Here is a 72089-nt window from a genome sequence, read left to right as displayed (position 1 = left end):
TGAACAGCAACAGAAATAGCCACCTTAAAGGCTAACCAGTAGACTACTCCCCGAATCTGACGACTCCAGTGGTCTTAGAGGTTCCACCGGCTCGGCCTGCACCCCGGCACAGGCGGTCCGGTGAGCCAAGGAAGGAAGCCTGCTCGATCCGATGGCGAGTCAAGCCGGAGAACTTCTCGAGCACTAGTGAACCATGGGATGCACAAGCATGGTTCAAAACACTGGAACGATGGAGCTTCTGGACTGGCCAGAACACGAGAAGGTGAAGTGTGCCTCCTTACGCCTGGAGACGCACGCATGTGGTGGGAAAGAATCGGAACGAAGCGACCAGATGTCATGGGCGGACTTGAGAAAGAATTCTTCGAGGAGTTCTTTCACGCGGGTTACAAACCGCCACTCTGACGAGTTCACGGAGTTTCGTCAGGGCAACCTTTGAGGAAGCCGTGAAGAAATTCAAAGTTGGCTCGTCTATGTCGAGTTAGTCGACGAGAAGGCGAGTCGGTTGATGCTCAAGATCTTGAGGCCGAGATTGCGGTGAGCGTGGTGGTGGCATTCATGGGCCAGACCACGGAGGAGCTAGTGGCGGTGCCTTGACCACGAGCATTACGAGCGGCATGAAACAGCGAAGCAAGTCTCCTCGAGTCCAAGGCCAAGGGGCTCTCACACTCGAAGCAGCAAGGCCACGGCTCCAGCGGGAAGGAACTCCAGCAGCGCAAATCGTGGAGTGACTCAAAGGAGGACCATCTAGGCGACCCATTATCAAAGTGTGCTACTTGTGGGAAATTCCACCGGATTTGTCGCAAGGGCAGATGCTTTGAATGTGGACGAAAAGGGCACATGGCCAAGCAGTGCGCGAACAAGACCGGTCTTCCTCGGCCACAGCAGATTCAGTATGCACGCCAGCCAACATGCATGCCGCTCTAGAAGGTCCACTTATCGGCCGGGCAGTTAGAAGCCCCTTGACTTTAGCGAATCACGAGGATCTACGCACTCACGGAGAGGGCGTAGCCAATGCCTCGGCAGTTGTCACAGGTCGATTAGCATTTTTCAGTGCTACTGTTCTATTTGATATTGGGGCAACCCATTCATATATAGCCGGGATGTTCTCCGAAAATTAGAGGTACCCCGGAGATACTCGGTGGTCGGTTTTGGCGCTACCTTGAGGAGATCATGGCGTCCACGCCGGCTCGAGCGGGGTCATTATAGCAGACCGGGAGCTCTTTTGCGATCTGATAGTGCTAGAAATGACCGACTATGACGTTATCTTCGGAATGGACTTTTTGGTCAAATACGGTGCCTCTATCGAGTGCCGTAAACAGAAAGTCACGTTTCAACCTGAAGCGGAAGCACAGTTCAAATTCGTCGGGGAACCAAGGAGAAAGGCCACGAGGTTTCTCTCAGCTATGAAAGCACAGAAGTTATTGGATTCAGGATGTACGGGATTCTTAGCACACGTAGTCAGCACCAGTCAGGACAGGGACCAACAGCTAGCAGAGGTCCGAGTCGTTTGCGACTACCCAGCAGTCTTCCCTGAGGAGCTACCAGGCTTAGCACCAGACAGGGAGATTGAATTTGAGATAGAGCTCATCCCCGGCACAAATCCAATTTCCAAGGCACCATACCGCATGGCTCCAGCAGAACTGAGGGAACTTCAGGAGCAACTACAGGAGCTTCTTGACAAGGGTTTCATACGCCCGAGTCACTCACCATGGGGAGCGCCTGTGTTGTTCGTGAGGAAGAAGGATGGAAGCATGCGACTGTGCATAGACTACAGATCACTGAACCAGGTCACAATCAAAAACAGGTATCCTCTTCCCAGAATAGATGACCTATTCGATCAGCTGAAGGGGGCATCAGTGTTCTCTAAGGTAGATCTCAGATCAGGTTATCATCAAGTAAAGGTTAAAGAAGGGGATATACCAAAGACAGCATTCAGAACCAGATACGGACACTACGAGTTCGTGGTCATGCCCTTTGGCGTGACCAATGCTCCAGCTACATTCATGGATCTCATGAACAGAGTATTCAGGGAGTATTTAGATAAGTTTGTTATTGTGTTTATCGATGACATTCTTATCTACTAGAACTCAGGAACATCAGAGCACCGAAACTAGTATTGCAAACACTTCAGCTTTACGCCAAGTTCACGAAATGTGAATTTTGGCTAGATCAGTGTCCTTTCGGGTCACATCATCTCAAAGGATGGTGTTATGGTGGATCGGCAAGATAGAAGCGATAAATGGCTGGAAGCGGTAGAACGCCATGAAATCGGGAGCTTTCGGGACTAGCAGGATATTCTGAAGTTTGTAGAGGATTTCTCGGGTAGCCTCCCCAGCGGCTCTTACGGAAAGAACAGGAAATTCCGATGGACGGAGGGTGTGAGAGCGGCCCAATGAGCTAAAGGAGATTGACAGGTGCTCCTATTTTGGCTCTACCAGACACCAGCGGCTTTGACATCTATAGTGATGCCTCTAAGTTGGGACTAGGAGCGATATTGATGCAAAACGGCAAGGTGATTGCCTATGCCTCCGACAACTCAAGGATTATGAGAAGAATTACCCTACTCATGACCTTGAGCTTGCAGCGGTAGTGTTTGCTCTCAAAATTTGGAGACATTACTTATATGGAGCTCGGTGCAGAGTGTATACAGATCATCTGAAGTACTTCTTCACTCGGAAGGATCTGAATATGCGGCAGTGCAGATGGCTCGAGCTGGTCAAGGACTACGATATAGACATCCTCTACCATCCAGGGAAAGCCAATAAGGTAGCAGATGCACTTAGCAGAAATCCATGCTACCTTATTATCTCTAGCAGCCATGTCGCCGCCCCTACAGAAGGAGATCGTGGATTTTGGTCTCGAGCTCATCGTGGGACAGCTCTCTACTATGACCTTAGAGTCTACCTTGCTTGGTGATATTCAGTCAGCTCGGGATCGGGACCCTGAAATACGGAAAATCAAGCAAGGGCTCAGAATCGAAAGTGGAGAATTGAGTGTCCGCAGCGGGGTGTTGTATTTTGGTGACAGACTTGTGTTCCAGATCAGGAGGAGCTACGAGCAGATTTTAGACGAGGCTCACAGGACTCCCTACGCGATGCATCCAGGCTCCACCAAAATGTATCAAGACCTGAAGAAACGCTTTTGGTGGCCCGGATAAGCGAGACATCGCCAGATATGTTAGCATCTGCCTCACCTGTGAGGGTCAAGGCGAACATCAGCGACCGTGAGGAGTTCTGCAGCCTATACTGATTCCCGAATGGAAGTGGGAGGATATCTCCATGGATTTCATAGTGGGACTACCCAGAACCACGAATGGTTTTGACGCCATCTGGGTAATAGTCGATAGGTTGACTAAATCAGCCCACTTTCTAGCTATCAAGATATCCTACTCCATGGAGAAGCTAGCTCAGTTGTATCTCCAGGAGATCGTTAGACTATTTCAGACAGAGACAGTAGATTTACATCACACTTCGAAGTGTGTTCAGTCAGCATGGGCACCAAGTTAAAATTCAGCACACCTTCCATCCTCGGACGGATGGTCGGACTGAGCGAGTAAATCGGTACTCGAAGATATGCTCCGAGCTTGTGCCCTAGATTTCAAGGGAAGTTGGTGCAAATATCCGAGTCTAGCGAATTTGCATACAACAACAGTTATCGAGCCACTATCGGCATGGCTCCTTATGAGGCACTCTATGGGCGGAGGTGCGGATCACCAATCTGCTGGTATGAGAGTGGTGAGCAGAAGGAACTAGAGCTTGAGCGGATCTAGTAGCAGATACCACAGCTATCTGGCGATTCGCGGAGGATAGAGGCAAAGACAGCCGTCGGAAGAGCTATCTTGATACAGCAGACCCTAGAGTTTTCGATTGGAATCGGTGTTCCTCGAGTAGCTCCCATGAAGAGTCATGCGTTTTGGGAAGAAAGGCAAGCTAGCTCCCAGATATGTGGGACCATACCTTATCACGAAGAGGGTGGGCAAGGTAGCATATGAGTTAGAGCTACCTCAGGAGATGTCAGCTGTCCACAACGTATTTCATGTCTCCATGCTGAAGAAGCATGTTCCAGACGCCACCCAGGTGATTGAGCCCCAGTTGGTACAGGTCCGTGATGATCTCAGCTATGACAGTCGGCCTATTCAGATAATAGACCGAGCAGTAAAGAAATTACGGAACAAGGAATACCATTAGTTAAAGTCAGCTGGCGAAATCACACAGCAGCAGAGGCGACTTGGGAGACAGAAGCCAGCATGAGACAGAAGTACCCAGAATTGTTCTAAGTTCGAGGATGAACTTTTTACAAGGTATGGGGGATTGTAACGCCCGAAAATTCTCAAAACTGTTTTAGAAATATAGTATGATTTTTCTGGAATTTTTAGATATTTTTCCGGAATTTTCCGAGTAGCGGAAGTAGCAAAAATAAATATAAACGAAAACGGTCTAAGCGGGAATCGAACCCGAGACCTATCGTGTAGAGGATAATGTTAGTAACCAGTTGAACCCAGCAGGGCCGTGCTGAAAGGAAAGGGAGACAATTTAATTTATATTAGAGTTGGTTCGGGTTACCCACTTAATATAAATAGAGGGTTTAAGTGGGGTTTGGTTTATTTTTAGTTTGGTTCGGCAACTTCCTTCTCCTCACCCTAACTCACGCCGATCCTCTCCAAACCCTCACCGCCGCCCACTCCTCTTCCTCCTCTCCCTCTCGGTGCACCAAGGCTAGGCCCTAAGGTCACCTTCCGGCAACGATTTCAACACAAGGACGTTTCCCTCCGCGAGTAGAGCACGTGGACGCGGGCGAATCGTCGAGAAGTCGTCTCCACCGGAATTCCTAGCGATTAGAATCGTAAGAAATTACGAATAGAAGGTAAGAAACCCCTCACCTGCGGTATAATAGCTCCGTTTGTTTATATGCATTAGTTATTAGCTATATGTGTAGTTTCCGGCACTTAGGATGTGTTTTTAACCTTTCTTAAAGATTAGGAATTTAGTTAGCACCCTTAGATGGGCTGGACATGTTTATTCTCCTTCAGTTGGAGATCATAGACACTGTTGGGTGCCTAGGGGTGTTTCCCTGATGCAGAGAAGGGTTGAAGCACATCAAGTGTTCGAAAAAGGGGTTAATTTAGCTAATTACCCTTCAGTTATGGTTTTTAGCCCAGTTAAATGCATTAGTAGCATTTGAACTAGTAAATTTGCTCACTACAGCTTATATGTGACTACGGTCCAATGGGTAGGCTCCCACAGTCGCCTCTAGGTTTAGACAACCTAGCTCTAGGTTCAGATAACCTAGAAACAGCAAAGTTAAAACAGTTAGCTATATTCAGTATTTTATTTTTAGTGACACTGTACTGGATCGGATATCCTAGTAAGGTTCAGATAACCTAGTCGCTAGGTTTAGATAACCTAGTAGACCCTACTAAATTCGGGACTTGCAAACCCGGGTCTAGTTAGGGATGCGCGCACAGCAAGTACAGTTACCGGGCCCAACAGCATGTTTATTATTTTCACTTATTATGTACTAGTTTTCAAAACTCAAAAACAGTTATGCCAGTTGAGTTTGATTGCAGCTTCAGTTTAGATAGTTTAGCTCAGCATGTTGTTTCAGTTCAGTTTCTATGCTAGTTTTAAGTTCAGTTGATATGTTCAGTACTAGATATGCCATGCTTGTATGATACCATGCCATGCCATGCTTGCATCTTCAGTATATTTTTCAAAAGCATGATTTAAAAGCATATTTGCATCGTATGCATGATTTAGTGAGGTAGATGGTTTCTTACTAAGCTCTTAGCTTACAGATACTATTTTCCTTATACTGCAGATACAGGTAAAAGGAAAATGGACTAGCAGTGGAGGCTGGAGGGCAATGCGAAGATGGTGTGTGTGTGGAACTGGAATCAAAGGTCCTTAGGGGACTTAGCAGGATGAACATTAGACTTTTTAGCATGTTTACCTTAGCACTTTACAGTTTACGGTTTAATACTTTCATCTTTATGCACCTTTAGTTTTGGAACATACTAAACTATGAAAGAACGAGTTAGATTGTTAGTAGTCATTTCTGGGAATGCTTGTTGATGCATGTTAGAAGTAGCTTCAATTGATTTAGAACTGCTGTGTGAGGTTTTGGCACGCTAAAGTGCTGAAATCAGAACTTCCGGGTGAAATCAGACTCTGATCGGTCTCCAGACCGATCAGGGCGAGAGCTGTGCCACTGGATCGGTCAGCCGACCGATCCAGTGAGATACAGTATGCTACTGTATCCTCCTGGATCGGTCAGCCGACCGATCCAGCGCGATACAGTAGCGATCCCCGGTATTCCAGGTGCCTGGATCGGTCAGCCGACCGATCCAGACATACCGGGATCGGTCTGCCGACCGATCCATCACTGGACAGTAGCGAACCCAGGATTCTGCAGGTTCCTGGATCGGTCTACCGACCGATCCAGCCTATACTGGATCGGTCCCCAGACCGATCCAGCCAGTGTTCGCGTGGGGGTCGATGGATCGTCCCACGGACCGATCCAAAGATCCAATTTCGCCTCCTCAGCCTAGCTATGAACATCTAGAAGGTAGTGGGACATGAAATCTCACTCTCACAGAGTTAACAGAGGCAACCACAATAGTTTAGTAAAAGAAAAATTTTATTCAGCCCAGTTTTCCGCATTAGTAATTTAGCTACAGTAGCACAGCAAACTGTAGCGATTCGCCTTATAGCCTAGTAGTTAGAAGGCGGGTCGTTACACAACATCTCAAAAATCTCTGTGATTTTTATATGCCACGTTAGTGTGGACGTATACAAAATCTAAAAGGATATTTTATCCATTAATTTTATTATCTTATCAACCTATGACAAATAAAATTAATGGTTGGTCTGTCTTTGATCAAATATTTGGTCAAGACTCTAAATTTAAAATAATATTGATTCCTCAAACAATACTATTTAAATTTACCAACACCTCAAAACACCGTGAGTTTTGCATGCCGCGTTAGTGTGGATGTATACAAAATCAGCATTTGTAAGAGGAGGGTTTTACCCATTGACTATCTTGTCAATATAACTTTTTGACAAATAAAATTACCTCAAACACCATGAATCTTGTATGCCACGTTAGTGTGGACGTATACAAATTCAAACATTTGTAAGAGGGGTTTATTAATTTTATTTTCTTGCCAATTTAGTTTTATGACAAATCAATAGTTGGTTTCCCTTTGGTCACACAAGTGATAGTAGTGACTCCGTTGGGGAGGATACTGTTAAATGTGTCTAAGTGTACACCATTACTTGATACTAAGTCCATTAAATAGAATTGTGCCCCTTCAGTTAGAGAAGATCACACACATCCTAAATAACTTCCTATAACCATCCATTAAGGAAGTTTGATCTAGTGATCCGCAAACAAACTCATCCGTTGTGGAGGGAGGCACTCAGAGCCAACACGCAAGCTTGTTGCATCACTTACAAACCAGTAATGGAGACCATGGGATTTATTAAAATCCCTCTCCCACTTAGTTATTTATAAATGAGGATTTTCACCTATGCTAGCATACATCACATGCATATAAATATCACAGTAAATAAAAGCAATAAATTTGGAAATTAATTTTCCAACTATTATGGCCTTTTTCCTTTACTGTCTTCAGTATGCTCCAACCCTAGCTGCTGCCATCTTTAGCCACTGCCATCGGGTCGAGTTGTCGCATCCATCTTGCTTCTTATTCCGCTGTGCCTCTGGTGCTACAAATGTACCACGCCTCGCAAGAATCCGATTCGCGACAAGAAGAGAATTTTACATATATCGATTCTATATTCCTCGAGGGAATGTACATTTAATCTAGATCGAAAAATAAAATTCTAAAAATAATACAGCTCCTGCTGTATTTTATACATACAATCATGCACACAAATAATGCCCTTGACATGTCCAAGGGTCCAATCACACATAATAACAATAAGCCATAATAGTTGGAGCCTGCAACCAAAGAGTTAGCACATCCTACTATTATCCTGCCAAAATTATGCATGACATGTGCATAACCTATTTGAATTCTAAAATACACAGAGGCAAACCCTAGCTCTGATACCAATTGTTGGTTAATCCTAGGAAAACGTACCGGTTCCACTGTACAAAATTTTTGTACAAGTGTCGAACCTTTCCTTAAATAACCTATTGTGTTCTTTAGAAGTTAAATTAGGAATCGCAGACGGAACTTAACATCATTGATTCCAAATTTAACTTATCTGTTCTTAATGGTTTAGATTTGGATCTCCTGCGGAACTTAACACGTTCGATCCAAAACCACCCATGTTATTAATTCCATAAATATTAATTTCCAAAATCGGTTTCCAGGCCTGCATGGCGAGGCACATGGCCTTGTTGGATATGGGAGCAACCACCACCGCCTAGGCAAAACTTTTTAAGGAAAGCTAATATTTATTTCCTTAAATAACTCTAGGTTAACCAAAAGGAACAATCGAAACACAAGTTCGAAAAAGAAGAAAACACAAACTCCAAAAACTATTTTGAAAAACTAGATCTAATTGCCTCTTGTATTTTAGAATTCTTACAAAAAGAAAACTAGCATGATGCGGAAAATAATTGCTAATTATACCTTCTTTTTGTATGCTAATGACCTCAAGATCTTCTGCCGTATTCCTCGCCTCGCCTTGGATGTTGTGTGGGCGACGAACCTCCAAGATGATCACCGCCCAAAAGAGCTTCTCCTCCTTGCAATATCCGGCCACCACCACCACAATAGAAAAGAGAGCAAAGGGAGAAGAGAGGGAGAGAGGGGTCGGCCACCAAGAGATCACCCAAGCAATAGAATAAGAGTTGTGTCTCATGAAGCCCCCCTTACCCCTTCTTTTATATTACTTGCCCAAGGCAAATAAGGAAAGATTTTAATAATTTTCCTTTTCCCTTTTAATTTTCCTTTTTCCTTCCTCTTGATTGAATCAATCATCAATCAATGGTTGAGATCAATCCTATTTGTTTTAGGATTGGGATTGAATCCTATTGGCCGGCCCTTGCTTGGGCACCAAGCAAGGTGGCCGGCCACATTAAAAGGAAAGGAAAAAATTTTTTATAAAAAATTTCACAAGAAGAAATTCTCTTATAAAATTTACAAGCTCTCTTTCCTAAAGTATGAGTTAAAAAAGGAAAGTTTCTAAAAATTAAAACCATGTTTTAAAATTTAAAAACTCTCTTAAAAAATTTCCTTTTTTTAACATGATGATAGAAAATTTTAATTTTAAAACTTATCTCCTTTTTTCTTAAACCATGAGGATGGCCAAAAAAGGAAAGTTTTAAAACTTTTAAAACTCTCTATTAAAACATGTGGTCAAATTCAAATTAGGAAAGTTTTTAAAATCTCTCTTTTAAAACTTATAGTTTTCTACAAAGAGAAGATTTTAAAAAATTCAAAACAACCCTCCCTCTTTGAATTATTGTGGCCAGCCCCTACAAGCTTGGTCACCAAGCTATAGGGTCAGCCCCTTCAAGAGGATGTGGCCGGCCATTGCTTGGTCACCAAGCAATGGTCTGGCCCCCTTCTTGGACACCAAGAAGAGCCTTACATTTGGATGGACTTGAGGCTATAATGAGGTTACGACAGGGATCTAGAGGAGAAATTGGTTTTGGCCTTCCGATGAGCTTGAGTATCCCGTGTTCGCCCCGAACACACAACTCAAGTTCATCGATAACAACTCATTCCACTAAAGAGTTATTACCGCACTACCGCACCAATCCCAAATTACATTATGGGCTCCTTCTTATCATGAGTGTGTTAATCTCCCTGTGTTTAATATTATGAATGTCCACTAATTAAGTAAATTACTGACAACTCACTTAATTAATATCTAACTCCAAGAGTAGTACCACTCAACTTCATTGTCATGTCGGACTAAGTCCACCTGCAGGGTTTAACATGACAATCCTTATGAGCTCCTCTTGGGGACATTCTCAACCTAGATAACTAGGACAAAGATTCCTTCTATAATCAACAACACACACTATAAGTAATATCATTTCCCAACTTATCGGGCATATTGATTTATCGAGCTAAACCTCACCCTTTGATAAATCAAAGAAATAAATATTAAATATATATGCTTGTTATTATATTAGGATTAAGAGCACACACTTCCATAATAACTAAGATTTAGTTCTTTTACTAAGTCAGTACAAAAAGAACTTACCTAAATGATCCTACTCAATACACTTAAAGTGCATCAGTGTAATTTATTAGTTAAGATAAACTAATACTTAATTACACTACGACTTATACTGATAGTTTGTTCCTTTCTATCTTAGTCGCGAGCAACTGTTTATAATTTATAAGGTACTGATAACATAATCCTCTGTGTGTGACACCACACACCATGTTATCTACAATATAAATTAATTGAACATCTACATTTGGTATATATAAATGTAGACACTTGACCAATGTGATTCTTATAAATGTATATACAAAAGCTAGGCTTTTAGTATACACTCCAACACCCCTCTATTCAACAGTGATGATTTCCCTTATTGGAAGAACCGAATGGAGATTTATCTGAAGACCGACTTCGTCCAGTGGTTTATCGTCACCAGAGGGTACAAGGCACTGGTCGACAACTCCAAAAATCAATTGGACCTGGAACAGTGGAATCCGGACATGAAGAAGAAAGCTCAGACGGATTTCAAAGCCCTAAACATTCTGTAATGCAGGCTGATGAAGGAAGAGCTGAATCGAGTGGGCCCACACCAAAATGCGAAGGAATTGTAGGACAAGCTCGTCGAACTACACGAGGGAACCAACGATGCCAAGGTAACCAAACATGACCTTATTTTAAATAAGTTATTTAATATTAAAATGTAGGAAGGAGAAATGGCAAGTCAACTCCACGCGAGGATCAAAGACATCCTCAACGGACTTCATACAATAGGCCACTAAATGGAGAACCGCGATTTGATCGAGTACGCTCCAAACGCATTTCCTCGAAATGCCTTGTGGGCGTCCATCATGGATGCCTACAAGATTTCGAAGAATCTTTCTAAATTAAAATTAAACAAGCTGTTTTACGAACTTGAGCTACATGAGTAAACTAATGCTAGAACCGAGAAAGGTATCACTTTGTTTGCAGGTTCCTCTAAGGAAAAGACAAAGCCAAGCCTGAACCTGAAGATAAGTCTGACCAAGATTCAGAAGACGAAGAGTACCTGGTGAACTTGGTAAGGAAGATGTACATCAGGAGAAAGAAGAACTTTAGCAGAAAATGTTGGTGCAACCTTAGGTCAAGGTTGACCTGGGTGATCCGACTCGAGTTGACCTGACTCGAGGTATATTTTGATGTTTGACAAGAATAGAGAAGTTGTATTTTGATATTTGACAAGAATAGGAACTTGGGGGATTGTGGGTGCAACCTTTGGTCAAGGTTGACCTGGTTGACCCGACTTGTGTTGACCTGATTCAGGAAAAGTCCAAGTATGGAGACTTGGCACGGAAAAGTCCAAGCAAGGAGCTTGGCACGGGAAAAGTCCAAGCAGGGAGCTTGGCACGGGGAAAAGTCCAAGTATGGAAGCTTCGCATGGGAAGTCGGAGAGGGCTCGGTAGCTCGTTCTCCGGACTAGGTCAGAGAGGGCTCGGTAGCTCGTTCTCTGGACTGGATGGAGTCGGAGAGGGCTCGGTAGCTCGTTCTCTGGACTAGGTCAAAGAGGGCTCGGTAGCTCATTCTCTGGACCGGACAAAGTTGGAGAGGGCTCGGTAGCTCGTTCTCTGGACTAGGTCAAAGAGGGCTCGGTAGCTCGTTCTCTGGACCGGACAAAGTTGGAGAGGGCTCGATAGCTCGTTCTCTGGACTAGGTCAGGGAGGGCTCGGTAGCTCGTTCTCTGGACCAGACATGGAAGTTGGAGAGAGCTCGGTAGCTCGTTCTCCGGACTACGTCAAAGAAGGCTCAGTAGCTCGTTCTCTGGACCTGACGTGGAAGTTGGAGAGGGCTCGGTAGCTCGTTCTCTGGACCGGACATAGAAGTTGGAGAGGACTCGGTAGCTCGTTCTCCGGACTAGGTCAGAGAGGGCTCGGCAGCTCGTTCTCTGGGCAGGAAGGCTTTAGGTTTAAGGCTGGGAAATTGGATCGGTCTGCTGACCGATCCAGTGATACACTGGGCCATCTGATCGATCTGGTAACCGATCAAAAACCAAACAGAGTGGGAGAAGGAATGGCCTGATCGGTCCATAGACCGATCAGGGCTCTGGCGACCAACTCTCTCTGAGTGTTGGGATCGGTCTGGGGACCGATCAGCCTAGGGCTTGATCGGTCCACAGACCGATCAGGGATCACAACAGAGAGTTGGGATCGGTCAGGGACCGATCAGCCTAGGGCCTTATCGGTCCCCTGACCGATCAGATCCATCCTGGACCGATCAGGGTGGAGCCTGATCGGTCCAGGTCTAGTCGTTGAGACACAATGGCTAGATTTCTTCTTTCTTCTTCTTCGCAGGTTCATATAAATCAAGGGCCTCTACAGTAGAGTGTGTCTTCTTCTTCTTGCTGCTTCTTGTTCCTTGCGATCAGAGCTTTGCTGAGCTCTCCATTACTGTAGCTTCGTGTGAGCTTCCTTCGGCTGGACTCCAACTGATCAGTTGCTGCTGTTGTTGGCGTGAAGTGGTTGTTTCATCACCAGTCGACAAGAAGGCAAGCAAACTAGTGTTTTTACATTCATATTATTCTTGTCTTCTTGTTGTATTTCTTGTACGCTGATCTTGCTGTTGCAAGAGAGATTGTGGCGAGGTTTCTCCACCCAGAAGGAGTTGTTATTAGCCGGTTCTCCGAGGTCTCATCCACCGACAGATTGATAGGATTCGTCCACCTTACGGACACGCCGAGGAGTAGGAGTATCATCTCCGAACCTCGTTATATCGTCGCGTTTGAGGTTTGATCTTCTCCATTTTCATTTCTATCTTTTATTTTCGCTGCGCTAACTCAAATTGTAGGAAGAAATGAGAATTTGGGGTCGACTATTCACACCCCCCCCTCTCTAGCCGTGTCCGAAGGTCCTAACAAGTGGTATCAGAGCCAGGTTGCTCTTCGTCGGATTAACACCCGGGGGAGCACGAGCTAGAGAATGGATCAACTTGGAGAAGATATCATGATTCCACCCTTCTACGATCGCGACGACTTCGCGTATTGGAAGGTAAGAATGAAGTATTTTCTTATGACTAACCTAGTAAATTGGAATTGTGTACAAGTAGGTTTTATTGCTCCGGTGGATAAAGAAGGAGAACCTCTCGAGAAGAAGAAGTGGACGAAGGATCAAATCCACCAATCCATAATCAACAATGAGGTAACGAAAATCTTTGAATTTTCATTACCTAATGATATCTTGTGTAAGATAGGTGAATACAACAATGCCAAGGAGTTGTGGAACAACTTGGCTAAGTTCCATGAGGAGAGCTCCAATTCAAGTCATGAAGAGGAGTCAAGTGAGCCAAGTAGCTCACATCATGGAGGTATGGAATTAGAAGTTGAGGGCTACTCAACATCTAAGGAAGAAGAGGAGGAGAGTTCTTCTTCAAGATTGGAGCAAGAAGAAGAAGCCTCTACCTCCGGAAGGGATGAAGGAGAGAGCTCATATCCATCCTCAACCCTAGGTAACTCAAGCAACTTAATTTCAAGTAAATTACATATAATGTGCTTTGAGTGTAGGGAATATGGGCATTACAAAAGTAAATGTCCAAAGAGGATTAGGAAGACTCCACCGGCACCAAAAGTCAAGGAAGCCAGAGTCCCGATACGCAAGGGCAAGGAGCACGTGGTGTGCTTCCAATGCAAGCAAAGGGGACATTATAGGAATCAATGTCCAAGGGGGAGGCAACCTCACAAGGACAAGAGACCAAGCACATCTATGGGGGGAGCTAAGGCAAACCCTAAGGTATCCTTTAAGGCACATTCTTGCAATTCTAATAAGACACATGCTAGTAGTTTTATTACAATTGTCAAAAATGATAAGCATGATAACCATAGAAACCGATACATGTGCTTAGGTGTCAAACATGTTAGCCTAGATAAGGACAATACTAGAAATGTCAACCCTAGAATTAATTCATCTAAGGTTAAGGAAAACCTATATAGGAACCCCAAAGCAACTAGACATATGCCTAGGAATACCTCAAAGAAAAATGGAAAATTAAAGCTTGAGGTATTAAAGAAGGAAAATCAAGTCTTGAGGTCAAGACTTGACACTTTAGAAAAGGCTCTTAAGAATTTGGAGAAGTCATCTCTAGGGTCTAAGGGTCAAAAATCAAAGCCCAAGGACATGAGAGGTTTGGGTCACAAACCTAAGTCTCAAGTGGTCAAGCCCGCTTATCATAATGTTCCATTCGATTATGGAATAAGACCTAGGGCTAAGAAAACCATCACCAAGGTCACAAGGGGAGTCACCCCTAGAGTTGATCTTGATGAGTCCCAAATGACCAAGGCTTTAAAGCCTAGAAGGGTCATTAGGAGGGTTGCTAGGGAAGTCATCCCTAGTGAATATTTAGTGAACCCAATGAGCTCAAATAGGTATTGGGTTCCTAGGAGCGTGATTCCTTCACGCTAGATGGTTTAGGGTGTGCCAACTTTAATTGGATAGGTAGTTAACCTACTCATGGCAAAAGGTGGCATTTTAGGAATTTTCAAGGTGTAATCAAGCCTTGAAAATGAAATTAAAAATTATTCCTAAGGTGATTAGGATGTGCCAACCACATTTGAGGAGTTTTTCTAAGGTCAATCTAATTGGCACATAGTGATCTAAAAATCTTTAGTATATGATTTTAGGTCTATTACACTTAGGAATATAAAATTTATGGCAAAATGATCAAAATTATCACAAATGGCAACTAAGGCTAGAATTAGGTATTTTCTATATCTTTATATGTTATTTGCCATACATTGTTTGTCATATGCCTGTTGGAGTGTATACTAAAAGCCTAGCTTTTGGTATAAACATTTATCTAAAAATAAGAATCACATTGGCCAAATGTCTACATTTATGATAAATGTAGTTGTTCAATTAATTTATATTGTAGATGACATGGTGTGTGGTGTCACACACAGAAGATCATGTTATCAGTACCTTATAAATTATAAACAGTAGCTCACGACCATGATGGAAAGGAACAAACCATTGGAAGGTCGTAGTGTAATTAGGTATTAGTTTATCTTGACTATATAATTACACTAGTACACTCAGAGTGTATTGAGTAGGACCATTTGAGGTCGTTTCTTTTATACTGACTTTATAAAGAAACAAAGACCTCGGTTATTATGGAAGTGTGTGCTCTTAATCCTAATATAATAACAAGCACATATATTTGATATTTATTTCTTTAATTTATCAATGGGTGAGATTTAGTTCGATAAATCAATAAGCCCGATAAGTTGGGAAATGATATCACTTATAGTGTGTGTTGTTGATTATAGAAGGAAACTGTGTCCTAGAGATACTAGGTTGATAATGTCCTCAAGAGGAGCTCATAAGGATTGTCATGTTAAACCCTGCAGGTGGACTTAGTCCGACATGATAATAAGGTTGAGTGGTACTACTCTTGGACTAAGATATTAATTAAATGAGTTGTCAGTAACTCACTTAATTAGTGGGCATTCGATATCTTAAACACAGGGAGACTAACACACTCATAATAAGAAGGAGCCCAAAAATATAATTTGGGATTGGTGCGGTAGTTCAATAATAGTTCTCTAGTGGAATGAATTATTATTGATAAAATTAAGTTGTGTGTTCGGGGCGAACACGGATTGCTTAATTTTATCAGGAGACCAAAACTAATTCCTCCTCTCGGTCCCTATCGTAGCCTCTTAATTAAAGATTACTATACCCACCTATACCCACCTTCTATACTCACCTAAAGGGGGTCGGCCAAGCTAGCTTGGATCAAGCTAGGGCCGGCCTAAGCATGGTTAATGAGGTGGCCGGCCCTTAGCTTGAACCCAAGCTAGAGGGGGCCGGCCATAATAAAATAAAAAAGAATTTTAATTTTAATTTTTCTTATGTGAAAGATATAATTTATTGGAGAGAATTAAAATTAAAATATCTCTCTTAAAAGGATCTACAAAAGATTAAAGAAAGAGATTAGATCTCTTTCCTTATTTGTAGATTGGAAAGATATTTTATTTTCTCTTTGTAAAATTATTCACATATTGAAAAATAAAATTATAGAAATTTCTTTTTATTAACCATGAAGAGATTTTTGAAGAGAAATTTTATTTTTAAAATTTCCAAAGATAAATTAGGAAGTTTTAATTTGTTGATTGAAACTTGTCTAATTTGTCTCTATTGAAGGTGGCCGGCCATGATTAATTAATTAGGAAATTTTATTTAATTTTTCTTAATTAATTGTTGTCAAGGAAAATTAAGAAAATTTTTATTATAATTAAATTTCCTAATTTTCCAAAGCTAAGGAATATAAAAGAGGGGGTTGGGGTGCCTTCATGGAAGATAACATCTATTATTTTTCTCCCTCTTTTTTCCTTGGTACGGTGGCCGGCCCTTCCCTTTCTCTCCTCTCCTCTTGATGGCCGAAACCTATCTTCTTGGTGGAGCTTTTGTTGGTGGCCGGATCAAGGAAGGAGAAGAAGGAGAGAAAGCAAGTCTCGTCTCTAGCATCCCTTGGAGCATTGGTGGTGGCCGAAATTCTTGATGCTTGAAGAAAGTTATTATGGCCGGCCATCCTCTTCTTTTCTTCCTCTTTGTGGTGGCCGAAACTTATCTTTGCTTGGAGCTCTTGTAGTGGCCGGATACTACTTGGAGAAGAAGAAGAAGAAGGAGAGAAAGCTTGGATCCCTTGGAGCTTGGTTGGTGGTTTTTCTTCTTCCTTGGTGAAGCTCTTGTTGTGGCCGAACCTAACTAGGAGGAGAAGAAGGTGGTTGGTGGTTTCTCATCTCGGAAGATCGTTGCCCACACAACGTCCGAGGTTAGAAGAGGAATACAATAGAAGATCAAGAGGTCTTTCTAGAAGGTATAACTAGTAGTTTTTCCTTTTCCGCATCATACTAGTTATTTATGGAAATAATACCAAATACAAGAGGCTTACGATTCTAGTATTTCGAATATGTTTTTCGAAGTTGTGTTCTTTTGTTTTATTTTTTCCTTGTGATTTGATTGTTCTTTTCGGTTAACCTAAAGTTATTTTAGGAAATTAAATATTAGATTTCTATAAAAGGTTTTGTCTAGTCGGTGGTGGTTGCTCCCATATCCAAGAAGGCCATGTGCCTCGCCACGTCAGTACTGGGAACCAATTATGGAAATTAATATTTAATGGAATTAATAACTTAAGGTGATTTGAGTCGAACGTGTTAAGTTCCGCAGCAAACCCAAGTCAAAACCTAAAAGAACGAATAGATTAAGTTTTGGATCAAACGTGTTAAGTTCAGTAGGCGATCCAAAATTTAATTTAAAAGAACACATGGTAGCTAGGAAAATGTTCAGACCTTTGTACAAAATTTTTGTATAGTGGAATCTCTAGGTTTTCCGAGTAGCAACCAACAATGTCATGTCATGACATCATATTTATTTTATTATCATTTGAAATGTCATGATAATGCTTAGGTTAATTATATGTCATGCCTTATTTAAGTTTCATACTTGATGGCATGACATCATGACATTGGCACATGTTTCCACTTATGATATTATTTTATGCCATGTCATGATCTCTTGCATTCATGATCAATTAATTTGATTTAAGGATAAAAACATAATTTGATATGGAGATCAAATTGTTGTTTAGAAAATGCATGAGAACTTAGCTTAAGATGACCTAAACACATATCTCACATCAAAATTGACTTGGATGTGTTTGATACACCTTAGATGCGTGTGAGATATTAGGATTATGAGTTAGGATCAAGGTGCATAGTTCTTGTACCTAGATGAGCCTAATTCGAATTTGAGGATCATAGGGAAAACTTGTGTACAAGTCATGTACATTTAGCCCTAAGATTGTGATCCTAAATTGAATGGTTTAAGATCATTTCAAAATTGATTTGAAAAACCTTGATGAAGCTTTTCTAGTGATAGCATTCATCATTGAGCAAGTTGATACAAAGATGGATTAACCTTGAGCTATTTCAAAGTCTTTCAAACTTTATATCAAGATTAAAAAATGGGAGTTATTTTCATAGAAAACTATTTTTCCATGATAATATATGTTATGAGGAATGTATCCTCAAAATTTTACAATTTTTAGAATTGTCTGTAATTTTTTAGGGGTTTCTGAATTTCGGGAGAAAAATCAGAAATCCTTATCAGAGAGTTGTGGACCGATCAGAGGAGATCCTGATCGGTCCAGGGAGGTCTGGATTGATCACTGGACCGATCCAGGGAAGTGTGGATCGGTCTGGTGACCGATCCAGTGGAGGCCTGATCGGTTTGGTGACCGATCAGAGCGTGCCAAAATACTGATTTTCGACTGATTGTCTGAAATTTTAGCTGTGGAAGTTGGTGTTTTAGATTTCTAAAGGGTTGAAACTCTCCGAGACATTGTTGGGGCAATGGTCAAGGAGGAGTTGACCTTTAGGGGGAGTTTTACCTATTGGTCAATGGGGAGTTGACTTTTAGGGGGAGTTTTTACTCGTCAAGATGTCTGAGCATGAGTGATATGGGATTATCACTAAGTTGACTGTTGACTTTAGTATCAAGGGGAAATTAAGGGTTTCAATGAAAGGTATGGGACTTTCATTAGGAAGAAACTCTTGACCTTGAATTACTCTTTTTGATGTATGTCAAAAAGGGGGAGAATGTTGGGATCGGTCCACAGAATGTTCAAGGAAGAACATTAGAGTTTGGGGAGAATGTTCAGAGAATGTTCAAGGAAGAACATTGAAGAACTATTGGAAAACCTAAGTTAGGTTATCGGGTTAACCTAACTTGATTATGGTTTTTGTCAAACATCAAAAAGGGGGAGATTATTGGTGCAACCTTAGGTCAAGGTTGATCTGGGTGACACGACTCGAGTTGACCTGACTCGAGGTATATTTTGATGTTTGACGAGAATAGAGAAGTTGTATTTTGATGTTTGACAAGAATAGGAACTTGGGGGATTGTGGGTGCAACCTTTGGTCAAGGTTGACCTGGTTGACCCGACTTGTGTTGACCTGATTCAGGAAAAGTCCAAGTATGGAGACTTGGCACGGAAAAGTCCAAGCAAGGAGCTTGGCACGGGAAAAGTCCAAGCAGGGAGCTTGGCAGGGGGAAAAGTCCAAGTATGGAAGCTTCGCATGGGAAGTCGGAGAGGGCTCGGTAGCTCGTTCTCCGGACTAGGTCAGAGAGGGATCGGTAGCTCGTTCTCTGGACTGGATGGAGTCGGAGAGGGCTCGGTAGCTCGTTCTCTGGACTGGATGGAGTCGGAGAGGGCTCGGTAGCTCGTTCTCTAGACCGGACAAAGTTGGAGAGGGCTCGGTAGCTCATTCTCTGGACTAGGTCAGGGAGGGCTCGGTAGCTCGTTCTCTAGACCGGACGTGGAAGTCGGAGAGGGCTCGGTAGCTCGTTCTCCGGACTAGGTCAGAGAGGGCTCGGTAGCTCGTTCTCTGGACCGGACATGGAAGTCGGAGAGGGCTCGGTAGCTCGTTCTCTGGACCGGACGTAGAAGTCGGAGAGGGCTCGGTAGCTCGTTCTCCGGACTAGGTCAGAGAGGGCTCGGTAGCTCGTTCTCTGGACCGGAAGGAGTTAGAGAGGGATCGGTCTGCTGACCGATCCAGTGATACACTGGGTCATCTGATCGATCTGGTGACCGATCAAAAACCAAACAGAGTGGGAGAAGGAATGGCCTGATCGGTCCACAGACCGATCAAGGCTCTAGCGACCAACTCTCTGTGAGTGTTGGGATCAGTCTGGGGACCGATCAGCCTAGGGCCTGATCGGTCCACAGACCGATCAGGGATCACAACAGAGAGTTGGGATCAGTCTGGGACCGATCAGCCTAGGGCCTGATCAGTCCCCTGACCGATCAGATCCATCCTGGACCGATCGGGGTGGAGCCTGATCAGTCCAGGTCTAGCCGTTGAGACACAACGGCTAGATTTCTTCTTTCTTCTTCTTCGCAGGTTCATATAAATCAAGGGCCTCTACAGTAGAGTGTGTCTTCTTCTTCTTGCTGCTTCTTGTTCCTTGCGATCAGAGCTTTGCTGAGCTCTCCATTACTGTAGCTTCGTGTGAGCTTCCTTCGGCTGGACTCCAACTGATCAGTTGCTGCTATTGTTGGCGTGAAGTGGTTGTTTCATCACCAATCGACAAGAAGGCAAGCAAACTAGTGTTTTTACATTCATATTGTTCTTGTCTTCTTGCTGTATTTCTTGTACGCTGATCTTGCTGTTGCAAGAGAGATTGTGGCGTTTCTCCACCCAGAAGGAGTTGTTATTAGCCGGTTCTCCGAGGTCTCATCCACCGACGGATTGATAGGATTCGTCCACCTTACGGACACGCCGAGGAGTATGAGTATCATCTCCGAACCTCGTTATATCGTCGCGTTTGAGGTTTGATCTTCTCCATTTTCATTTCTATCTTTTATTTTCGCTGCGCTAACTCAAATTGTAGGAAGAAACGAGAATTTGGGGTCGGCTATTCACACCCCCCCCCCCTCTCTAGCCGTGTCCGAAGGTCCTAACAGAAAAGACCTGCAGAAGATCAACTCCACAACTGAACCAAGAAATGTGACATGCTTCAAGTGCAACAAGAAGGGCCACTACAAGAACGAGTGCCCAAAATTAAAAAATGACAAGTCAAAGACAACCAAGAAGAAAACACTCAAAGCAGCATGGGATGATTCATCTTTAGAGGAATCAGAGGCTGAAGATCAGAAGCACCAAAACCACCTCACGTTGATGGCCCGCGAATTAGAATCGGAGGACGAATCGGAAGACGGGTTCGAACTCGAATCGAGTCACGAGTCCGTATTCATTTCCGAAGGTCCCGAAGAGGTATATCTTAGTTTAAATAAGAAGTTTTTTAAAGTTATTGAATGTTTAGATAGAAAGTTAACTACAATTGAATATGAAAATAAAATAATCCTTGAGGAAAACCAAAACCTCAAGGAACAAATTACAAAATCTATTCGAACTTAAGTTGTAACACTTGAGGAGGAAAATTCAACACTAAAAGCTGAAATTAATAAACTAACAGGACTTTTAGAAAAAATTACAACAAGATTTAAAAATTTAGATCTTATCTTAAATAATCAAAAACCTGTTTACAATAAAATTCGACTTGGATACAAGTCAAATTCAAATAAGCCATTTTTATCACTAATAACACAACATAAGCAACAAACTAAAGCTTGAGTTCTAAAAGCGTGCTTAACCACGCAAGTAGTAATTAACCAATATTATATACCCAAAGATAAAATATATTATGTAAAATCAAATAAACCAAATCAAAAGCCAATATACAAACTTAAACTAACTAAACTAAAATCAAGCTATTTTAGAACCTACCAAAAATCAGACTATCATCAAGTTAAATATAATTATAAGAGAAATCAACATAAATCCAAAATTAAGACCTAAATCAGATCAATAATTTAGGCGGGGCTCCAGAATAGCTAGCACCTCCAAAACTAATCTACCCGGCAGGGTAATTAGGATTAGTTTAAAAAGGGACAACAGTTTAACTTGACCTACGGTACTGGTGAAGTTTTGGATGATAGTAGGTTAGGGACGCTTAGTCTATACATGCCTAGGAAGATATGGCTTCGACCTAGTGCATTTGGCTAAGTGGAACTAACTGAAGCTACCCCTTTTGGATCCTAACTAGTTAGACTAAGGTTTTGTATTAAGTTCAGTGGATAGAACTATTTGAAAAACCTCGAAGGCATGGTTACTCTAATGATGTTTAGGTGACTCACCATAGCCTAGAAGTTTATCCAAACAATGTCTGTTTGATGAGCCCAAAGTTAAACCTGAATCTAACACAAAGTTAAATCAAATCCTAAAATTAAATTTAACTCATCTCACAAAAATTATACGATTCCCTGATTGAAAATTTAAATCGGGTGAGATGATAAAGGATCTAAATTAAATTAAAATCAATTTAAAATTAAAATTAATTCAAATAAACTTAAATTAAATCAATTTAAATTTAAATCAATTTAAAATTTAATTTAATTTAATTTAAAATTAATTTAAATAAATTTAAATTAAAGTTAAATTAAATCAATTCAAATTAAATTAAATTAAATTAAACAAATAATTAAATTAAAAATTATTTTAACTTTAAAATTTGTTTAACTTAAAAATTACTTTAAAAATATTTTTATCTTAAAAATTATTTTAAAAAATGTTTTCAACTTAAAAATTATTATAAAATTAAAAATTACATTAAAAATCTTTTTATCATAAAAATTATTTTAAAAAATCTTTTTAACTTAAAAATTACTTTAAAAATCTTTTTATCTTAAAAATTATTTTAAAAATTATTGTAAATCTATTTAACTTAGAAATTATTTTTTTAAAATCTTTTCAACTTAAAAATTATTTTAAAATATTTTTAATTTAAAAATTATTTTAACTTAAAAATTATTTTAAATATTTTTAACTTAAAAATTATTTCAAAAATCTTTTTAACTTAAAAATTACTTTAACTTAAAAAATTATTGAAAATCTTTGTAATTTAAAAAAAAAATATTTTAGAAATTATTTTAAATCTTTTTAACTTAAAAATTTATTTTAAAAATTATTTTGAAAATCTTCTTAACTTAAAAATTATTTTAATCTTTTTAACTTAAAAATTATTTTAAAAAATACCACGGTCAAAAACCAGGGGTGGGCGCCCATGGTATTGCCTTCTGGGGCGCCCGGAAGGCACTCCGGGCTCCCCGCCCATGTGCCTGCACCGGGTACCCGGACCGCCCTATATAGGGGGCGACAGGGGCGCCCCCTCTCCTTGCACCTCACCTTTCCACTCTTTGCAAAGGCTTTCACCGGCTTTAACGCAGGAGGGATTAAATTTTAAATTTTATCTCTCCTCCTTCGGTTATTACGCCGTTGCAAATCAACCGAGGTCGTCATTTCTAGTATTTATTTTGCGATGCATCGGTAAAACTTTCTTTGTTTCTCTAAATTTTTTTAATATTCTCTATAATTTATTGCTTAGTCTAGCTTTACTTTGATAAAGTAGGAAACGTCTTAATACTGGTGTTGGACCCTCTACTGCTAGTACGGGCCCTAGGTTTTCGACTGAGGAACTTAGAATTAGATTTGCTAGTACTATCTACATGTCCATTTGGACTAGGTGTTTAGATAGACATTTCTTTGCACACTCATGTATTCCTACTGTAGAAGTCATTGACTACTACAGTTTGCATCGTCTAGTTTATTGTACGAGTCTAATTAACATAGGTTTATGTGTTGAACTGTACAATAATCTAGTTACAGTAGATAACCTTGTATACCACTAGGGTAGTTGGTATGGATATTACACTATCCCAGCTGTCATCCATACCTTTTTAAGTTTATGCCCTTCTGCATGCACTTTTCAGTGCTATCCACCTAGGGATCCGCCATTTGGTGATCCCTACTCACACATCACACTAGATACAATTTATTCATAATTTTTAGGGGAAGAGCGAGTACCTATTGTTACCCAGTTTAGATCAGTCGCCCTTAGAGTTCAAGACTATATTCTCTATAGGGTCTTGGTCTCTTGCATTTTGCCACTGACCACTCGCAACGTCGCGATGATGCATCCTTTTCACTTGTTTTTACTTTATCCATTATGCCATAGATTAGACATAGACATTAGCCTGCATGTTTTTCATGTCATTATTTATTCATCTGGACTCATCACGAGCAGATGGGTTCATATGCCCTACTACCATATTTTGACCGCATTCCTTGCATCCTTAGAGATTGATGTCACTAGAGGTGATGTCAGAGTCTTGACCGAGTTTGACATGGTAGGGTCTAGGAACTTTTCCTTAGGAGGTATTCATATAAATGATGAGGGTATCCTATCTTGGCGGAGGGGGGGCTTAGCACCAGCCTGACTTGGACGACGAGCCAGATGCTTATGGGGAGGTGGCCGAGGTGGATGAGTTCATGGATGCACTTTTCGGTGGCGATCACCCTGCTCCAGCACCACCTCCAGTTCGAGCACCACATCCTGCCCCTCGCACCCTAGCCGACCAGGCTGACCTTGAGACAGCTATGACTGGTCTTCGACAGGAGGTCTCTGACATACGACGGGAGATTTTCGATCTAGGATGAGATGTACGGCAGGACGTCTCCGATCTTCGATGGGACATATCCAGCTCTCGAGAGGATGATTGGACCCGATACGCTGAGCTGATAGAGATGTTTCGCTCTTTGGGTTTCGGACCACCCTCCTCCTCATCCTAATAGATTAGATTGTTACTATCTACATGTATTTTACCGTGACTTTTGTACTTATATACTAACTTAGTTATATTTCCATCTCAGATATTGACGTTATTTTGTTCAATAGATTAGGATTCTTAAATTGTAAAATTATTTTCAAAAAATGTCCTTTTAAGTTTTAGGATAAAACCTTTTATGTTTTTCAAAATTCCCTATTTTTAGAATTTTAAAAATCAGTTTTAGCCTTAGCTTAGATCAGTCCCTTAGAAAGCATGCTCCCATAGGACTAGAACTTGAGCATCTCACCAACACACTAGGACTACCTTGCCTGTGATTGTTGAACATAGAAAGGGGTGAGATGTATAGGCAGATTGTCTGGACTTAAGATACTTATTTCAGTGCATTGACATAAGTCTGAGCATCAGATAGAGATTTCCTGATTTAGATTTCTTTGTTATGCTGCCATGAGCCTCAATTTTAGTTTTCTGTTAAGCATTAAGTGCAGATTTTTATAAGTATAGCATGCAGATTTTTATAAGTATAGTATGCAGATTTTTAATAAGCAGATTTTCATAAGTACTGCTTGCAGATTTTGATAAGTATTGCATGCAGAACCCCAATCTTAGAACAGATTTTTATTAAGCTTAATATGCAGAATTTTATTAAGCATTAGTGTGCAGATTTTATTAATCATTAGTGTGCAGATTTTTATTAAGTATTAGTGCAGATTTCTGTTGAACATTAATATTGCAGAATTTTATTAGCATAGTATGCAGATTTTTGGTTTAAGCATTTCAAAGTTAGAATTTGCTTAAACATTTCAGTTTCTTTTAAAAGAAGTATTCTTTTAGAAGTATTAACAAGTATAAGAAAGCTAAAGAAAAGAAAGAAAAGGTCAAAGCCTTAAGTAGATCCTAAAGTCGAGACTTTAGGGATTTTGGCACACAAGGTGCTTAAATAAATGCCAAGGCATTTTATTATAAGAAGTATTTAAAGATAAAAAGTATTTTACTTTTAAAGGGCATGTACCGGACACAAGGTCCAAGGGATGGGCTCCAAGTTGCCCCTAGGCACAAGGCCTAGAAGTATCTTAGTAGTTTCGGGATTAGCTACCTCGATTCTTATTAAGAATGCGCGCAAAGTGGTACAATGCCGGGCCCAAGAGAAGTTGATTATTATTTTAAAGTATTAAAGTATAAGTTTTGAAACAAATGAAACAAGCTTCAAATATGTTTAGAATTAGAAAGTTTAGTTTCTTGTTATTTGAAGCATGCAGTAGTAGTTTTATTTGTTTCTTGCTATTAGCTTATTCAGCATGTTTAGCTTTACATGTTTAGTAGTTTTACATGTTTAGTATGCTTCTTTTATAGTTTTATTCTTATGAGCATGATTAGCTATACATGTTAGTATTTCAGTTAGTATGATTCCTTTATTGGATTATGAGCATGATAGCTATACATGTTTAGTATTTCGGTTGAGCATGATTAGCTATACATGTTTAGTATTTCAGATAGTATGATTCCTTTGCTATTTATGAGCATGAGTAGCGTTACATGTTAGCATTCAGTTTTAGCATGTTTTTATTTATATACATGCATATCGAGTTTTTTTTGTGAGTAGATAGCGCTCACTAAGCTTTATGCTTATAGACTGCACTTCCTCCTACTGCAGATAAAGGAAAGGAAAAGATTTAGCAAGGAAGGCGACAAGGTGGTGGTGATGAAGGTGTGTGATGGCTGGACTATGGAGAGATCCAGAATTAGCTGACAAAATTTGTCAAGACTTATCTTTTAGTTCTCTTTTAATGTTATATTGAAATTGGGATTGTAGTTGAGTTTATTTCCGCATTTGTAGTTTGATACCTCCTATTGTTGGAGTGATATGGTTGTTTGCCATTGCTAGAGTAGTTTCAGATTTTTATTTGTGATATTATATTGCGTGGTTGTGAAGATATATGTTCCAGCCGCCTGTGGCTGAGTATAGTTTGTTTGTATTATTGATTTGGTCACCGGTATAGGGGAGACTCTGCCGAAATTTTTCGGTAGAGATTTCTCGTAGTTAAGTAACGTACCGGTTAAGTAGAGTTAGTAGTCAAGTAACGGTCACCTTTAGAGAGTAGTAGTAGTGTAGAAAGGTGGGTCGTTACAGTTGGTATCAGAGCAGTTCCCATTCTCCAGCATCACACACACATCAGCATCATCCTTGCCGTCTCCAAGTAAGAAAGTATTTAAGTTCTTTCTTTATTGCTTTCCTTTATTATTATTTGCAGTATAGAGTGATTGCTTATAAGTGCTTAAGTAGATAAGAGTTTTTTCTATTTTTCCTTCTTCATATACAAATATGTATGTTTAGAAAGGATAGAGAAATGTTTAGAAGTACCTACTCATAGGTGTTGAAAGTCAAGAATCATGTATAAGTAAGATATATCTAGAAAGTATAGTGATAATTTTAAGTTTTCTTTTCCTCTGCCTGACTTGATGGCAAGAAGAGGACGTCCCCGTACCGTTCGTACTGAGGACCGAGTTCAGGAGAACGAAGAGCCCAGAACCCCTGGGCCTATTCTCTCTGCAGTTGTTGCTCAACCTCAGAGACAAGTAGCGAGCAGCAGCAAGTGATTGTCAATCTAATGGCCAATCAGAAGTCAGCTCCTCCCACTCCCCCCAAACATTTCTGTGGAGACCCTAGTGGTGACTGAAGTCACATCAGTTGCCTTGGAAGTCGCCACAACACCTAGAAGACAAGAAGCATACCTCATCCAGTGGCTGAAACTGAAACCAGAAAGCTGAGCCCTGGGATGCCAGGCTTGGTTCAAGACACTGGAGAGCACCATGAAGCTTCTTGACTGGCCAGAAGTCGAGAAGGTCAAGTGTGCCTCTTTCTGCCTATCTGGAGATGCTCGTATGTGGTGGGAGCGAGTTAAGAGTAAGAGAGCAGTCAACCAGATGAGCTGGGTTGATTTCGAGACAGAGTTTTACGAAGAAGTCTTCCGTCAACGGATCACCAATAAACAGTATTAGGAGCTTATGGAATTCAGACAAGGTGACCTGCCAGTAGAAGAAGCGGTTAAAAGATTAAACAAGCTAGCTCACCTTTGCCTAGAGTTAGTAAGTACAGTGAAAGAACGAGTCAGACTGATGCTCCTAATGCTGAGACCAGAAATAACACCTAATGTGAGTAGTGAAACTCACCGACCATAGATTGGTGAAGAGCTGGTCAGCAGGGCATTAGTGAGCACTATCTGAACAGCAACAAGGCTCAACAAACGCAACACAAGCCAGTCAAGATAGAAGACAAGACAGTGGGGAAACAGACACCCCAGTCAAGTAATCAGAACTAGAAGGACAAAGATAACAAGAAAGACCCAAGCAGAAAGATGTTTGGGTACTCTGTGAGTATCCAAAAGTATTTCCAGAAGAGCTACTTGGACTACCTCCCAACAGAGAAGTGGAGCCAATTTCAAAAGCTCCATACCGCATGTCTCTAGCAGAGCTAAAAGAGTTATAAGAACAATTTCAGGAGTTACTTGACAAGGGTTTCATCCGCCCTAGTCATTCACCTCGTGAAACTCCAGAGTTGTTCGTTAAGAAGAAAGACGGATCCATGCCAATGTGCATAGATTTAGAGCGCTGAGCAAAGTAGCAGTTAGGGACAAGTACTCTCATTCCAAAATAGATGATCTATATGATCAGCTAAAAAGGGTAATAGTGTTCTCTAAAATAGACCTGGGTATCATCAGTTGGAAGTGAAAGAAAGTGATACACCCAGGTAAAGCTAACAAAGTGGCAGATGCATTAAGCAGAAAATCCAGTGCATCCCTGATGTCTTTGTCATCATTAGCCCTGCCACTACAGAAGGAGTTGTCAGATTTCGGACTTGAAATTATTTATAGGCAACTCTCTGCATTGACTCTAAAGTCAACCCTGCTTGTGGATATACAGAAGAAGCAAAGTGAAGATCCAGATATCCAAAAGATCAAGCAAGGGATACGAGAAGAAGAAAATTCCGAATTTCGAGTATCAGACAGTGGAATTCTTTATCAGGGGAGTCACCTTTGTGTTCCCAATGATGAAGAGCTGAGAAAGAAAATTTTAGAAGAAGCTCACAGTACATCGTATTCTATGCATCCTGGTTCCACCAAGATGTATCAAGATCTGAAACAGAGGTTCTGGTGGTCTGGACTCAAAAGAGATGTAGCTAAATATGTCAGTACCTGCCTGACATGCTAGAGAGTCAAAGCAGAGCACCAGAGATCAGGAGGAATGTTACAACCTCTTCCAATACCAGAGTGGAAGTGGGAAGACATATCCATGGATTTCATAAAAGGTCTTCCAAGAACTACGAATGGAGATGACGCAATATGGGTAGTAGTGGACAGATCGACTAAGTCTGCCCATTTTCTAGCCATCAGGGTGTCCCACTCTATAGAGCAGTTGACACAAATATACGTTAAGGAAGTGATCAGACTTCATGGAGTTCCGAAATCTATTGTTTCTGATAGAGATGGACGTTTCACCTCTCACCTTTGGGAGTGTATTCATAAGACACTAGGCACCAAACTCAAGTTCAGCACATCCTTCCATCCTCAGACTGATGGACAGATAGAGCGAGTAAATCAGATCTTAGAAGATATGCTCAGGGCTTGTGTACTAGATTTCAAGGGAAGTTGGTGCAAGTATCTGTGCTTAGCTGAATTTGCCTATAACAATAGTTATCAGGCCACTATCAAGATGGCACCTTACGAGTCACCGTATGACAGGAAGTGCATATCACATATTTATTGGCAAGAAGCGAGTGAAAGAAAAGAAATGGAAGTAGAGCTGGGCATTTAGACTGAGATGATAGATGAGACCACTCAGGCTATCCAGAAGATCAGACAGAAGATTGAGACTGCTCAGAGTAGGCAGAAAAAAATTATGCTGACACACGCCGTAGGCCACTGGAAGAGTGATGAGATTTGGCAAGAAGGGCAAATTAAGTCCTCGCTATGTAGGACCTTACCTGATTACAGACAGGATTGGGAAGGTAGCTTACAAGCTGGAATTACCACAAGACATGTCAGCAATACACAATGTATTTCATGTCTCTATGCTAAAGAAGCGTATTCACGACTCTAGCCAAGTGATTCAGCCTCAGACAGTGCAGATCCAAGAGGATCTTAGTTATGAGAGTAGACCTACACAGATAGTGGACAGAGCAGTCAAGAGACTAAGAAACAAAGAAGTACCACTAGTGAGGGTTATCTGGCAGAACCAGAAACACGAGAAAGTCACTCGGGAGCGAGAGGACAGTATGAGACAGAAGTATCCAGAGCTATTCTAAGTTCGAGGACGAACTTTTTATAAGGTATGGGGAATTGTAACGACCCAATTTTCCCTATTTCAAGTTTTAAAAGTCCATAAAAACATTTGGAAATACTTTTAAAATATTCTAGAGATTCTTAGAAATTTTTAGAGTATTTTTATGCGATTTTTGGAGGTCGTTTGGTATTTTTATGAAGCGAAAGAAGTTTAGGTAAAAAATTATCCAAGCCAAGGTTCGAACCCATGACCTCGATCCGAGCCAAGCCTTAACTAAACCCAGCCAACCAACTGGTCTGCGGTTGTTTTGTGATTAAGAAGGGGAGCGAATTTATTTAAGCTATAGTTGGAACCTTTAAAACAAATAGAAATAAAAGGTGTGCGGCTGAGGATTCGAAGCCCAGACCTCGGGTTAAGCAAAGATTTGCTTAACCAACTGATCCAGCAAGTGCTTGTTATTAAAGAAAGAGAAATATTCTATTTAAGCAGTAGTTAATAAATAGGAGGGAAAAAAAATGGTTGCAGCCGAGTTTCGAACTCGCGAGCCACGCCTCAAGCCGAACGCAGCCAACCAGCTGAGCTACGCGGGTTTCGTTAACCAAATAAGTAGAGATAGATATTTAAGGTATAGTTAGTAATAGGAAAACCCTAGTTTTAAAAAGACCAAAAATTTTTCCCGAACCCGAAAGTTTCTTTCTCCCCTTTCCTCGCGACGCCGCTGTTCTTCGAGCGATTCTTCTCGGGCGGAACGAGGCGACGGTGTTAGGTCTTTTCTCCTGCGCCGACGAAGGCTTCTTACGACCGACCTTCACCCTTGTGTGGTCACCGCGACGAAGGGAGCTCGGGAACTCATGAAGAAGAGTCGAGATCCCAAGCTTCTCCCGAAGCCCTAGCTGCCCTCTTCGGTTGTAAGTCCAAGAACAGCGAAGTGAGTTGCTTCTCACCTGCAGTAGGAGTAGTTCCGATTCGTTTGGTGTTTTCTTGTTTGTTCGAGTTTTAATGGGAAGCATGATCAGGGATTTTGCTTTCTGCCGAGAGGGTTAAGGAAGATGAAGAGGTTTTTGTTTGGATTAGATTTTTGGATTTAGCTTATTCCTGATTTCGAGTTAACCTGTGAAGTTTGATGGTTAACGTTTGCTGCCGTGTACCTTAAAAAGCTTGACAAAATCCTTCTGTGAACCTTAATCTGTGAAGAGTCCTTCTGTTAGACTTAACAAAAGCTTAATACAAAATTAATGATCTCTAATCTATAAAGAACCATCTGTACTTGCCATGTGGTGTAGTTTTCTGTGGTTTCGGGTTGCTTGTAGTAGTTGCTGCTATGATCATTAAATCCGAATTTGCTAGGTTGATTATGGGATCATTTTATTGTTGAGTAAATCAGATTTGGGTTTGTGTCATGCAATGAGTGTAGATCACTCTTATTTGGGAGTGCTGTTGGTTTTCTTTTAATGGCTTGGTTTCCTTGCTTAAGTTTTGAACCACATTAGGATAGTTTGGAATTAAAAGAGTAGTTTAAGGAATTATTTTGCATTGAATTATGTTTTGGTTCCTTATATGTTCTAATGTACATGCATCAATTTTTGATAGCAGCAACATTCTTTTTAGTAGATAACAATATTAAAGCCTTAATCAGAGTTTAAAGAGGTTGATGAGACGGTGATACTGTGCTCAGAATGCTTATGTTTCCTTTACAAGTTTTATCAGTTTTGGGTTGGTTTTAATAAGCAATGAACATAAGATAGCTTGATTAAATTTTGAGCATGTAGTTAGTTTTCTTTTTTGATGTTAGATTTAAGTTTGAACAACCCTTATAGTTAGCATTTCAGATAGAGATTTCCTGATTTAGATTTCTTTGTTATGCTGCCATGAGCCTCAATTTTAGTTTTCTGTTAAGCATTAAGTGCAGATTTTTATAAGTATAGCATGCAGATTTTTATAAGTATAGTATGCAGATTTTTAATAAGCAGATTTTCATAAGTACTGCTTGCAGATTTTGATAAGTATTGCATGCAGAACCCCAATCTTAGAAAAGATTTTTATTAAGCTTAATATGCAGAATTTTATTAAGCATTAGTGTGCAGATTTTATTAATCATTAGTGTGCAGATTTTTATTAAGTATTAGTGCAGATTTCTGTTGAACATTAATATTGCAGAATTTTATTAGCATAGTATGCAGATTTTTGGTTTAAGCATTTCAAAGTTAGAATTTGCTTAAACATTTCAGTTTCTTTTAAAAGAAGTATTCTTTTAGAAGTATTAACAAGTATAAGAAAGCTAAAGAAAAGAAAGAAAAGGCCAAAGCCTTAAGTAGATCCTAAAGTCGAGACTTTAGGGATTTTGGCACACAAGGTGCTTAAATAAATGCCAAGGCATTTTATTATAAGAAGTATTTAAAGATAAAAAGTATTTTACTTTTAAAGGGCATGTACCGGACACAAGGTCCAAGGGATGGACTCCAAGTTACCCCTAGGCACAAGGCCTAGAAGTATCTTAGTAGTTTCGGGATTAGCTACCTCGATTCTTATTAAGAATGCGCGCAAAGTGGTACAATGCCGGGCCCAAGAGAAGTTGATTATTATTTTAAAGTATTAAAGTATAAGTTTTGAAACAAATGAAACAAGCTTCAAATATGTTTAGAATTAGAAAGTTTAGTTTCTTGTTATTTGAAGCATGCAGTAGTAGTTTTATTTGTTTCTTGCTATTAGCTTATTCAGCATGTTTAGCTTTACATGTTTAGTAGTTTTACATGTTTAGTATGCTTCTTTTATAGTTTTATTCTTATGAGCATGATTAGCTATACATGTTAGTATTTCAGTTAGTATGATTCCTTTATTGGATTATGAGCATGATAGCTATACATGTTTAGTATTTCGGTTGAGCATGATTAGCTATACATGTTTAGTATTTCAGATAGTATGATTCCTTTGCTATTTATGAGCATGAGTAGCGTTACATGTTAGCATTCAGTTTTAGCATGTTTTTATTTATATACATGCATATCGAGTTTTTTTTGTGAGTAGATAGCGCTCACTAAGCTTTATGCTTATAGACTGCACTTCCTCCTACTGCAGATAAAGGAAAGGAAAAGATTTAGCAAGGAAGGCGACAAGGTGGTGGTGATGAAGGTGTGTGATGGCTGGACTATGGAGAGATCCAGAATTAGCTGACAAAATTTGTCAAGACTTATCTTTTAGTTCTCTTTTAATGTTATATTGAAATTGGGATTGTAGTTGAGTTTATTTCCGCATTTGTAGTTTGATACCTCCTATTGTTGGAGTGATATGGTTGTTTGCCATTGCTAGAGTAGTTTCAGATTTTTATTTGTGATATTATATTGCGTGGTTGTGAAGATATATGTTCCAGCCGCCTGTGGCTGAGTATAGTTTGTTTGTATTATTGATTTGGTCACCGGTATAGGGGAGACTCTGCCGAAATTTTTCGGTAGAGATTTCTCGTAGTTAAGTAACGTACCGGTTAAGTAGAGTTAGTAGTCAAGTAACGGTCACCTTTAGAGAGTAGTAGTGTAGAAAGGTGGGTCGTTACACTACATCTTTTATGTGTGTTTGACATCTTCAAATACTAGGGCTACTGGTTGGATCTGTCTTATGCCAACAATATAAGTTATATAACATCCTCAAGCACCAAGCCTCAAACCAAGTTTGTGATGTCACACTCCCATGCAAGCAAACTAATTATGATACTGTTACATTTTAAGTAATTAATTAGCTTTCTGGTTACATATGATCTAGTTTATTTGTTTGTTTTTATGTAGGAAAAAGAAGACTTGATGGGGATGAAAGCTTTTGTGGAGTAAGAAGATAACTTGATGTATCTTAGTTTCTTTAACATCTTGGATTGATGGACTTGTATGGAAACTTGTTGGAGTGTTGAACTTGTGAAATATTTTTAAGTAGCTTAAAGAACAAATTATGATATTGTATGACTTGTTGAGTTTGAATGAATAGATGTATGTGAATTAATTAAGATGTGTTAAAGTTAATTAGGATGTGTTGAATGTGTTATTTGAATTTATTGCATATGTATGTATGGATTGAATTGTAGAAATCAGCTATATCTGTAATGTAATTTTGATATTAGGAACGAATTTGGCAACAAATAATTTTTGTTGCCAATCTATCGTCACTTCCCAACAAAAGATTTTTTGTTGCAAATTTCGTCCCAGATTCTGGGACGAATCTGTGAATTCGTCCCAGAATCCCATATATAAAAAAGCAACGGATTTGGCAACGAAAATTTAATTCGTTGCCAAATTTTGTTGCCAAATTTGAAACAAATATCTTATTCGTTGCAAAATTAGGGACTAACTTAGCAACAAAAATTAATTCGTCACTGAATTTGTCCCCAAATTCGTTGCAAAGTTTGCAACAAAAAATATTTCGTCCCAAAATTGTATGAAATATTGCAACAAGTAAGGGTTTTTGTTGTAAATTTGGCGACGACTTTGGCAACGAAAATAAAATTCGTTGCTAAATTTTGTTGTCGAATTTGTTGTCGATTTTGCAACAAAATTACTATTCGTTGGAAAATCATACGCAAAATTTGGGACAAAATTAGCAAAAAAAAAAAAATGACAAAATTTTTTGACCCCAAATTCGTTGCTAAGTTTGCAACAAAAAAATATTCGTTGCAAAATTCTATAAACTCCTGTAATGAAAGAATTTATTTGTTACAAATTTTGCGACGAATTTGGGGATGAAAATTATTTTCGTCCCTATTTTCGTCCCCAATTTCGTTGCCAATTTTGCAACAAACATAAATTTGTTCCAAAAGTTGGCATCAACCTGTTTGGGACGAAAATTTTTTCATCCCAAATTTCGTCCCCAAATCTTTTGCAATGAATTTTTTTTATAAATTCGTCCCAAAATACAGTAATTATTGTAGTGTGCATTAGCCGATCGTGTGGACGGAGGAGTGGAGCCGGTGGTTGCTCGCAAGGAGTGACGCTTCTGTCATGCATGTGGTGGAACACAGTTGTGAGCACGTGGGTGAACGAGCAATGCGGAGGGGAGAAGACACCAACGTCGGTTGGTTGCGTGGGCAGGGGAGCAACGATGGCGGTCGACGCCCAGACAACGATTTAATATATGTGAATGGAGAAAATGTGGAGAGGAAAGAGGTTTCATTGTAAATGAGACTTTAGTCCCACATTGAGAGTTTCAAGATATATTGGTTAGTTTATATTGATTCACATATATTGGTGATGTGAACAAATACATGAGGAGAGACTTCTCTCACACGTGGGTATGTAGTGGGTGCAAATCTAGGGCATAGATTGCATTGAACCAAGTTGACTCATGTGTGAGCATGACTTGCGTGTCGAATGTCAGACCGATCAGGACAAAATTTGCCTAAGTGGAACAACCAATATTTTGCCACGTAAATCTTTTGCTGCTTGTGTAACGGATGCATTTAATTAAAGATTAATGCAGAGCGACTCCTCTCTATTGTGCATTTGTTGCTCGGTGGAATACCCGTGATAGCAGTCGGGTACCTCTCAGTTCGCCGTAATCACTAATACTTGGTAGGGATCACGGTTAGACATTGTATCCTAGGAAACAAACGACCCAAGAAAGCCTTGAAGTACAGCTGGATGTGGGGCAAATCTATTTCAAGGAAACTGCGTCCATTGCAGGCCTCGACTGTTAGTTCGCTCGGTCTCCTCACTCGGCCGCTTCGCTCGGCCGGCCTCTAGCTCACTCGGCTGTTCATTAGCTCGGAAGCTAGCTTGCTCGGCTGTTTGTTTGATCGGAAGCTATCTCGCTTGCCTCTTCGCCCGGATGGCCTCTAGCTCACTCGGCTATTCGTTCACTTGGAAGCTAGCTCGCTCGGCCTCTTCGCCCGGCCGACCTCTAGCTTGCTCGACTGTTTGTTCGCTTGGAAGCTAGCTTGCTTGGTTTCTTTGTTTGGCCGACTTCTTGCTCGCTTTGCCACTCGCTTAGTGCACTCGCCCAGCTTATTTATAGGCTTTGCCCATCTAGTCACTTTGCCCAGACGCTCATTCGCCTAGCAGATCCCTCAACCCGCTCATCGGCCGCTCGTTTTCTCTGCTCACTCGACCGACTATAAGCCCACTTGGCCTCTCGCCTACATGCCTGTCCGGCCGCTACGCCTGGGCAACCACTTCACTCACTCAGGAGCTAACTTGCTTGACCACTACACCCGGCTAGCCTCAAGCTCGCTCGGGAGCTAGCCCATTTGACCACTACGTAACCTTAGCTTCGTTCGACACTTGGCAGATACCAACCCTTGCTGGCAGCCTGAGATTACCCGCTCATACCATCTCGACAGATAAGTTCAATTTAATTTTGTAAATTTAAATTTAACTAATTTCTAAATGTCTCTGACAGATTGTCCAATAGCGATGTCGTTGAGCATGTGGTCGGCAGACGCGATCGTCGCGGGTGTGGGGAGGAAGGAAGACAACGATGGTAATTGAACTTAGGGTTTAATTACAAAAACCTAAGTTTAGCTTCTATCAACTCCTAATTTAAATAGAGTTTTCCAAATAGACTTTTTTCATATCCATTTATCCCCATAAAATCTAAAATGACTAATTTAAAATCCATTTTTTTTATAAAATTCTAATAAATTTTATAAATTTATTTCCCTATTAACTATTTTTTTATTTTTCTAAATAAATTCATTAGTTTCCATTTTAATGATATATAAATATAAATATAAATATATAAGCGAACTGTCCTCATGGCAAGTCGATGCAAATGTTTTTAAATACAACTTCTCTGTATTTTCTTCGTTCTTGCCAAAGCTGCTCTCATGCTCACCGCGCCTCCTTGCGTGCCAGCCACCCACCCGGTCGTCGGTCACCTGCCACTGCCAGTGGCCTCCGACCACTTGGACCCACCCTAACTATAGTCTGTAGGGAAGGTGTACCCTAGGGGGATCACGACATGAATTCCGGCCGCAATCGCTGATGGATTCTAGCCGCGATCCAACTCGATTGCAAGCGGAATTTAGCAAGATCGCGACTGGAATTCGGTCGCTGCCAGCTCCCAACTGGTTCGAGGCCGGATTGCAATAGGAATTGGGCCGAAATTCGGCCGTGATTCGACCCCCACGTTAGCGACCGCGATCACGGCCGGATTTCGACCGAATTGTGGCTGGGATTCTAGCTGCGATCCGGCCAGAATCCTAGCGAGTTAGGCACGGGTGGGTGTGCAGCTGGCGGCGAGGCTGGTACGGTGGGGGATCGTGGCATGGATTCCAGCCGTAATCTAGCTCGATCGTTGATGGATTCCAACCATGATCCGACTTGATCATGGGCGGAATCCAGTGCGATCGAAGCATGAATCCGATCGCTGTCAGACCTCGGTAGGTTTGCGATCGGATTGCAATCGAAATCCGGGGCGATCCAGCCGCAACGCTAGCGATGGCTATTGAGGTCGAATTTCAACTGAATTATGGTCAGGATTCTGGTTGTGATCCGATCGGCCGTGGGGGGTGGCTAGTGGTGGGCGGTGGCCGGCGGCGAGATTGGCACGATCGCCACCTAGCACAATTGGCACACCAGAAAATAAAAAAAAAATACTAAGAGAAAATAAAAAAATGACATGGCAAATCTACGAGAACATTCCGTAATAATCCGTAGGGAATGTTCCATGGCATAATAAAATTGTCTATCCTACGGTATTTGCGGTTTTGCTGAGGCGATCTGACGTGGCGCGTTCCACGTAATCAGCGTGCAAGGCAAATAATACGGAGCAAGGGTAGAAAACTTTTATCCTACGGTCAAACCCTCTTCCTTACGGTCCTCTCCGTGAACCCTAAACCCTAGCCGCTCCTCCCTCTCCGAATCACCGAAGCACCTCTCTCGCTGCGAACGCGCTTCCCTCGCCGGAGCTACGGGACCTACGTGAGCTCTCCTGCGGCGTGCGACTCTCTCGCCGTGATCAGTCCACCAAACTCGCCAGATCTCTCTTGTAGCGAGCTTTCTCTCGACTAGGGTTTCGCCTCCCTTTCTGCTGGAGACACGCGACAGAATCCAGCCTCTCCAATCTCTTACAAAATCATTCCTGTAGCTTGCGGTTTGTTTTGCTTATGAACGTGCTTGAGCATTCTGTTAATTTCCTTCCTGCACTTTTATGATTTGTGTTAATTTCCTTCTTGTGCCTCTTGATCTGTATTAGTATTAGGGTTCCGATTCCCACAGGATCCAGTGACAGGAGATGGCAATGATGTGGCGGAGGAAGCAGACCCCTTTCGACGAAGGGTGGAAGTTTGTTGAGGAAGGCATCACCAAACTGAAAATGATCTTGAAGGAAGGGCTCTCCCTCCCCGAGTCACCTATCACATCCACGGAATTCATTTTACTCCACACGTAAAGTTTCTACCATATTTTTTGGAATTTATCCTGCTTTTTGTTTTTTGGGTAATTAACTCTTGTGTGCTATAGATCAATCTACAATATGTGTAGCCAATGGAATGATTATAATCAGGAGGAGCTATTATATAATAAATACACGGAAGTGTTCGAGGAGTACACGACTTCAGTGGTGAGCATGTTTTCTCTGCCATCCATTTTTGCATGACTTCCATTTTTGCTTTCAGATTAACATGACTTGATGTAACCTAAAAAAATTGCTCCGTATATATAGTGATTCCTAGACTTTTAATTTCTGACCCTTATAACAATATAGCAGTTAGGGTGTCACTTGAGAAAAAAAAAGGCTCACATTGTCTTCACATAATTCCATCCGACTATTAGGAAACCATCAACTGTATAAACAGTGATATATTACCTCATTGCTGATGGTGGCAACATTAAATCAAATGCAAAAATCAAGTTGTGAGAATAAGTTGTGAATGTGGTGTAACTGAAAAGATAAATCAAGAATAATGACTGAAAACATGGATTGCAAAGCATTTGTACCGTATACTTGCATTGCATGTTACCAAACTAGCCGTCAAATTCTTTGCGATGGTATCCCTTTTACTATTTGTTTAAGGTAAAATATGCTAGAAGTGTTTACTATAAGGGTGCGTTTGGTTGGGGGCTATTTTTGATAACCTTGGTTATCAATCTAAGGTTATTAATGAAAACTTTGTTTGGTTTGCCTGACACGTCAGCAAAAGACGCATACAACCCAGAATCAGAAAACCTTGGAAAAGTTAAGTTTTTCTTGATTCCGGGGTTAAGAAAATTTTTTAACCAAAAATACCCCTAACATTTTTTATAGCGAAAATTTCATTTTAAAGTAAAAAAATGTAAACTTCAAAAAATTTAAAAAACATAAACTTAAAAAATGTAAACTAAAAAAAATTAAAAAAATGAAAACTAAAAAAAATGTAAACTATTTTTTTTTAAAAAACGTAAAATAAAAAAAATAAAAATACAAAAGAGAAAAACATAAACTTCAGGAAAAAAATGGAAAAACAAACATAAAAAAACACCTAAAGTTAAAAAAATAATAAATAATAAAGTTCAAAAAGAAAAAAAAATATTTATAGTTGGTTTTGTAACAAAGGGTAATACATGAAAATATTAAATTATGTTGTACATTAAAATCTTCAAACAAATAAGTTTTCATTACATTACCTTGGTTGAACAAACAACATTAGTTTATGTTTTATTCCTCATAACCTTGGTTATGTGATTATTTGGTAATCCCATAACTAAGATTATACATGATAACTTGAACCAAACGTACCCTAAATATTTTTGCTTTTCTTCAGGAAGAGAAGAAAATTTTAACTATGAGGAGAGGTCTTCACATTTAAAGTTCCTTGTCCTGTATTTTTTCAACTCTAAATCTACAAAATAAGAAAAAGGCTTTTGTATGCAGTAGTTTGATGGTTTCAAATTTCAATTGTGAATTATTCATGCATGCACAATCATGAATCCAGATAATATTCATGATAAAAATGGAGATAAAATATTAATTAATTACAAAATGCTAGATTAATTATATATACACAGTGTCATACTTCCTTTTGTATAATATGGAATTGAAAACATAATATTTTTTGTAATCTAACAGTATTTCCTTCTTTTACTCAGGTATTACCATCTTTAGAGGAGAAATACAATGAGTTCATGCTAAGGGAACTAACTAAACAATGGTTAAATCATAAATATATGACCAAATGGCTTTCACATATTTTTGGTTACCTTAGTCGTTTCTTCATCAAGCAGAGATCCCTTCCATCACTTAATGAAATTGCGCTTTCATGTTTCCGAAACCAGGTAGTGTGTCATCCTCATTCATTTTCCTCCTCTAAATAGCATGTAAATCAAATTTCTGTTCGAGCATTTTTCTCCATATTTTTAATTTCATGGTACAACTATTATGGAGACCCATGTTTTCCCTTTTGTTGTAGGTTTACCAGGTAATTAAAGGAAAAGTTAAAGATGCTGTCATTTCTTTGGTAACTTGCTGCCATTTCTTCATCCATTTTACATATTCAACTTCTATTAGCTACTTTTTATTATTCGGGGTCTTTCAAATAGATTGATCAAGAGCGTGAGGGTGAACAAATTGATAGGGCTTTATTGAAGAATGTTATTGACATTTTTGTTGAAATTGGATCGGAGAAGATGGATTATTATGAAAATGACTTTGAAGTGGAAATGCTTAAAGATACAAAAACCTATTACTCTAGGAAGGCTTCAAATTTGATTCAGGTTGAATCATGCTCAAATTACATGTTAAAGGTACTTCCTGTACATATCTTCATGAACATTTATTTCTCCTATTCAATGCTTGATCTCTGTTTTTTTACTAGGTTGAGGAATTCTTTAAGAGGGAGAAGGATAGGGTTGCTCATTACTTGCATGCTTCTAGTGAACTGAAACTGTTAGAGGTATATTAGGTTCTATCACAAGATTCAATGAGATAGAAATGATACTTATCTCCATTACTTTTAGTTCATATTTTTTATGATTATTAATTTTCATTACTTGTAGAAAGTGCAAGATGAGGTATTAGTTGTTCATTCAAGACAACTTTTGGAAAAGGAAGATTCTATTTGCTATTTCTTACTTCAAGAGGACAGGGTACTTTTCCCTATTGCTGCCGTCAATCAGAATTTTTTTTGTATGACATCTAATCATTTTTCTAACATTTTTATGTCTTATTGGCACTTAGGTGGATGATCTCTCACGAATGTATAGGCTTTTTAGCAAGATACCGAATGGCCTGGATCTTATCTCTAAAATATATCAGAAGGTCATAAAAAAATTAATAATTGCAACATTAATTTTCTACCATAAAATTAACTTGAATAGTTTTGTTTATAGTTGTCAATATATTTACGAACTATCATTTTTGCACAGCATGTGATTGCTGAGGGTACAACGTTAGTCAAGCAAGTAGGTGCTGCTGCAAGCAACAAGATTGTAAGTATCCATTATCTTCTTAGATAATACCTTTATTCACTTGTTACCTCTCTTTGATCACTTAAGGTTTTGGTTAGTTTTCCTTTTATAATATTTTTAGTTCACGAGTTCAATTGTCAACTTTGTTCAATTTTTTTGCTCATATGGTTGGTTCGTCAAACTAAATCTAGGATTTCTTCTAGTTTTCATTCATATATGTGTTGGTCTCTCTTTATTTTAATTGTTCATTTAGGGTGAACATTTGTCTTATGTTGTCTGTTTGATTGCTGTATCTTGTTATCTTATTCAATGCTTCCTCTTTTCAGATTTTTGGCAAGAAAATTATTGAACTGCATGACAGGTACATGGCTTTTGTGAATGATTGTTTCCAAAATCAGCGTCTTTTCTGTAAGGTGAGGTTTGACTATGCCAATATTTTGTGATGCTTGTCTGTTATTTTTTTTCTTCACTAAAGCTTTACCCGTCCATTAGGCACTTGAGAAGGCTTTTGAGACTTTCTGCAATGTGAGCTCAACTATTGAGTTACTGGCTATCTATTGTGATGATATTCTTAAGAAGAATGGAAATGAAAAACTAAACGATGATGAAATTGAGGAGACACTTGAAAAAGTAAACTCCCTCCTTGTTTATTAATGTATTTTTACATTCCTTTTTTATCTTCTTGCTTCTCATTTTGTCTCTTTGTTGTCAACCTTTATATTTTGACTTTGTCCTTGACCTTGATTGAATTAATCTTTTATATTTTCAGGTTACGAAATTACTTTTTTATATCAATGACAAAGTTCTGTTTGCGGAGTATTGTAGGTGGAAATCACTCCATTTGTCTATTGACCTTTATTATTGAATCTTTTGTTATTCGTGATCATGTTTGTGCTATCAATACAACATATGCATACAGGAGAAAGCTTGCTTGGAGGTTGCTATCTGATAAAGGGGCTAACGAAGAACACGAAAAAAGTTTTTTATCAAAACTAAAAAGGCAAAATGGTGCATTTTTTACTTCAAAGATGGACAGAATGGTATGTATACTTTTATTTCAAATGTTTTTTTTTTTTTTGGCATTTGAATTAATGGGCTAATGTCTTTGTCTCATTTTTCAGGTAAAAGATCAAACCCTCAGTAGACAAATTCAAGCTGAATTTGAGGAATATCTTCAAACTTATCCACAGGCAAATCCCGGGTTAGATCTAACAGTTACTATTTTGACAAGTGCATCATGGCCACATTATAGATCATCCCATCTCAAAGTTCCTTCTGAAATGGTTAGTGGTTTGAAAATTTATTTTCTTCTGAGATAACTAAATTTTATTACAAACTACTATTTTAGAATGATTGCCCTACACACTCATCCATGATAAAACTTCATATTACTTCGTTTTTTAAATAGTATTTAGCTATGTGAAATGGCCTTAGTACAACAAGTATCCAAAGGAATTGAAAATTTCTCTAATAAACATAGTTGAACCTTTTGGATTGATCTAACCATCCTCCCAATTCCTATCAACTTTACCAAAGTTCGAAAAATAAAATTGGATGAGAATTCTATGCCAAATTAAGACAGATTTGAGTGATTATTATGCAGATATTGAATCAGGGACTATGCATTTACTAATAACATTAGGAACCTGACTTGGATTGCTGCTTTCAGGTTAGATGTATACAAGTTTTCGAAGGGTTCTATCAGCCGGAAAAGACTCGTAGGAAACTTTCATGGATATATTCTTTGGGGACGTGCACCATGAATGTCATCTTCGACGATAAACCCGTAGAGCTTTTTATGACAACATATCAAGTATCTATTGAATTTTTTTTTCTCCCTCTTTTTTAAAATAAAAGATGTATGACAGGTAACATGATTCTTGTGAGATGTTTACAGGCTGCAGTTTTGCTGCTTTTTAAGGACTCAGAGAGATTAAACTGCACTGATATAATATCTCAGCTCAACTTAACTAAGGATGAGGTAGTCAGATTGCTTCGCTCCCTTTCTTGCTCGAGTTGTAAAATTCTGAATAAAGAGCCAAACTCGAACTCCATTTCCTCAGAAGACGTCTTTGAGTTCAATTCAAAGTTCATTGACCGAAGAAAAAGGATCAATGTATGCTTAAGCAAGGAAGTTAAGTTGTTCATTTCTTTTTTGCTCTATTTGTCTAATGACTTCTTTGTAGATCTGTCTTCCACCTCCGGCGGATGAGAAGAAAATATTCGAACACGTGGACAGGGATAGAATATATGCTATTGATGCCTCCCTTGTTCGTATTATGAAATTCCGAGAAGTGCTGCATTACCGACGTTTAATTGCTGAGTGTGTCCAACAGCTTAGTTCAATATTCAAGGTATTTTTTTTTTGTTAAATAAAGGGAGAAGAACATATTCAAACTTTGATTATATACTTCTGCAGCCCAACTCTAGTCTAATAAAAAGGCGGATAGAAGATTTGATGCAAAGAGGATATCTAGAGAGAGACTCAAAGGATCCTAATTTTTTCAAATACTTACCTGAATGATCGAGTTCTTTGTTGAGACTTCAGCCACCTCCAATCATCCTGCTGCTGTATAGGTTTGGGATTGGTATTTGGTTAACTCATCTAGGCCTATCTTAATATTTTTCATCTATGCTATATTACCTCTCTATGTGTGGTATTTGGTAACAATTCAACACTCTAGCCCATAAAGTTTGATAAGTCTTATTTATTATAAACTTTTTTTTAGCCTAAGGAGAATGTAATGATTGCATAAGAAACCCAAAAATAAAATTGCAAATTGATATTATTGTGAGAGACACCTAGTACATGTACGTACATGATTTGATATAAAATCGTAAACCTAATACATCCAATTGGGATTGAATCATTGAACCCACAACTTCGTCCAGTAAATCTTAATGCCTCTAACTGGAGCTTTCTGCCTTTTTATAGAGAAAATATTCATCCCTAGGATATTGAATTTTATATATGATAGTTTTCTTTATTTAATTTCTCAAAAGTTCCTATAGCAGGGATGTTTATGGTGAGGTAATTGGGTGAGAGACTCACCCATTTGATCTCGGTATGAACTTAGAATCTCGCATAGATTCCTATAATTTAGGCCATGCTTCAAGTTTAGATGGAGCTCCATTATGCTGCAAATGTGGGTGACAAGCCGACAAGCCATTAAATTTCTGTAGTAAGGTTCCTCCTAAGTTTGGAAAGGAAAATATTATATTACATTCATAAAAGATAGTCATTACAAGATATAGGACTCAACTTTGAATCTTAACCCTAAAACATCATGCGGGGAACTAAACTCATATTCGTAGAAATTATTGATGGAGCTCCATTATGCTGCAAATGTGGGTGACAAGCTGACAACCCATTAATTTCTGTAGTAAGGTTCCTGTTAAGCTTGGAAAGAATATTATATTACATTCATAAAAGATAGTCATTACAAGGTATAGGACTCAACTATGACTCTTAACCCTAAAACACCATACGGGGAACTAAACTCACATGATTCGTAGAAATTATTGATGGAGCACACATGAAGTTGGAGCTCAAACCAGCATGTCAACTGAGAGAAAAGATTAAAAAAAGTAAAATGAAGATGAAGAACAAGTTAGGCTCCAGGAAAATAATTAGCTATACTTTGTTAAAGCAATTTGTACCTCAGAATTCTTTGGGTTGTTCATTGCGTTAAGGCTGTAAACTGTAAACTTGAGGTGCCTGGTTTGTCACAAGAAACTCAACACCCTTAAAGTCCGCTTCATTTGTATGCAGCATGACATTCTTTAACGTCTCTTGAAGTTACAATTGTATCGTTTGCTCTCTCAAGATTTCAGTTAAAATTGTACTTTGAACTCTTGTGCTGAAGTGTTACTATTTTAAGTCATCTCTCGGTATCCAATATGCACATGTAACTTGCATAAATGTTCAGTTGATAGCAGAGATATCCAATTGACCAATATGTATTGAATATATGATGATTTGGGAAGGTGGAAGGAATGAAACAACTCAAAAGTTTCTAGAGATATACATACACATGTTGTGGGTGCACTTGGTGATCAATATTTAGGTGTTAGATACTAATAATGTGCATTTTAGCTGTTTTTCCAAAAGAATTATTTAGAAATGTTTTGTCTGCTTGTGCAAATCTGATGGCTTCACTGAGGCAATAGACTTGTTTTCAATCTTTCACTTCTGACAATTTTTTCTGTGTTGTGCCAATCCAGGTACATAATAAGATCATTGAGGACTTGTTTCAAGCACATCCTATCAGTAAAAGAAAGCTTAAGGAGCTCCTAGGACACATCCCATCGGCCCATCCCAAGTTTTTGCTGGTGCTGTATTAGGCATTTTAGTTGCTCTCTTTTGTTGTCAGGATTACAGTCTGGCTGTTTAGGTCCATTGGAAAAACACACATTTAATGGTCAATCTTTGTTGACATTATAGTAAACATGTTCTGGAAAAGAATATTCTTGCTTTATTTTTACCTTGTCAAAATACTTGATCATGTACTATCCAATGGATAGTTAGAGGACGTTATTTCGATGAATTTAACTTGGTGATTCATATTGATGGCTGCGGCCAACGCGCTAATCGTGATGCAGGAGGTCTTGACGGTGAGTCTTCTCTTATTCTCTGCCATGTCGCCGATCTGGGAAGTTAGGTTAATGCTTCTGGCAAATTCGTGGAGGATAACTTAGACACTTCCGGATCCAATAGGACTAGATATTGATCTGTTGGAATTTCTATGCATTTTGTAATTCATATATCTTGAGTTCTTCAGTGTTTGGTGTTCATCAGCTTCCAAGCATCGGGATCAATTGTTTGTTTATCACGTTCGCACATGTTGCAATGGAATCGGACAAGTACATATGCGTCAGGGAAATGCCACCACAGAATAACATTGTTATTGTTGACATGAGCATGCCTATGCAACCTCTGAGGAAACCTATCACTGCAGACAGTGCTTTGATGAATCCCGACAGCAGAATTCTTGCCCTTAAAGGTATTTATGTTGACAAATCATTTATGAGTGATTTCTTCTTATGTGCTTTTAGGTCTATCAATTTCATCACTTGAGTAGTGAATCTGTAAACTAGTTTGGTATCAACTTATTCATTGGACCTGTTATCTGTACTCCAAGCCATTTTAATTACTTAATTAAGTAAACAATTGAATAACAAGCAAAATTTTAGACTCTGCTCTAAGCTGTCGGAAATGATCTACTTTTTCCTTTGGTTCTCTCTAAATGAGTTTCAGTGGTTATCGTTTCTAATTTCCCTTGATCTAATTGAAGTTTCAGCTAATTTGAGTTAATTAGAATGCTATTTTTCATGTACAATCTGAATAGGTTGTCCAAATAAGCCATTTAAATCTGCTCGGTTACCAAGGCAAAATATGGCAACTTTTGACAGGAAAATCTGCTATCACTTAACCCTTGTTATTTTTTCGACCAGCTAATTTTCGTACCTTTTTGATTGGGTCTTGATTGAATACCTCAGTTAACTCCCTAGTTGAAATTAGAAACTAACAGTTGGTCGTTTGAACCTCAACTTATGAACAAGCTTTCTATCTCTTTCTAAATTTATTCAATGGATTTGTGGCTTTTTTTTTTCCTTTAAATAGTGCCTCTATATCATATCTCATATCTTGTGGAAGTAAAATGACCCTAGTGATTTATATATGGTAGTAAGACATTAGCATTTCAGCATAAAAGAAATAATGTTATCCTGACGGTGCTAACAGTTTTCAATCTATGTAACCTTCATAAAATGCTTTGAATGTGGCGTTTAATAATTAAAGAATGTATTTCTATTTCCAATGAGTCTGCTATTCTCATATACTGACGCTGGATGTGTTAACTATTAACTATATATATTCCTTAACTAGCTATATATCTTGTGAAAGTTTTTCTTTTGGGTTGGCATCATTAGATACAAACAAGTTTCTTTTTAATTTTTCCTTGTTTAATTTGTAATATGAACATTTTTAAGTTAGCCACAATACTTTAGATCTTTGGAAAGTCAACTTTCTAATGTTTTAATTTGTTCAAACATAGATGTCACATGGTTCTTCTCCTAAGTTTGTCAAACATTCATTAGACTGCTCCCGCAAGTGTTTTTTCTGGCTGGGACTGATAACATGTAATCTGTTTAACTTGCAGCTCAAATTCCTGGAACCACTTAGGATCACTTGCAGGTGTTCAATATTGAGGCAAAGACTAAGATCAAATCTCATCAGATGCCTGAACAGGTAAACATTAAGTTTTTTTCATCTGGCTTTTGATTCTTCTGTTTCTGGTGTTCAATGCTAATACTTTACTAATTTGAAAAACTTTTCAGGTTGCTTTTTGGAGGGATCAAGTCAACGATGTTGGGTCTCATTACACAAACTTCTGTGTATCATTGGTCAATAGAAGGTTATCTGTTGATTACTTAATTTGTTTCTTGTGTTAACCAAAGGGTTGCATTGTAGTTCCTGAAGGTGATTTTTGAGCTATCATCATGAGTGCATCAGAGCCTGTTAAGATATTTGATCGGGCAGCTAATTTAACAAAATCAGATAATTAACTATAAATGTGATCCCTCAGAGAAATGGTTGGTTCTTATTGGAATTGCTCCTGGTGCTCCAGAGGTATTCTTCCTTTTGACCGTTCTGATGCTTATGTGGTTTGTGAAACTTCTTAATTTGTAAGCTTGTTGGTGATTCTTATAGTGCTCGTATGAGTGTGTAACTGCCTGCATGTGTGTGTGAATTTCTTTGTTAATTTTGAAGGATTATAAGCTGGGATACATGGGATAGCATGTTGACTTATATAACTATTATCATTATTATTTTAAAAGCATGCTATTTACAATTAGAGAAAATTTCATTTTACCCCTGTACTTTTTATTTTTTTGAATGCACACTATAATTTTTTTCCTGTTGGTTTACTCCCACAGTTTCATATACATTGCAGAAATATCTCTATAATTCACTGCTGTCATTTTATATCTACATAGACACTCTCACCGACCCTCTTTGTTGTATGAAAAATGACCATATGAATAGGGGCTGAATCAACAGCACCTATAAAAGTGTGGAAGGTAAAACTATAATAGTGAATTTATAGAGTGCATTTTGACAACAAATAGAAGTGTGTAGGGGGTGTAAAATGAGCAATAGTAGAACTACAGGGGCATTTTGAAAAAGAATTTAATGTATGGGAGATAATATGAAATTTTCTTTTACAATTATAAGGTGGGATTGCACTGGTAATTACTAAAATTTCAATTGATTATTTGGTCATCACAGAAACTGGATGATACTTTTAACTTAAAGACAAAATATGATATTACAGATTGTGCAGTTATGATAGTATTCTCCTTCATAGGGTTCCGTTAAAGAAAGTGTTATGTAACATAGAGATGAGAGAATAGATGATAAAAAAAATAATGACCAGAGAAAATGGAGAGAAGGAAAAGAAGAGTAATATAATTGATAATTTCATGGTTCACTCTATGATGGGTAAGATCTTTAATTTGCTTCCTACAATTGAGTAGAAAATATAATGATCTCATATCTATACAACATCTACCTATTGCAGGACATTTAACTCTAAAAATTGGGTTCAAAGGAAAACCTAGTAAAGATGGGGTAGGATATAATAAAAAAAATACAAGTTGCTCTTATGTTATTCAACCTTTTCTTTTTGAATAGAAACAAGCAGCCTGATATTACCTCTGTTTTTATGCTCTAATTCATTAAATTTTGGAAACACTCGCTTTCTTTAAGGATGATGAAAAAGTAATCGATCAGAGAGCATTGCCACTGTCCTTTGTTTTATTCTGACATCCTGTAGATTTACTCTTTCTTTGTCCTTTTTGACTTTTTTGTTGTTCTTCATCAATTAATGTCCAGTAAACTAATGCTTTTACTCTTTGAAAAAATTATTTGGATTCAGTAATGCACTTTCTTTATGTAATGAATTAATGTTGGTTGCAGAAACCACAGCTGGTGAAAGGAAATATGCAGCTTTATTCTGTAGATCAGCAGCGTAGTCAAGCACTTGAAGCACATGCTGCATCATTTACCACATTTAAGGTATTTTTCTATTTTTCAGTTGCTCCATATTCTTTTCACTGGTCTCTGATACTATTCATTTATTTCATTGTTTTTATCTGTTCTTGACTTCATGATTTTTTTTTTCTATAGGTGGTTGGGAATGAGAATCTCTCCATTCTTATTTCATTTGCCTCAATGTCTAGTAATGCTGGACAAATTACTTCAAAGTTACACGTCATAGAACTTGGAGCCCAACCAGGTACCTTGATTATTTATAATCATTGAGATTAGTTTCTATAGTTTGAGATTTCTATAATTCAATTTAAATGTTCTGGCTGTCAATGTCCTTTTGGACAACATCCAAAGCATAGAGAGAGCTGTAGAGTTTGCTTTCTGTGTTGAGGATGATGTTGTATGGAGCCAGGATACCAAAGCTCAATTATGGGAAAGCTTAGTAAGTGATGCTATTGAGTCTTTCATTCGTGCTGACGATGAAACCTAATTCCATTATGTTATTCGGGCTGCTGAAGATGCCAATGTTTATCATGATCTTGTGAAGTACCTGCTGATGGTCAGGCAGAAACTTAGAGAACCAAAAGTGGATGGCGAACTTATATTTGCTTATGCTAAGATTGATAGGCTAGGTGAGATTGAGGAGTTCATTCTAATGCCAAATGTTGCTAACCTTCAAATTGTTCGATGATGCTTTTTATGAAGCTGCTAAGATAATTTTTGCTTTTATTTCCAACTGGGTCAAATTGGCTTGTACACTAGAGAAGCTGAAACAGCTCGAGGGTGCTGTTGATGGCTTGATGCTGCTCACAAAGCGAATAGTTCAAAGCCATGGAGGGAAGTTTGTTTTGCTTGTGTTGATGCTGAGGAGTTCCACTTGGTGCAAATATGCGGTCTAAATATAATTATCCAATTAGTCTTTCCTCATATCAACACTCCCCTCTATGACATTTCTTAGGCTATTATGTTGTTACTGTATTCCAAGTGGCAGCTCACTTTATTAGCTGATGTATTTTTTAGGTGGATGACCTGGAAGAGATCAGTGAAGATTATCAGAACAGAGGTTGCTTCAACGAATTAATTTCCCTCATGGAGAGTGGACTTGGTATGGAACATGCACACGTGGGCATATTTACAGAATTGGGTGCCTTACATGCTAGATATAGACCAGAGAAACTTATGGAGCACATTCAATTTTTCTCAACCCGTTTGAATATCCCCAAGCTTATCCGTGCTTGTGATGAGCAACAGCACTGGAAAGAGCTAACCTATTTATATATACAATATGATGAATTTGACAATGCAGCCACAACTATTATGAATCATTCTCTAGATGCGTGGGATCATATGCGGTTCAAAGATGTTATTGTTAAAGTTGCAAATGTTGAGCTCTATTACAAGGCTGTACATTTCTACTTGCAAGAACATCCTGACCTTATTAATGATGTTTGGCATGTGCTGGCACTGCGTGTGGACCACTCTCGGGTTGTAGATATCATGCGAAAGGTGCTTAATTTTTCCTAATTTTTTGTAGGTGCACTTCTTTTCTTTTAAATCAGGCTGGGTTTTTTTTTAGAAAATCTTTAAATAAGGTTAGACAGGAGTTATTTCTCTAATACTTTGTTTCTTCAGGCTGGTCACTTGCATCTTGTCAAGCCATATATGATAGCTGTTCAAAGTAACAATGTGTCTGTTGTTCTTAAATGAAATTTATGTTGAGGAAGACTGACAGATTATGCGAATCAATTGACTTGCGACAATTTTGATCAGATTGGCCTTGCACAAAGGGTAAATTGTTGTTGCCAACCATCTATAACCATGGATGTTCTCCTTAAAATTGTCTTTTCCAAATCTAGATTGAAAAATTTGAGCTTCTTGAGATGCAAAGAATTGCTGCTTATATCTATAAGAAAGCTGCAAGGTGGAAGCAATCCATTGCGTTGCCCAAGAAAGACAAACTTTACAAAGATGCAACGGAGACTTGTTCACAGTCTGGTGATCATGAAGTTTTAGAAGAATTGCTTGTTTATTTCATCGTACAGGTAAAACAGTTCGTTTCAATCAAAAAGGCTCTGAAAGAAAGCCCTAAAAACGGCATGTGATGATGATATGTCGACAGTTATATAGTGCTTGGCACATGGTATCAGTTGCACTAGGGCCGGTGACTGTGACGTCGATTGGTGGCAGCGATAGAACTTGAAAGGCGATGTGATGGCGGAGGTCTTATAATGCCGGATGTATGCATGTATTGGCCTCCTGGAACCACAGTGACATCTACTTCAGCCGCACCATTTCCTTATCCATTGCCAACTTCTCTGCCACTGTCCGCCTCGAACCCTCCCAAGATCTCGTTATCCACCCTCATCCTTTCCACGATCTTGTATCATTCTCTTCCATTCAACATCTGGTACCATCCTTTCTCCCTCCTTTCTTTCCTAATCAATTTCATGGTTTGAGAAAGACTGCTGACTGTTCTGGGAATTCCTCTCTTATCCTGCCCAAATAATATACGGACTTTAAGTTAATTTGCAAGGCTCTGTCAGATAAACAAACGTGCAGAATTGCTTTCTAGATTAATCTCTTTCTTGAATATTCTGTCACCATCCTTTTCGTAAATTCTAAAAAAAATCCTACCTTTTGTAAACTGTATGGTCTTCAGCTTTTGGAACAATGACTCTTTTGTGATATTGTTGCTGGAATTCTTGAGTTTTTAGGATGCCTTTTTCTACTGAGTGCATTTAGTTTGTTTTTTTTTCTTCTACAAAAATGAACTTTCTTTTTATCCTCCTTGATCTTAACACACTTTGTAAGTGAGAGCATTTTCTATGTTGTCTTCGCAATTTCATGAGGTTGTGTAATTTTGGGTTTCTTCAATCAGAGCCTTGTTTATGCATGCATCTAAATTTATTATTATCATGAATAGCGGTCAAAGCCCCCTTGCAGGTGAATTGTTTGCAAAGTGAAGGCTACTATGGCCGGGTGAGATTGCTCATCGCTACTTGCAAAATTTTCTACAACTACTGCTCTGATCAAAATATTAAAGCTAAAAGAAGGAAGTTTCACTCTATCTTATGATACCAATATCCCCCGTCAGGTATAATAGGTGTTGTGTTATCCATCTGTATGATTTTTTTGTCGGCCATGCATAAAGGAATTCTAAATCTTTCAAAATATTTGGATTCCTAGTATTCTTTTTTCTTGCAGTTTATATATGAATACACTACTCTTGTCCTTTTATCTTGCTTTGAACAAAAAGGAAAGTTAAAAATCTAGTGTCTTAATCAAAATTTGTTTGGGTTTGTTTAAAATTCTTAGGACTTGTGAACTCTATGACAATAACATACTATTCCAAATATAAGAACTGCAATTCAAATGCTCACGTCTTTTGCTTTCATCCAAACGAGTTCAATATGAAATTTAAAGTCTTTTCCAACAAGATTTGATTCCAAACATGATTATGTTTGGGTATTTTCTTGCTTTATTCTTCCATTCTGTAGAGAAACCAGGATATTAGTCACCTAAGCATGCCTTTTCTCTTCCTATTTTATGGGTGACATGGTAGCATACTTGTTGGCTCCCTTTCTAGAAATCGTGGGCATTGTATATTTTCTGTCCACATGTTCAATTTTCATAAATCTGATCCAAAAAAAGTGTGTCCATGATCTTTGTATTAGTTTCAACCTATGAAATCTGAAATTAATGTGGTTTCCTAATTTGAAACTAACAAATACTGGCGGTAGTGTATTGTTAAATTCAAAGAAGTCTCATTTTTTTTTGTCTTTTCAGACTGGGCTTTCAGGTTCAAGTGCAATTGTTTGTGCTGCCTTCAATTGTCTCCTTGAAAAGTAGAAATCCAGCCTGACTTAATTCTCAATGCTGAGAAGGAACTTGGCATAGTTGCTGGGCTTCAAGATTGGGTTGCACCGGCCTATGGAGGTCTTGTCTTATATGGTACTGCATATATAGGAGCTTCTTTTTTTTTTTTTTGGTGTAGTCATCGTTAATAATAGTGCATATTATTTATTAATAATATTAACAAATAATATTCACACATGTTTTTTCTCTACATTTTTTGGCATTTTGGATGTCACATGAGCATGCTTTTGGACACCTCTGATTTTCTTTGCATATCTTTAATCATTAAACTTAATTGGCTAATTGGCAGGACTTCAGCAAGGAACATATGGACAAACTTGGGACGGTCTATACTCCCCAATGGATATGGGTCTTCTTCCTTCCCTCTATCTTATATCTGCTGAGAATCCAAGTGACCGTGGGAAGGTTGGTCTTTCTAATTAAACATGCTCCATACATTGCTATAAGCTGGTCTTTTTTTTTTATTTATTTTTTTTTTATTTATGCAAAGAAAACTTGGTTGCAAAGAAAGGAAATAAATTACTAAGGTTCACATTTGATTTCTCCCATAAATTCAATTGAAATTTATAGTTACTCATTCCTATGCAAGTGCAATTTGCAACCTGTTCAATTAATGAAGAAAAAACGTGATTTCACTCACCCAAGCGCCCCTCATTGCCAGTCCCACAGTAAGATGAAGGTGCAACTGTTCAATTAAGCTAGTGCATATAGTTGATTTTTCCCAATTTCATTCAAAGAGAAGACATGATGAATAAGACTGGAAGAAGATTTAGAGGAACCAAAGGCTCACCTTGTGATGTGTTTGCTAGAGAGGAGTCGTTGATCAGAACATAAAAATTATATATAAAGTTTCTTATGCTACTAGCAACAAGTAAAAGATGACATGGACAACATACAAAGAACTTCAACTATAGGTATTAGAAAATCAAAAAGTTTGAAATGTCCGAACACACTGCGAAGTGTCCTTGAAGCACTGTCAGATCTTAAGCTACTCAAATTTAAATTTAACTTTTGATAGTCCTAAAATGACAAAGGAAGAAAGTCAACACGGAAAATTGAGTAACTCAAGCAATATGAAGAATGATAATAAGATAAACACAAAAAATAAATAACTACTAAATTCAAGAACTAACCACATGCTGAACTGATTTTTACATGCCTTTTATTTTTTTAAAAATGAATTTAAAAGTTAAGTTTCTTTACCATGTTATATTAGATTTTCCAATCACTAATTTCACAAGCGTTGATATTTTGGTCATTGTATGTAGTTTGCATGGGGATCTTATTTCTTTGCAGGGGTGTTTGTTTATTATTCTCTTTTACTATGGATGTTATGCATTCATTTCTCTTTCGTCACTCATGAGCTTATCGTCAAACAATTTAATTTTTCAAGGTTTTATTAACATTGTGAAAGCCAAGTTAACTTCACTCATACTGAAGTTGCCATTTGTTGAAGAAATAATGCCATAATACTCAGTTTGATTGCTAAAATGTTACTGTATATAAAAGTGATTATCCTTCAACAACCTAGGTGCACAATTCTGTCCGGCAAAGGTGGCTAAATGGTGATCCTCCATGGAAGTAGCGAACCTCACCTTAGAGGGTCATAGAGTAATACTTGAAAAGATTACACTGAGCTTGTGTCCTTAAATAAACCACAACTTGATCTTCGGAGGTATGCAATGTTTTAAGAACATTTTATCAATTCTTGCTCTGCAGTTTTTTTTTTATTTGTAAATTATGTACGCAGAATATGGATCAAATGAACATAAAATCTTTACTCAAAAGTGAATGGTGAGAACCTGCAAAAGCCTATTTAAATCATATGCACTACTGCGATTAAAAATAATAATTATAATGAATATTGCATTTGACCATGTCTTGCCTCTTCTTTTTGATTGTTCTTTGTAACAGGCACATATTCAGAGACGATGCCCTCCGTTCTTTCAACATTAAGATGATTGAGGTGGCTAGGAGCGTTGGGGCAGCTTGTAAGTTTACTGGCAGTGGAGGAGCGGCCGTTGCTTTCTGTTCCGAAGGACCTGTTCAAGCTCAAATTCTGGAAACCTCCTGCAACAATGCTGGTTTTACAATCGAAAAGGTGATAGTCGTCCCTCTTCTTGGCGAGGAAGATTTGAAAAGAGTCTCAGTGGTAGAGACAGCTTCAATCTGCTAGATTTCTATTATACCTTGTTTTAGGAGGTTGTATAGAGTCAAAAAATTTGATTACCCTTCAGATGTTGCATGGGCTAGCTTTCGGTGGAATCATTTGTGCAAATTAGCTTTGGTAATAACTTAATTTCTTTTCATAAAAGTAAAGGCATGTTGCCTTGGGTATTTGGTTAGTTTCCTCTTTAGCGTACCTATTTAATTGTTGTTCAATCGCAAAATAACAATAATGCAATAGCAACCTATTTAAATGTTGAAGTCAACTCCAAGATTTTTTGGTCATGTCCCATCTATAGTAAGATGCATCCAAAAGGTATGATATTGGATGGTCAAGTTCAACATGTTAAACAATTTTCTTTTCAAACGTGCCTTTACGTTCGATAGCTTTGAGCAAAATCTTATGAGGTTTTCCATTGGTATTGGTAGCTGTTTATGCACCTCATGTGGATGTGCTCACTTTTTTTATTTATTTAAGTGGCGTTTGGTTTATGGGTTTAGGAATGAAGAAATGTATTTGGTTAATAAGAATGGAATTAAGATTTTGGAATGAAATTCAAAAATTTGGGTATGGATGAAATTCACCCCCTCTTGGATTTTGATAAATAGAAATGTGAATTAAGTTTTAGACAAAAATATCCTTAGTATATTTGTTTATTTTTTTTTTAAATTTCGCACACTCTCTTTCATCATATTTTCTCTCTCTTTATTTTATTATCACATTTTTTCTTTCAAGATACTTTCTCTCTCTATATTCTCTCCCATCATATATTCTCTTTCCTTATTTTCTCTCTTCATTCTCTTCTATCACACTTTCTTTTCCATTACACGCTTTCTACTTATTTTTTCATCATACTTTCTCTCTCATCGCACGTTCTCTCTCATCATACTTTCTTTCTCCTCAATCTTTCTTAGCATACTCTCTCTCCTCATTTTCTACCATCACACTTTCTCTATCTTTATTCTCTCTTTATTTTCTCTAATCACATTTTTTCTCTCAGTACACTTTCTCTCTCATTATATTTTCTCTCTCCCAGTCTCACATTTTCTCTCATCACACTTTCTCTCTCTTCATTTTTCCCATCATTCTTTCTCTCTCAACCCACTTTCTCTCTCATCGTACTTTCTCTCTCCTCACTTTTTCATTTTCTCTCATAATACTTTTTCTCTTCATTTTTTCCATCACTCTTTCTCTCTCAGCATACTTTCTCTCTCCCCAGTCTCTCATTTTCTCTCATCATACTTTCTCTCTCTTTATTTTTTTCTATGACTCTTTCTCTCTCAACCCACTTTCTCTCTCATCATACTTTCTCTCTCCTCACTCTTTCATTTTCTCTCATAATACTTTCTCTCTTTATTTTTCCCATCACTTTTTCTCTCTCAGCATACTTTCTCTCTCATCATACTTTTTCTCTTTTCAATCTCTCTTATCATGCACTCTCTCCTCATTTTCTTTGATCATACTTTCTCTCTCTTTATTTTTCCCAATACACTTTTTCTCTCATCATTTTCTCTCATCATATGTTTCTCTCACATTCAACTTTCTCTCCCATCTAATTTTTTCTCTTATTTTCCTACAAAGGTAAAAAAGGAAATTTAAGTTCATTCTGATTGAAAATATTTAACTAACCAAACATCATTTTTAAGAATGATACCCAAGCTTATATCCATTCCCATTCTATAATACTATGATACCCATTCCCATTCCGATTAGTAGGAGAGAACCAAACGCCCCCTTAGTCTCATCGGGATGGTTTAGTGGCTAGCGTATGAAGAGTTGTCACCATAAGATCTAGGGTTCGAATCTCGGTAAAGCCGAGGTAAATGCTTCCCTTATGTGCTAGTCATTATTCTAAAGGCTAGTAACCGCTCGTGATTTATCTCCTCCGTGTTGACCCTGGGATGGATTGACAGGAGTACTAGGAGTGAGTATATTCATCTTTTACCACGTAACCTTAATTTGCTCGCCGCATGATGTAATCGAGTTGGTACATAGAGGATCGATTTTCATGGATTTATTCCTCTGAGGATTAAATCAGGTAGTCTCAATGTTTTTTAAGGCCCTAGGAAAAAAAAAAGCCTTTATTTGGATTTATTTTTTTAATAAATAATCAAAAACTACTTAAATTTTATTTGGATCTATCCGATAGTGAATAATTCTTTATCAAAAGTAGAAACACAGTCAGCATGACCGCTCATTGCATTGGATTATCCAACAGTGTTTGATTTTAATGTGATTCTCGTTATGAAAGTAAGGGTGACTAGAACACAACTTATGTCTTCAACATCAAGTTGCCATCATTGATTTTTGATTAAGGGCCACTGATATGGTGATAAAGTTAGACCCTAAGGATCGGTCAAAAGGGAAAGACCGGCATGGTGACTGTCAAAGTCAAGAAATTAAAGATATCAATATTATTAGGGTGAGTCCAAGCTGGCCATATGGTTGGTACGGCGTGAGTGCCTGCTCAGGCCTCCCGCTTGGACGGATCTCCTATCTCGACTTAGGTATCTAGTAACACTACTGACTATCTCAGTCGATCAGGGACTTTGGCCGATCAGCCGTCTTTCGTAACTTGCAGACAAGGTCTGAAGCTAAGCACTATCCGGCTCGTCGCCCTATCCGATCGGACATAAGTGGCGATAGGACCCATTATTTCTCCTTAGTAAAATACAGAGCCGAGTGAAGGCCGAGTCGTTAAAGGCGAGCTTGAGGCCGAATGGGCGGCCGTCCCTCAAGCGACGCCGACCAGCCTAATGTGGGCCCCACATACATACCATGTTGTATTCTTTTGAAATTTTATGTTGCAGAGGACAAAGAATATCCCGCAGTCAAATCATACTTTAAAAACTTCTAGCCCGTCACACCACAGAGATTTTCACGATTGTTTAAGGAAAAATGTCAGAGATGCTTTATGATCTGTCCTTTCTTATGAATACTTTGGAAAACATATATATGCTTTGAGATGTATGCATAAGCACAATAGTGACACTATAAAAGAGGGTCTCCATCTACCGGCGGAGATATGCGATGCTTCATATTTCGACACGCTCATGGCTACAGTTGTTTGTACTGTTCTTCCCCTCATACACTGATCACTGACTAGAGTGTCGGAGGGCTTACACCGGGGATCCCTTTCGTGGCCTAACGCTCCTGGTTTTACAGGATAACGCAGAGTCTTCATATAGTCAACAGCGGAGCCACATTTCCAGCTCACCACCTTTACCACTTTCGGACAGGATCATATTTGGCGCCGTCCGTCGGAACTGACGGGCGCTTTCCACCAAGCACCCGTCTCGACGACTCACTTACCAGCAACGCCCAATATGCCGATTCCATACCACAGAGCATTTTTCAGAACGCCTTCAGAAGAGCACAACCGGAAGAAAAGTGTAAGTACCCTATGGTAGTTTTGATGTGATCAACCTGTTGGACCGATGCGGCCGGTTAGAAGGGGGGTTTGAATAGCCCTGAAAAATCAAACACAACTCTTTCTCGTACGATTAAGCTAACACATAAAAAATAGATTAAACAGAAAATAAAGCATAAAAACGAGGCACCGAATTTGACTTGGTTACAACCGGGGAGGTTGTTAATCCAAGGATGAAGATCGCACTAAGAGCTCCTTCAGGCGGAGAAGCCTCGTTTACAGCAGTGTAAGCACAGAAAGACAGAAGCTAATCTAAACAGTGGGAGCACACAAGTGTTGTTTACAATTTCTGAACTGATTATTAAGCTTCTGGACCAAGGCTATATTTATAGCCTTGGTCGGGGCGCCTGGAAAGGTTCCGGGCGCCCTGGGGGGATAAAACTTTATCCCCCAACGTTCAGATCGCGTAAATCGCGATCTTGGTCAAAATCAGGGTCCGGGCGCCCGGAAGGGTTCCGGGCGCCCCGGAGGGCTCCGGGCGCCCCGGACTGTTCCGGGCGCCCCGGAGCCCAAAGTCAACAGCCGTTGACTTTTTCATCCGGGACCTCTTCTCTGGTTCAGTCCCGCCTCGGTCCGGTTCTTCTCCTCCGGATCCGCTCACTTGGGTGATCTCTGCCATCCGGAAAAGGGCTCACCCGAACCCAACTTCCGGTCTTCTCGAGCGGGCTTCCCTCCGGCTTCTCGTCCCTCGGAATTGCCGCGTGTTTCCTTCTCGTCCGCCAGCGTACTCATCCGCAGTCTTCGTCCCTCGGTCGTCGACCTTCTCGCTAGCTGCGTCTCTTGCTCCCCGAGCAATCTTCCGCTCCGGCTTTCGTCCCTCGGAACCACCGCGCGCTTCCTTCTCGTCCGCCGGTGTACTCTTCCGCAGCACCTCGTCCCTCGGACTACCGTCCTTCTCGCTAGCTGCGTCTTCCGCTCGAATACCTGTGTTCCTAAGCTCCTGCACACTTAGACACAAGGTTAGAAAACAACATAACCTAACTTAACTTGTTGATCACACCAAAACCAACCTTGGGGTTTCAACAATCTCCCCCTTTTTGGTGTGATCAACCCAAGTTAAGCTAGGGTTAACTAGACAAAAAAAATAGACTAACTAAATTTACAATTTAGTGCACAAAGATAGGAAAAAATAGTTTTAGGCTACCTCCCCCTAGACTTTTACTTATTCTTCTCCCCCTTTGATCACAAAAAAATGGGGTTCTAAGAAAAAATCTAAGGGTTAAAGACTTAGAGAATTTTGAAAAGCTACCTTAAAAAATTTTTCTAAGTTATAAGATTCTAAGTTAGAAAAAGAGTTTTGCAATCAATAAAACTTAATTAAATATTTTGAAACACTCTAAGTAAAATTTTAAGTAAAAGAATTTTAAAATAAAAAAAAATAATTTTTGAAAATTTTTGAAAATTTTGAAAATTTAAGTCAAAATTTTGAAACATGTTTGAATAACTTTTTAAAGCATTAAATAATTCTAGTATTAATGCTTTATTAATTAAACATTTATTTCAATATTTGGCTTCCAGTGGCGAGGCACTAGGCCTTCTTGGTTATTCGAGCAACAACCACTTTCTAGTCAAAGCCCATAAAGAAATTTTTGTTTAATTTTCTCACTTAAAGTGCTAACTTTGATTTTAAAATTTACACTAAGCAAGATTTAGGAACCCAATAAAGGTTCCAGCCTACTGGATTAACTAAAAATTTCTTAGAGAAATATTTTCTAGAGATATTTTTAATTTGTCCCTGGTGATATCTATAATACCAATTCAAATTATTTAACCTCCTAAAATTGGTTTTAGATGAGCAAGCAGAGTTTTTCAAGTTTTCTACTTGAATTTTTAAATTTTGAATTTCTAATTTTAATTTTTCATTTTCTAAATTTGATTTATCTAGCATTTCTAATATTGCTTTTAAATCTTTATTTTCATTTTCTAATTTGCAGCAATCTTTTGTTAAAATTTTAATGAATTTAAACATTTTATCAGGAGGAAGAGATCGTACCTCACTTACCTTGTCGATCTCGTTGTCGGTTTCTCCCCCTGAACTGCCGCTTTCTTCGGACGTGGCTCCCCCTTCATTGATGCTTTCGATGCTCATTTCGGAAGAGCTTGATTCGCAGTCGTCGTCTTGATGACTCGCCATTAACGCGAGCCCGGAGAACTCCTCGACTTCCGATTCCGACGACATATCGTCCCACGTCGCTTTTAGGGCCTTGCGCTTTTGGATAGGCTTCTTACCCTTGTCCTTCCCGTTGTTCTTCAGTTTAGGGCAATTGTCCTTAACGTGCCCTTCTTCATCGCAATGGTAGCAGCGGATGGTTCTTTTCTTTCTTCCCTGCGGATGGTTAGATTTCCTAGATTTACAAATATTTTTGAATCGTCTTACCATCATTACCATTTCCTCGTCGTCGAGAGAAGATTCTGACTCAGGTTCGTCTCTCGAAGCTTTAAGGGCGACATTATTCTTGGGCTCCTTCGGACCTGCACATCTTGACTCATGCACTTCAAAAGTTGAAAAGAATTCGTCTAATGAAATTTTTTCTAGATCTTTTGAAATGTAAAAGGCATCTACTAGTGATGCCCATTTTGAGTTTCTAGGAAAGGAATTTAGGGCATACCTTAGCGAATCTCGGTTACTTACCTCTTCTCCGAGATTCGTAATTCTGGTGATGAGTTCCTGAATCCTCGAGTGTAGATGTGCAATTGTTTCACCTTCTTCAAATCGGAGGTTTGTAAGCTGGTTACGAAGTAAATCCCGTCTTGCAAGTTTGGCTTCGGATGTTCCTTCGTGTAACTCAAGGAATTTCTCCCAAAGCTCCTTTGCCGAGTTGTAGGTACCGACTCGATTGACTTCTTGTGTTGGAAGTACACTTAGCAGATGAAATTCTGCTTTCTTGTTTGCCACGTGGTCAGCTTGCTCCTTCTTTGACCATTGATTTCTTGCTTTGCCCTCTGGTGCTTCATAGCCAAATTCCATTGTTAGTAATAAATCATAATCTGTTTCAAGAAATACCTCCATTCGCTTTTTCCAGCTAGCGAAGTCCCCTTCGAATTTTGGTGCGTGGATGTTGGATCCGGCCATCTTGTTGCTTCGTTAGTCCTCCTGAAGCGCCTCGGCTCTGATACCACTTGTTGGACCGATGCGGCCGGCTAGAAGGGGGGGTTGAATAGCCCTGAAAAATCAAACACAACCCTTTCTCGTACGATTAAGCTAACGCATAAAAAATAGATTAAACAGAAAATAAAGCATAAAACGAGGCACCGAATTTGACTTGGTTACAACCGGGGAGGTTGTTAATCCAAGGATGAAGATCGCACTAAGAGCTCCTTCAGGCGGAGAAGCCTCGTTTACAGCAGTGTAAGCACAGAAAGACAGAAGCTAATCTAAACAGTGGAAGCACACAAGTGTTGTTTACAATTTCTGAATTGATGAAGAGCTTCTGGACCAAGGCTATATTTATAGCCTTGGTCGGGGCGCCGAAAGGTTCCGGGCGCCTGGGGATAAAACTTTATCCCCAACGCTCAGATCAGCAAATCGCGATCTTGGTCAAATTCCAGGTCCGGGCGCCCGGACTCGAAAGTCAACACAGTTGACTTTTCATCCGGACCGCTTCTTTGGCCGCTTCGGTCCGGTTCTTCCGCTCCGGATCCGCTCGTTTGGGTGATCTCGCCTTCCGAAAAGGGTTCACCCAACCCAACTTCCGGCCTTCTCGAGCGTGCTTCCTCCCGGCTTCCTCGTAATTGCCGCGTGTTTCCTTCTCGTAACAGACTTATCCGCAGTCTTCGTCCTCGGTCCGACCTTCTCGCTAGCCTCTTGCTCCCCGAGCAATCTTCCGCTCCGGCTTTCGTCCCTCGGAACCACCGCCTTCCTTCTCGTCTGTCTGCGTACTCTTCCCTCGGACTACCGTCCTTCTCGCTAGCTGCGTCTTCCGCTCGAATACCTGTGTTCCTAAGCTCCTGCACACTTAGACACAAGGTTAGAAAACAACATAACCTAACTTAACTTGTTGATCACACCAAAACCAACCTTGGGGTTTCAACAATCTCCCCCTTTTTGGTGTGATCAACCCAAGTTAAGCTAGGGTTAACTAGACAAAAAAAATAGACTAACTAAATTTACAATTTAGTGCACAAAGATAGGAAAAAATAGTTTTAGGCTACCTCCCCCTAGACTTTTACTTATTCTTCTCCCCCTTTGATCACAAAAAAATGGGGTTCTAAGAAAAAATCTAAGGGTTAAAGACTTAGAGAATTTTGAAAAGCTACCTTAAAAAATTTTTCTAAGTTATAAGATTCTAAGTTAGAAAAAGAGTTTTGCAATCAATAAAACTTAATTAAATATTTTGAAACACTCTAAGTAAAATTTTAAGTAAAAGAATTTTAAAATAAAAAAAAATAATTTTTGAAAATTTTTGAAAATTTTGAAAATTTAAGTCAAAATTTTGAAACATGTTTGAATAACTTTTTAAAGCATTAAATAATTCTAGTATTAATGCTTTATTAATTAAACATTTATTTCAATATTTGGCTTCCAGGCAGTGGCGAGGCACTAGGCCTTCTTGGTTATTGGAGCAACAACCACTTTCTAGTCAAAGCCCATAAAGAAATTTTTGTTTAATTTTCTCACTTAAAGTGCTAACTTTGATTTTAAAATTTACACTAAGCAAGATTTAGGAACCCAATAAAGGTTCCAGCCTACTGGATTAACTAAAAATTTCTTAGAGAAATATTTTCTAGAGATATTTTTAATTTGTCCCTGGTGATATCTATAATACCAATTCAAATTATTTAACCTCCTAAAATTGGTTTTAGATGAGCAAGCAGAGTTTTTCAAGTTTTCTACTTGAATTTTTAAATTTTGAATTTCTAATTTTAATTTTTCATTTTCTAAATTTGATTTATCTAGCATTTCTAATATTGCTTTTAAATCTTTATTTTCATTTTCTAATTTGCAGCAATCTTTTGTTAAAATTTTAATGAATTTAAACATTTTATCAGGAGGAAGAGATCGTACCTCACTTACCTTGTCGATCTCGTTGTCGGTTTCTCCCCCTGAACTGCTGCTTTCTTCGGACGTGGCTCCCCCTTCATTGATGCTTTCGATGCTCATTTCGGAAGAGCTTGATTCGCAGTCGTCGTCTTGATGACTCGCCATTAACGCGAGCCCGGAGAACTCCTCGACTTCCGATTCCGACGACATATCGTCCCACGTCGCTTTTAGGGCCTTGCGCTTTTGGATAGGCTTCTTACCCTTGTCCTTCCCGTTGTTCTTCAGTTTAGGGCAATTGTCCTTAACGTGCCCTTCTTCATCGCAATGGTAGCAGCGGATGGTTCTTTTCTTTCTTCCCTGCGGATGGTTAGATTTCCTAGATTTACAAATATTTTTGAATCGTCTTACCATCATTACCATTTCCTCGTCGTCGAGAGAAGATTCTGACTCAGGTTCGTCTCTCGAAGCTTTAAGGGCGACATTATTCTTGGGCTCCTTCGGACCTGCACATCTTGACTCATGCACTTCAAAAGTTGAAAAGAATTCGTCTAATGAAATTTTTTCTAGATCTTTTGAAATGTAAAAGGCATCTACTAGTGATGCCCATTTTGAGTTTCTAGGAAAGGAATTTAGGGCATACCTTAGCGAATCTCGGTTACTTACCTCTTCTCCGAGATTCGTAATTCTGGTGATGAGTTCCTGAATCCTCGAGTGTAGATGTGCAATTGTTTCACCTTCTTCAAATCGGAGGTTTGTAAGCTGGTTACGAAGTAAATCCCGTCTTGCAAGTTTGGCTTCGGATGTTCCTTCGTGTAACTCAAGGAATTTCTCCCAAAGCTCCTTTGCCGAGTTGTAGGTACCGACTCGATTGACTTCTTGTGTTGGAAGTACACTTAGCAGATGAAATTCTGCTTTCTTGTTTGCCACGTGGTCAGCCTGCTCCTTCTTTGACCATTGATTTCTTGCTTTGCCCTCTGGTGCTTCATAGCCAAATTCCATTGTTAGTAATAAATCATAATCTGTTTCAAGAAATACCTCCATTCGCTTTTTCCAGCTAGCGAAGTCCCCTTCGAATTTTGGTGCGTGGATGTTGGATCCGGCCATCTTGTTGCTTCGTTCGGCGGTTAGTCCTCCTGAAGCGCCTCGGCTCTGATACCACTTGTTGGACCGATGCGGCCGGCTAGAAGGGGGGTTTGAATAGCCCTGAAAAATCAAACACAACTCTTTCTCGTACGATTAAGCTAACACATAAAAAATAGATTAAACAGAAAATAAAGCATAAAAACGAGGCACCGAATTTGACTTGGTTACAACCGGGGAGGTTGTTAATCCAAGGATGAAGATCGCACTAAGAGCTCCTTCAGGCGGAGAAGCCTCGTTTACAGTAGTGTAAGCACAGAAAGACAGAAGCTAATCTAAACAGTGGAAGCACACAAGTGTTGTTTACAATTTCTGAACTGATTATTAAGCTTATGGACCAAGGCTATATTTATAGCCTTGGTCGGGGCGCCTGGAAAGGTTCCGGGCGCCCTGGGGGGATAAAACTTTATCCCCCAACGTTCAGATCGCGTAAATCGCGATCTTGGTCAAAATCAGGTTCCGGGCGCCCCGGTCAGTTCCGGGCGCCCCGGACCCCGAAAGTCAACACAGTTGACTTTTTCATCCGGGACCGCTTCTCTGGTTCAGTCCCGCTTCGGTCCGGTTCTTCCGCTCCGGATCCGCTCGTTTGGGTGATCTCTGCCTTCCGGAAAAGGGTTCACCCGAACCCAACTTCCGGTCTTCTCGAGCGTGCTTCCCTCCGGCTTCTCGTCCCTCGGAATTGCCGCGTGTTTCCTTCTCGTCCGCCAGCGTACTTATCCGCAGTCTTCGTCCCTCGGTCGTCGACCTTCTCGCTAGCTGCGTCTCTTGCTCCCTGAGCAATCTTCCGCTCCGGCTTTCGTCCCTCGGAACCACCGCGCGCTTCCTTCTCGTCGGCCGGTGTACTCTTCCGCAGCACCTCGTCCCTCGGACTACCGTCCTTCTCGCTAGCTGCGTCTTCCGCTCGAATACCTGTGTTCCTAAGCTCCTGCACACTTAGACACAAGGTTAGAAAACAACATAACCTAACTTAACTTGTTGATCACACCAAAACCAACCTTGGGGTTTCAACAATCTCCCCCTTTTTGGTGTGATCAACCCAAGTTAAGCTAGGGTTAACTAGACAAAAAAAATAGACTAACTAAATTTACAATTTAGTGCACAAAGATAGGAAAAAATAGTTTTAGGCTACCTCCCCCTAGACTTTTACTTATTCTTCTCCCCCTTTGATCACAAAAAAATGGGGTTCTAAGAAAAAATCTAAGGGTTAAAGACTTAGAGAATTTTGAAAAGCTACCTTAAAAAATTTTTCTAAGTTATAAGATTCTAAGTTAGAAAAAGAGTTTTGCAATCAATAAAACTTAATTAAATATTTTGAAACACTCTAAGTAAAATTTTAAGTAAAAGAATTTTAAAATAAAAAAAAATAATTTTTGAAAATTTTTGAAAATTTTGAAAATTTAAGTCAAAATTTTGAAACATGTTTGAATAACTTTTTAAAGCATTAAATAATTCTAGTATTAATGCTTTATTAATTAAACATTTATTTCAATATTTGGCTTCCAGGCAGTGGCGAGGCACTAGGCCTTCTTGGTTATTGGAGCAACAACCACTTTCTAGTCAAAGCCCATAAAGAAATTTTTGTTTAATTTTCTCACTTAAAGTGCTAACTTTGATTTTAAAATTTACACTAAGCAAGATTTAGGAACCCAATAAAGGTTCCAGCCTACTGGATTAACTAAAAATTTCTTAGAGAAATATTTTCTAGAGATATTTTTAATTTGTCCCTGGTGATATCTATAATACCAATTCAAATTATTTAACCTCCTAAAATTGGTTTTAGATGAGCAAGCAGAGTTTTTCAAGTTTTCTACTTGAATTTTTAAATTTTGAATTTCTAATTTTAATTTTTCATTTTCTAAATTTGATTTATCTAGCATTTCTAATATTGCTTTTAAATCTTTATTTTCATTTTCTAATTTGCAGCAATCTTTTGTTAAAATTTTAATGAATTTAAACATTTTATCAGGAGGAAGAGATCGTACCTCACTTACCTTGTCGATCTCGTTGTCGGTTTCTCCCCCTGAACTGCGGCTTGCTTCGGACGTGGCTCCCCCTTCATTGATGCTTTCGATGCTCATTTCGGAAGAGCTTGATTCGCAGTCGTCGTCTTGATGACTCGCCATTAACGCGAGCCCGGAGAACTCCTCGACTTCCGATTCCGACGACATATCGTCCCACGTCGCTTTTAGGGCCTTGCGCTTTTGGATAGGCTTCTTACCCTTGTCCTTCCCGTTGTTCTTCAGTTTAGGGCAATTGTCCTTAACGTGCCCTTCTTCATCGCAATGGTAGCAGCGGATGGTTCTTTTCTTTCTTCCCTGCGGATGGTTAGATTTCCTAGATTTACAAATATTTTTGAATCGTCTTACCATCATTACCATTTCCTCGTCGTCGAGAGAAGATTCTGACTCAGGTTCGTCTCTCGAAGCTTTAAGGGCGACATTATTCTTGGGCTCCTTCGGACCTGCACATCTTGACTCATGCACTTCAAAAGTTGAAAAGAATTCGTCTAATGAAATTTTTTCTAGATCTTTTGAAATGTAAAAGGCATCTACTAGTGATGCCCATTTTGAGTTTCTAGGAAAGGAATTTAGGCATACCTTAGCGAATCTCGGTTACTTACCTCTTCTCCGAGATTCGTAAGTCTGGTGATGAGTTCCTGAATCCTCGAGTGTAGATGTGCAATTGTTTCACCTTCTTCAAATCGGAGGTTTGTAAGCTGGTTACGAAGTAAATCCCGTCTTGCAAGTTTGGCTTCGGATGTTCCTTCGTGTAACTCAAGGAATTTCTCCCAAAGCTCCTTTGCCGAGTTGTAGGTACCGACTCGATTGACTTCTTGTGTTGGAAGTACACTTAGCAGATGAAATTCTGCTTTCTTGTTTGCCACGTGGTCAGCCTGCTCCTTCTTTGACCATTGATTTCTTGCTTTGCCCTCTGGTGCTTCATAGCCAAATTCCATTGTTAGTAATAAATCATAATCTGTTTCAAGAAATACCTCCATTCGCTTTTTCCAGCTAGCGAAGTCCCCTTCGAATTTTGGTGCGTGGATGTTGGATCCGGCCATCTTGTTGCTTCGTTCGGCGGTTAGTCCTCCTGAAGCGCCTCGGCTCTGATACCACTTGTTGGACCGATGCGGCCGGGTAGAAGGGGGGTTGAATAGCCCTGAAAAATCAAACACAACCCTTTCTCGTACGATTAAGCTAACACATAAAAAATAGATTAAACAGAAAATAAAGCATAAAAACGAGGCACCGAATTTGACTTGGTTACAACCGGGGAGGTTGTTAATCCAAGGATGAAGATCGCACTAAGAGCTCCTTCAGGCGGAGAAGCCTCGTTTACAGCAGTGTAAGCACAGAAAAACAGAAGCTAATCTAAACAGTGGAAGCACACAAGTGTTGTTTACAATTTCTGAACTGATTTAGAGCTTCTGGACCAAGGCTATATTTATAGCCTTGGTCGGGGCGCCTGGAAAGGTTCCGGGCGCCCTGGGGGGATAAAACTTTATCCCCCAACGTTCAGATCGCGTAAATCGCGATCTTGGTCAAAATCAGGTTCCGGGCGCCCCGGTCAGTTCCGGGCGCCCCGGACCCCGAAAGTCAACACAGTTGACTTTTTCATCCGGGACCGCTTCTCTGGTTCAGTCCCGCTTCGGTCCGGTTCTTCCGCTCCGGATCCGCTCGTTTGGGTGATCTCTGCCTTCCGGAAAAGGGTTCACCCGAACCCAACTTCCGGTCTTCTCGAGCGTACTTCCCTCCGGCTTCTCGTCCCTCGGAATTGCCGCGTGTTTCCTTCTCGTCCGCCAGCGTACTTATCCGCAGTCTTCGTCCCTCGGTCGTCGACCTTCTCGCTAGCTGCGTCTCTTGCTCCCTGAGCAATCTTCCGCTCCGGCTTTCGTCCCTCGGAACCACCGCGCGCTTCCTTCTCGTCTGCCGGTGTACTCTTCCGCAGCACCTCGTCCCTCGGACTACCGTCCTTCTCACTAGCTGCGTCTTCCGCTCGAATACCTGTGTTCCTAAGCTCCTGCACACTTAGACACAAGGTTAGAAAACAACATAACCTAACTTAACTTGTTGATCACACCAAAACCAACCTTGGGGTTCCAACACAACCAAGTTAAGTTAGGTCTTTTATGGTTTGATCCTTGTGTCTTAGTGTGCAGGAACTCAGGAGCACAAGAAGTCGAATGAAAGACGTAGTTAGCGAGAAGGGCGACATGGAAGAGAGTTAAAGGGCTTGGTGCATCCGAGGGACGAGGCGCTACGGAAGAGTACACTGGCAGATGAGAAGGAGGTGTGCGACGTTTCTGAGGGATGAGAAGCTGGAACGGAAGGTTGCTTGAGAAGACCGGAAAATGGGTTCGGGTGAGTCCTATTCCGGATGACCGAAATCACCCAAGCGAACAGAGCGGAAGACATAGACAAAAAGTCAACACCTTGTTGATTTCTAGTTCGGGCGTCCGAAGCTACTCTGGGCGCCCAGACCAACTTGGTCCAGTTGGGGCGCCTTGGCGAGGCGCCCTTGTGCGAAGGTGGTTCGGGCAACTTGACCGGGTCCAAGCGCTCGGACTAGAAAAATTATCCAGATGCCATCTGTCGAGATCCGTTGTAATGTGGATAAAAGTTTATCATCGTCCAGGCGCCTAGAACCCTTCCAGGTGCCCCGATTAGGGCTATAAATACATCCCTGATCCTAGTTGTTAAAGACAACACTTGTAAATAATTCCATTTGAGTTTAGCTTTGTAATTGTGTGATTTAACTACTATAAGAGGCTTCTCCGTCTGAAAGAGACTTTAGTGGACTTTCAACGTCTTGGATTAGCAATCTACTAATTGCAAATCAAGTAAATTTTCTGGTGCCTCTTTCGTTTTTAGATTCTTAATTCTCTTATGCAAGTGTTAGTTTTAATCAAGTTGTGAAGTTCGAGAAATGTGTCTTTTTTATAGAGCAATTCACCACTCTCTTATTGGCTGCAAGGGACCAACAAGTGGTATTAGAGCCCAACAACTTCAGGAGGATAAACCGCCAAACGAAGCACAAGAGATGGCCAGACCGAGCATTTGTCCATCGAAATTCGAGGGGGAATTCACAAGATGGAAGAAAAAAATGGAGGTATTTTTAAGATATATTTTGATTTACTATTAGTCATGAAATTTGGTTTTGAAGAACCAGAGGGTAAAGAAGAATACTAATAGACGAAGAAGGAGAAAGCCGACTTCGTGGCAAACGACAAAGCAGAGTTCCATCTGTTGAGCGTCTTACTGTCACAAGAAGTTAACCGGATCGGAGCCTATGAGTCAGCCAAGGAGCTTTGGGAGAAATTCCTAGAACTATACGAAGAGACCTCGGAGGTAAAACTCTTGAGATGAGATCTGCTTAGGAACCAGATCAACAACATCAAATTTGAAGAAGGTGAAACCGTTGCACACCTTCACTCAAGAATAAAGAAACTTATCACCGAACTCACGAATCTTGGAGAAAACGTAATCAACTGAGATTTGCTAAGGTACGCACTTAACACATTTTCTAGGACTATTGAATGAACATCATTAGTAGATGCTTATTATATCTCTAAGGATCTAGAAGTAACCTTAGAAGAATTGTTTTCAACTTTTGAAGTTCATGAAACGAGATGTACAGATCTGAAGAAGGAGCCCAAGCATAACATCGCCTTAAAGGTAAAAATAGATGAACCAGATTTTGAATCTTCCCTCGATGATGACGAAACGATGTTCATGGTAAAAAATTTTAAAAGTTATTTAAAATTAATAGATTTAATCAAGTGCAGGGTAAAAGAAGAAAAAGAAAGGCAAGATGCTACCACTACAATGAAGAAGGGCACGTGAAAGATAACTGTCCAAAATTGAAGAGCAAGGACAAGTACAAGGAAAAGAATAAGAAGTTAGCCCAGAATAAGTATAAAAATCTAAAGGCGACATGGGACGAAACGTCGTCCGAATCAGAGATCGAAGGCCTCGCCAGACTTGCGCTAGTGGCAAGTCACCAAGAAGATGAAGACGAAGCAAGCTCATCTGAAATGAGCATTGAGAGCATCAATGAAGGGGAAGCAACATTAGAAGAAAGCAGCACTTTAGGGGGACCTTAAGATTACATGATCGACAAGGTAAGTCAGGTATGGTCTCTACCTCCTGATAAATTATTTCAGTTTATAAAAATTTTGTCTTAACCGTCCTGTAAATTAGAAAGTAATAATAGAAAATTATCAAAAAAAACCAAGAATTAAAAGGAACCTTAGCCACATCTTGTCGACTAGAAGACTTCGACAAACTAAAATTAGAAAATAAAAAATTAAAAGGACAAATACAAAATTTTAAAAATACCGCATGTTTGCATTTTGTTCCTTCCAAACTTAGAAATAATTCAGGACTTAATTGATATTTTAGATATCAAAGGGGCAAGTTAGAAGATTATCACCAAAATATATCTCTAAATTTTTTTTTATTAATCCAGTAGGTAGGAACCTATATTAGGCTCCAAAATCATACCTAATTTTTTTTTTTTGCATGTCATAACTTTAATTGAGTTAATTTTTGTTGCTTATTTAGAATTATTAAATAAATTGTTTTACATAAATCCGGTTAGAAATTAATTTTTCTGATAAGATTTCATTATCATCCAAAGATTTTTTTTTTTTCAAAATTTTGACTTTTGTGTTGATTTTCTATGAATTTTTTTAATAAAATTTGTACTTTTCAATTTAATATTATTTTTCTGTGAACTTTTATCATGTTATCAAACAAAGTTTTTTTAAATTTTTTTTTTTTTTTTACCATTGTATGAATTTTCTGTGATTTTTTCTACAAAAATCATATTATAAATATTAAAAATTTGATTTTCGTTCATTTTTTTAAAAAATATTTTTTTTCTGTAAAAATATTTGTCCTATTAAATTTTCATAAAAATTTTCACTATTTTTTAGTCTAAAAATTATTTTTAAATTTTTTTTTCTGAAAATACATCTATATGTAGAAAATATTTTATTTATACTTAAATCAATTTGATAATTTAGTGAAATATTTTTCAGCCTTGATTATGTTTGTTTTTCCACTATACTTTTTTTTCAGAATTTTTCCATGAGTAAAAATATTTTTGAAATTATTTTTTTAAAACATTTATTATAAATTGTAAAAATCTTGATTTTTATCCCTTAGACTTTGGTTTAAATTTATTTCCAAGTCATTTTAAGCTTACCTCATTTTTGATGTATTCAAAGGGGAAGAATTAGAGATTAAGTCTAGGGGGAGGGTATACAACTTCTTAATTTTTGCATATTTTTTCCTAAATGCAAAATATGTATTTGCTAGTTTTCTATTATTTGTTTTTGGTTTACCCTAACTTAACTTAGGTTTGCTCACATCAAAAAGGAGAGATTATAAGTACCGTGTGGTAGTTTTGATATGATCAACCAAGTCAAATTAGGTCATA

General features: G+C 39.1%; 1 protein-coding gene, 1 long non-coding RNA gene and 2 pseudogenes across 5 annotated transcripts; all 4 read left to right on the top strand.

Moving 5' to 3' along the window:
- Window positions 1-30314: 30314 nt before the first annotated feature.
- Window positions 30315-33630, top strand: LOC121984089. The gene is made up of 3 exons (XR_006112784.1): window positions 30315-30570; window positions 32718-32771; window positions 33419-33630. It is a non-coding gene; the product is annotated as an uncharacterized LOC121984089 (long non-coding RNA).
- Window positions 33631-37391: 3761 nt separating this feature from the next.
- Window positions 37392-45392, top strand: LOC121984086 (cullin-1-like). Of its 4 annotated transcripts, none has more exons than XR_006112783.1 (20): window positions 37392-37709; window positions 37835-38002; window positions 38078-38177; window positions 39683-39868; window positions 40003-40050; window positions 40133-40336; window positions 40408-40485; window positions 40589-40678; window positions 40770-40850; window positions 40958-41020; window positions 41326-41412; window positions 41492-41629; window positions 41769-41824; window positions 41919-42039; window positions 42121-42282; window positions 42669-42812; window positions 42897-43115; window positions 43186-43353; window positions 43419-43587; window positions 45224-45392. XR_006112783.1 is itself a non-coding variant. In XM_042536871.1 (19 exons), the coding sequence occupies exons 2-19, from the start codon at window positions 37851-37853 to the stop codon at window positions 43521-43523; spliced, it is 2202 nt and encodes a 733-aa protein (XP_042392805.1). In that variant the 5' UTR covers window positions 37392-37709; window positions 37812-37850; the 3' UTR covers window positions 43524-45392. The 4 variants fall into 4 exon arrangements, 1 of the variants encoding a protein (XP_042392805.1); XR_006112782.1 differs by having other exon boundaries at window positions 37812-38002; window positions 43419-43576; XR_006112781.1 differs by having other exon boundaries at window positions 37812-38002.
- A 142-nt stretch (window positions 45393-45534) lies between these two features.
- LOC121984087 lies at window positions 45535-52094 on the top strand (annotated as a pseudogene).
- Window positions 51273-55355, top strand: LOC121984088 (annotated as a pseudogene).
- Window positions 55356-72089: the final 16734 nt, after the last annotated feature.

The sequence above is a fragment of the Zingiber officinale genome, chromosome 5B (genome assembly GCF_018446385.1).
Source record: "Zingiber officinale cultivar Zhangliang chromosome 5B, Zo_v1.1, whole genome shotgun sequence".
In the NCBI taxonomy this organism is placed as follows: Eukaryota; Viridiplantae; Streptophyta; class Magnoliopsida; order Zingiberales; family Zingiberaceae; genus Zingiber; species Zingiber officinale.
Note: the sequence above shows the minus strand (reverse complement) of the source record. Positions and strands in the feature narration are given on the sequence as shown.

Excerpts from the sequence above, each read along its gene's own strand:
- LOC121984086 (XM_042536871.1), top strand. The coding sequence starts at position 37,851 with ATGGCAATGATGTGGCGGAGGAAGCAGACCCCTTTCGACGAAGGGTGG. Across the intron at positions 40,679-40,769 it reads TCTTACTTCAAGAGGACAGG|GTGGATGATCTCTCACGAAT; the intron begins GTACTTTTCCCT and ends ATTGGCACTTAG. Across the intron at positions 42,040-42,120 it reads CTTCAAAGATGGACAGAATG|GTAAAAGATCAAACCCTCAG; the intron begins GTATGTATACTT and ends CTCATTTTTCAG.